General features: G+C 40.3%; 2 protein-coding genes across 2 annotated transcripts in view; both read left to right on the top strand.

The window, feature by feature from the left end:
- The first annotated feature begins 27,778 nt into the window (after positions 1 to 27,778).
- Positions 27,779 to 54,648, top strand: LOC149503233 (uncharacterized). The gene is made up of 4 exons (XM_089738620.1): positions 27,779 to 27,817; positions 28,534 to 28,661; positions 28,852 to 29,705; positions 53,425 to 54,648. Exons 1-4 carry the CDS (start codon positions 27,779 to 27,781, stop codon positions 54,642 to 54,644), a joined length of 2,241 nt encoding a protein of 746 aa, XP_089594746.1. The 3' UTR covers positions 54,645 to 54,648.
- Positions 54,649 to 70,837: 16,189 nt separating this feature from the next.
- The window catches only part of LOC114240720 (uncharacterized), a 4,733-nt gene continuing 3,481 nt past the window's right edge, over positions 70,838 to 72,089 (top strand). Inside the window, exon 1 of the mRNA XM_028171377.2 lies at positions 70,838 to 71,060. Within this exon, the coding sequence (XP_028027178.1) occupies positions 70,910 to 71,060 (151 nt within the window). The 5' untranslated portion in view covers positions 70,838 to 70,909. The remainder of the gene's footprint in view (positions 71,061 to 72,089) is intronic.

Genomic DNA, 72,089 nt, shown 5'->3' with positions numbered 1-72,089 from the left:
TCAAAAGCACTGGCCACTTCTTGATGAGAAGTTATTATTTTATCATTGATTTTCAAAATTGATTCAGCATTGCTGTTTCTGACATTCCCAGTCTCCCTATTAATGATATTCCAAGTCATTTTAATTTTGTCAGGTGCATTTTTTATAAGATTGCCTAAGTGCAATGACTTGGCCAATGTACAGACTTTTTTAAACAGCTTGGAATATTTACAGACATACTCATGAAATGACTTATTATGATTATATGATTTTTCATGATAAAGGTCATATAATCTCTGCCTACTTTTGTGAATTCCAACAGTCGCCCATTCATTGAATGATCTTTTATTATGTAAGATCAGAGTTTTAGAAGTAAAGATGGCACTAAATTCATCATTAATGCAATTAAATAAATCCATGTAGTGAACATTAGGATCTTCACTATAACAAACATTCGAAATTTTTGCCAAAACTTTACCTCTAAACTTCTCCATACGTCTAATATTAATAGGAACAAACTGTAGGTTTCTTGAACTATTAACATCTGTAACAGATTTAATTTTAAAAGATATGAATTGTCCACTGTGGTCTGAACTTAAATGATTAATAATATATTTATGCAAAGGTTTTACGTTTGTGAAAATATTATCTATACAGGTTGCCGATGTGCTAGTTTTTCTTGTGGGCTCTGAAAATAAATTGCTAAGGTTATATGATTTTAACAATGTTCTGAATCTAATAGTGGCATTTGTATTTTCTAATAAATTTATATTAAAATCACCACAGATAAAAATATGTTTATTAGAAACAGAAAGCTTTAATAAAACATGTTCCAATATATTTTCAAAAGAATCATATAACGAATTCGGGGGCCTGTACACACTTACAACAATGAATTGCTCAAGCTCTACACATGCCATTTCAATAATCCGTTCCACAGAGAGGCTCACAATGTCTCTACGTTCCTTACATTTATAATTTTTATTAACAATGATAAGAGAGCCTCCTCGTATAGCATTCTCTCTGCAGAAGGAACTCATAACCTGGTGATTTTTAAAATTACAATTTAATTCATATTTTTTAAGCCAATGTTCAGTTACACATAGAAAGTTGACTTTATTGTAATCTAGAAACAAATCAATTTCAAGTTCTTTACCCATCAAACCTTGTAAGTTCTGATGCACCAGGTTGATCACAGTTGTTTTCAAAGAAACAGTATTTGTTGATGGGCTGTGTCCAAATAAATCATATTTACTGCAAGAGGTAAACTCTGTTGTCTTAGTATTTAATTTAAATTGCTTGGAACGGATTCCAAATTAATAGATGTCATATTTTTTTCCTGCTCAAAAGAAGCAGTAGGTTGATTAGCCAAATTCATGGCTAGATAAATGTATAAAAAATAATGTAGCGAGTTTGCTACTTGTCTAAAATTGTAGCTACCTAAATAGTATTTGTTAGGTTTTGTCATACTAATACATTTATTTTTTATCATGCAATTAATGTCAATAGTGTAAAATATATTTTGTGACTTGCATGGTGTCATGACATAATAATTATTTACATTTGAAATTGTTTGCATAACTGACATAACATTACTGAATGCGATGACACTGATGAGAGTAGTTTCCGTTGCTCTTAAAAGCCGAAAAGGAAGGCCACGACTAAGACCATACAACAGAGCTGGTGTAGGGTTATATGCATTTCCGGGGTTGTTTTTGCCACGTACCATCTGGCTCTGGTATGAGCTCTTTCGAGGGTTAGATAAAAAATCTCAGGTAGTCTTTGGCTTGGCTGCGTGCCATATATGAGGATCGCGATCGATGGCGACCATTGACCAAACAGGTGGACCGTAGTATACTCGAGTGCTTATGGGAGAAAAAAAAGGTAAAAAAAACCTTACAACTTTATTACGTTTGCAACACTTCGAACTTATTGGATTATGAAGTCTTAGGAAAACTTTAATTTATTTTTTGCTTAAATAGCTTGCGGAGTTCACAGCCCACCTGATGTTAAGTGGTTACTGGAGCCCCTAGACATTTATAACCTAAAGCCTTGAGATATGAGTTCTAAGGTCTCAGTATAGTTACAACGGCTCCCTCACCTTTCAAACCGAAACGTATAACTACTTCACGGCAGCAATAGGCAGGGTGGTGGTGGTGGTGGGTTTGATTTTTATTACACGATGTTATTCCTTCACCGTGGAAGTCAATCGTAAACATTTGTTAAGTACGTATTTCATTAGAAAAATTGGTACCCGGCTGCGGGATTCGAACACCGTTGCATCGTTAGATACGAATGCACCGGACGTCTTATCCTTTAGGCCACGACGACTTCAAATAGATAGATTTAGATAGATAGATTTCATAAAGACAAGTCGCAGGTAAAAAATAGAAGATAAAATGCTGATTCGGTCTCTTCTATCACGTAAGTGTAAATTAATGTTTTATCTTTAAAGAAAATCAACAAAGTCGATTGTATTCAACTTTTCGATTCTGAAAACCTGTCCCGAGCAGTCCTGACAGCTGTTAGGAGCGAGACGTAAATACACAAAACAGCCAGAAAGAAAGGGACGCTAGATTTAAGTTCCGTAATAACTTATGGCCATTGCGACTTCATGGGAATAACGGTTTTATTGCCGTTACCTCAAGGTGGTTTTCCGTTTGTCGGCTCTTTATATTTGTGACGGTGAAAATTATTACACGTCGAGAGACCGGTTGTATTTGGAGGCTTGATTCTTGCTTCAGGGCTGTCAAACTACTAGTTTTTAAATCTTTTTTTATTTAATTTCTTTGACTCAGGAATGCTTATCGGTGGCTTCGTGGAGTGAAATTTGATTTCTAATATACCTTAACCGGTCCTGAAGTTGAGATTGGAATAATGACTTCTGAGTATGGCACGTGATGTTAAGTGATCCATAGCATCGGCCCATTGAGTTTCTCAACGGAATGCGATTCGGATCCAGTGGTAAATGCATTAACGAGGCCATTGAGCACTTAGGCGTCGGCCAGTCGATACCACAGCCCAAACCCACGCTTATTCACCCTTCCTGGGGAAGCTGGAAAATTCTTCGGGCAACCTTCGTACCTAAAAACAGAACTAGGCAGCGGCTTGACTTTGACCCTGACTTTGCTGAAGTCAATGGCCGCCGGTAACCACTCACCATCAGGTGGGCCATCTGCTCGTCTATCTACATGGGCAATAAAAATAGAACAGAAAATATGACTGCCAATAGTAGCGGTTGTTAGTTTATTAATTATATGTAGTATTCTTAGTAATTTAATTAGTTTTATGCATCGTACTCACAAATGCTCATGAGAGCTCATAATTAATTTTGTTAAAAAATTACAAAATAACCAGTTGCGTTAAAAATGTGAATGCAATAAAAAAAAGTACTGGCCAACCCTATCGCATTAGCTACTGTCTTACGCCATTTTTTCTGTCAGTTACCGCTATACACTTATATGTTATAATATGTGTGTATACACAAGCGAGACCGGTTAAATCTCGTTTTGGAGAGTAAGAGATAAACTTGGAGAAGCGTCCGCGGCCGGCAATAATAGATGAAGCGAGAATAAATATACTGTACTTGGGGGGTAGGTACCAACATTTGCATCGCCCCTTTTTTTTCCCTACCTAAGCTGATAGCCTTGAGAAGCTATTTCAGTGTAACCTTAACTAGTAGGTGAGCTCAGGGGGCTCAAGCCGGAGTGTTGCTAACACTGGCCCTAGCAAGAGCAGTGCTTCGCAAAATCTACTACCCGATCGGAAACGCGACCCATTGAGAAGATCCGGCAAGGAACCCAGTCCTCCTCGCGTCGTTTCCTCACTGCTGAGGGTCGTGACCATTATAATTCGACATGATTTTACTCCTTGTGATGTCCCGCCAGCGCCTCCGATCATTGGCCGCATGAAGGGCGTCGTGGAATGGGATCTCTAGTGTGGTGCGGATTTGGTCGAACCACCTTGTCGGACTGCGCCCGCGCGGTCTCTTTCCCTCGATCTTCCCTGTCACGAATAGTCTTTCTAAGCTATCCGGTGTTTTCCGAGCAATATGACCGAAGTACTCGAGTGCGCGGCGAAGGCAGAGTGTGGACAGTCTAGTCTTGATCTGCAGTTGATCTAAGATAGACCGATTGCTTCTCTTCGCTGTCCAAGGTATCCGGAGCATTCTTCTCCAGCACCACATCTCAAACCCCAGGGACCCAGTAGGCTGTGTCTATGGGTTAATTCGCTCGTCGAGGCCTTCGTCGCAAGCGACGGGTTCGACCAGGACGGTGACCGGTGCTGTATCGCCCCTGACACGTATCCACTATTTCAGCGATGTACGATTAGCATTTTTTTTTATTGCCTTTATAAGCAGATGAGCATACGGCCCACCTGATGGTGAGTGATTACCGTTGCTCATGGACTGTAGCAATGCCAGGGGCAGAGCCAAGCCCCGAACTACAGTGTAACACTCTCCGCAAGCCTCGTTTGAAAAAGGACATGTCATAGAGCTCGGGAAACACCGTGGAGGGAAGCTTATTCCAAAGCTTATTGTAGCAGTTCAACTGATACATTGAACTCATCTCTCAAGGCGGGTCCTCCGTTTTCATAGCTCAACTGATACATCGAACTCATCTCTCAAGGCTAATCGCTTTTGTCGCATGCTAATATATATTGATGATAAATAAGTCAATCAGTAAGTATATACAGGGGGCATCAATCCGCCATTTTGAGAAGACGGCACGACACGAGAACCCTCTTGTCGTGACCACCGAAAATTACATACCCGATCCTGTGGACGGAATGGTAAACAGTCGACGTCGCCTTAAACACGTCATTACGGATCCTCCCGATCAATTAACGGTACTTTTAGGTACCTCAAGCACCGGTCACCGTCCTCGCCGAACCCATCGCTTGCGACGAAGGGCTTGACGAGAAAATTAAGCCATAGACACAGCCCACTGAGTTTCTCGCCGTATCTTCTCAGTGGGTCGCGTTTCCGATCCGGTGCTAGATTCTGCGAACACTGCTCTTGCTAGGGCCAGTGTTAGCATCACGTCTGGTTTGAGACCCGAGAGCTCACTTACACGCTAGGGTAAAGCTGATATAGCCTTTCAAGGCTATCAGCATAGATAGAAAAAAAACAAAAATTATAAGCTTCAAATTATGCACTATATTTATTAATTAATATACAAGGGATCACAAGAGCTCACAAGTCTGCAGCTCATCTGCCCCAGCCTAATGTAAATGTCCAACAAAATCAATGCTCAGTAAGTTTTAGTGTCGAAGCAACCATCACTCTCTCTTCACTCATCGCTGGCACATGTCCAAAAGACAGAGAAGAAGATCAAGATAAGGTCAGCCAAGTGCCAATTTATTTTACTTTAAATTCAATTGTTACTTCATCGCTTTTAAAACTTCTTCAACATTTATTTAACTTCGGAACATTTTATACTTAGAAATTTTAATGACACATATATTCGTCAAACGCCATTCGTCAAACTTTTCGAAGTAGTCATCGACTTTGCCATAAAAACATTACAGAGTAATTGTTACAGTATTATTTGAATAGATGATGACGTACTTAAATTAATCAGGTATCCAATAAAAATACTTTAAATAAAGATACTCATAGCTCCAAACCCATTAAAACGGTAACTCAAAGTTTTAACAAATCTTGTGGTATTATCGGTCTAATGTTGATTTCGGGGTCAAGTCGCTGCGGCAAGATTCCCCGGCCCTCACTAATTACTGGTAATATTCGTTAATAACTATCGGTCGGGGCGGAGATAACGCCCTTGGGGTCTTGGGACGAATCTATAGGCTGATACTGTGCTTCATGTCGGTCGGTACCTTATCATTTCGAACGCAAGCAATCAATCCTATTTCTGTGGATAGATATTCTATGTGAGACTTCCACCCCTAGGAGTATGTGGGACTTCACGGTCTGCAGATATTGGTGGTAGATTTACTGGTGGTAGGACCTTTTGCTTACTGTGGTAGGACCTTTTGTGAGTCCGCGCGGGTAGGTACCACAACCCCGCCTGTTTCTGCTGTGAAGCAGTAATGCGTGGGTGGACGGGCTCACAGCCCACCTCGTGTTAAGTGGTTACTGGAGCTCATAGACATCTACGACGTAAATGCGCCAACCACCTTGAGATATAAGTTCTAAGGTCTCAGTATAGTTACGACGGCTGCCCCACCCTTCAAACCGAAACGCATTACTGCTTCACGGCAGAAAAAGGCAGGGTGGTGGTATCTACCCGTGCGGACTCACAAGAGGTTCTACCACCAGTTCAAGAACGAGCAATGGACGATTGACGATTCATGTATGAACTATTGATATAGCTCTCGATTTCGTCAAATGTCGCCCCCAGCTAAGTTTCCGGGACGTCATCTAAGTTCTGTTAAGTTAAACTAGTTAAGTTAGCAGCGCACCCTCGAGAAATTGAACGATTTAAACTTATATTTCACGAGAGGTCAAAAGCTGTATTCAATTTTGATGCGTACTTGTACGAAAAAAATATAAATTACAGAAACATAATACGTTTCTGTAGGCTGGTGCTGGACAAACATCCGCATTCATCGATCCCGAGCTATTAAGATTTTGTTCCTGTATTAGACATGCCAGAAACTGTAATAGTTGGTGAGAACAAATACTAGAATAAATTGACTGCTGAAGGTAGTCTAGCCAGCTCTAGTAGTCCAAACAGAACGGACTTGACTACCGCCATGAAGGAATAACAACGTCTAATAAAAATATATTGCGTAATTCTTGGGGATGTCTTGTATGTTGACAGTGTAGGCATAGCTACCAACACCATACCTATTTCTGCTGCGAAATTGTAGTGCGTTCCAGTTTGAAGGGGGGTAACCGTTGTAACTACTCTTTTTTTTATTGCCTTTGTAGGCAGACGAGCACACGGCCCACCTGATGGTGAGTGGTTACCGTCGCCCATGGACTTCAGCAATGCCAGGGGCAGAGCCAAGCCGCTGCCTTCCGCTCCTATTCCTACTCTACGGAACTGCGGTGGAAGAGTATCGGGTTGGGGTGGATCGCACTTCCGACCCAGCAGGCTGATTTTGGCCCAGTGAAGTATCCCGGAACACGGGCTGCACGGCTTAGGACGCGATGACGGACTGTATACAGTGACGGTCCATGTAGAGCTGTGGTCTATCGCCTCGACGACTACCCTCGCCGTGCTATTAGGGTGTGCTGCGAATCTGGTTATAGAGTTGACCACGTAAGCACCCGCCTCCTTTGCCTGGTTTCTTTGTCAGCGGATATCGGAGCTTGGACAACAATGCCGGGGAGTCATTTGGTGAGTAGGCCTTTAACATCTATGGCTTCGACCTTTAACATATTCAGCCACTGCGTCCAACATATCCGGCACGCCATTAGGCGCGAGAGCCTGGAGGAAATTCGACCTGAAACTAAAAGGTCTTGGCCAGACTTACTTACTTGATCTTACTTAGTAGATCTAGATGTTAATAAGCTTTTATTGGCTTCAGACGTATGTATGTTAGTATGTATTATAACGTAATCTTTGAACACGATTTTGACCCCCTTCAAAACGTCGGATTAACTCGAAATTTGGTATATCATATCTGTTCATAAAATATTTATAACTACTGATACCATGTACCCCACGCTTTTTTTTCGATAAAAATCATTTTTTCTTACACTATTTTTAATTTAAATTTATTAAAATTTATTTTCTATTTTTAGTTGGATTTTCTATAAAAGCGTATTTATTTTATTTAGTTTTTTTAAACTATTATTTATTATTGAAAATCTACAGCTACAAAAGTATCATTAGTGATTGACTTCACGACGCAAACATTAACTCTACGTAGAGATTTGGATTCTGGAGAAATGGCTCCTTGAGTAACGTGAGCTGCATTATGATTCTCCTGAAATCTCAGTTACTAATGGTGAATAATTTGATTTTATAATGAGATAATGCCACCGTATAAATTCTCAAGTAACAGATGCTTAATTAAGTCCGGAAATTCAAAATTAAATGATGGCAAAGCCTTTAATATTTCGTCATAATTATGCAAATTTTCTGTGAGTCTTCATGGTAGTTTTCCAATTACAGCACAAGAGCGCATTATGCGGCATAATGCCCAACTAAGTTTCAGCATAATTCGGCTAGGTGCGTCACTGAGTCGCATTATGCTCTGTAATTGGAAAACTACCAGTATTAGTTTTCCAATTACAGAGCATAATGCGCTCTTGTGCTGTAATTGGAAAACTACCCATATATGCTTTCATTTTACATCCTTACCTAAAATCTAGAATTTCAATTTGTTTTGCCAAACTTATCTCAATCACTGTCAGCCATATCCTTTGTGATTTCATCAATGTATTACCTCACTTTAAATTTATCCTATTCTATATCATTTGCTACCTCAAACAATTAAAAATAATCAGTGACAGTGGGAACTCCGGTTGCGTCCCGAGCATTGCTGGAACCCATTAGCGACAAAAATTCACCAACCAAATGAAATAAGGGCAAACGAACCACTTTATACAAAAGTCTGGTAACTCACAATATTATTCACGCATCTAATCAAAATAAAGCGAAATAACCAATTGGCTGTACAATGTTATCCGAAAACATCTTGGAATCGTAAAATGTTTTACGATACGCATTCGCTAATATTATCCAAGTCCTATTTCAGGGATGGCAAAGCTTTATACATAAACTCATATACAGAGTCGAAATCAGAATTAAAGTAACGTCTATTTATAAAATCTATTACTATGGAACATAGACTCGATAGACGTAAGACGAGATACTTGCCTCTCGAATGTAGACACGTAGAAACTCCAGCAGTTTCAAGGTTGATTGCATTTACGTTGAAGACTCAAAGGCTCTTATATTAAGACCAGAGGTATAATAACAAGGTTATTTTCGGATAATATTCCAAATCTATCAAAATTTTTACCTTCGTCATCCCTATTAAAAAGGTCTTAGAAAAAGAATACAATATATAAAACCAAATACATCTAAGACTATGAACACTGTGAAAGAATAGGGCTTATCTTAAGGGATCCTTGTATCCCTCTCATTTTACGGAGGGGAGAACGAGATAGCTTGAAAGCTAATTTGAACCAATACGCGATTGTAGGACAGAAGATAAGTTAACGATAGATTGTGATCTGGAAGCTTTTTTAGTTTTAAAAATTTTTTCAATCTAATTCAAGGAATAATATAATTTGTAAAATTCCTAAAGCGGGACATCGCTTTTATCCTTTACTCGTGGTCAGATTGGACTTGGTTTGAAAATCTTGATGATAATAACCTGATCTCAATATCATATCTTATGAAAGTAATAGTCCGGCTTTTAAACATAAGACTTCAAACCTCTGTCTCCGACATCCTCCTTGGTTCCTGGTCTCCTTGTCTCTATCTCAAGTTCTTGTGGTAGGGTATTTTGTACCACGCTTTCAGTTTAAGCCGTATACAGCCGTTGTGACGCAATAGGGTCTTTAATCTGAATTCTCCATATGGGCACGTATTATTCTATTTACTTATGGGCCTTATTAAGCACTTACTGGTTACTGGTGGTATGACCTCTTGTGAGTCCGCACGGGTAGGAGGTGGTAGGAGGTAGCACCACCCTGCCTATTTCTGCCGTGAAGCAGTAATGCGTATCGGTTTGAAGGGTGGGGCAGCCGTTGTTACTATACTTGAGACCTTAGAACTTATATCTCAAGATGGGTGGCGCATTTACGTTGTAGATGTCTATGGGCTCCAGTAACCGCTTAACACCAGGTGGGCTGTGAGCTCGTCCACCCATCTAAGCAATAAAAAAACATAGCATATAGTGAACATAAGTTCATACACACGAAAGCACTAGAACGATAAAGCCTTCTTTGATTCTCCACGGTGGGGTAATAAAGTGCTTTGAGATTCAACTGCAACTTTTTTCTTGATTAGATAAGCAATAGATTAGATAATCTATTTCTTCATATCTTTATGTCCACGCTTATTGATAATACGTTTATTTTATCTATAGATGCAACAAATAAAATTGAGGTGTCCGTGTGTGATTCCGAAACTACTTAAATGTGTTTTTTTGGCGTATCACTAAAGCCAAAAGTTTAACGGGATTGAAATGAACCACACGGCCGGACCACAAGTATGATTGCACAGATACCGCAGACACCGAAATTTTAATGAAATCATTCACCAGTCTTTAAGGAGAGGTTTGGTAAGGTTGATATCCGGGGAAGATGGTTGAAAAACGAAGAGTGGCAGCAAACGAAAAGCATGATCTGCCACAAGGGTAGCATAACACGTTTAAAGACCATCTATCAGACACAAGCAAACTAAAGGGAGTTTACACATGTGTATTCGACAAGGATAAACTAACCCGTCATTAAAAAACAATCTTTTCGGAGGTAATATCGTATTTGACAAAAAAAAACTTACCGAAGACTGTATATTTTAATTTTACAGCGTTTTGGAAGTTTACGAACCTATTATAACTTGAATTACATTAGTAGAAAGAAGATTGCAATCTCATTTGTCCTTGTGCGTTATAAAAAGTCTAAGCAGCGTTATTTAAATATAGCTTATTATTACTTAATTTCAATGTGTTATATATTTTCAAAATCTAGCCAGCAAAATTGTAATTTGCGTAATGACTGGTGGTAGGGTAGAACCTCTTATGAATCCGCACGGGTAGGTACCACCACCCCGCCTATTTCTGCCGTGAAGCAGTAATGCGTTTCGGTTTGAAGGGTGGGGTGGCGTTGTAACTATACTGAGTCCTTAGAACTTATATCTCAAGGTAGGTGGCGCATTTACGTTGTAGATGTGACCAGCTCTAGTAACCAAAAGAAAAATCCTAGTTAGTTCTTTCAAACACGATCATACAGAGACTTGTGGGCTTACGTTCTTTATGTCTATAGACTCGGGTAGCCACTTAACGCTGTATGGGCCGTGAGATTATCCACCCATCTCATTAACAAAATAACAGATATCATGTTATTAATAAAAAAATATTAGATATTGGTTAAATTATTTCTTAAGATTTTAGCGCAATTTACATGCAGGCGAGTCGATGTGTGTTAATAAAAGCCGTATGCGGGGGCTTAATAATAAACTTTGGGAAGAGCTGCCGGACACTGTTGCTCACCGTCTACATGTAGACTCGGCAGACGAGTGCAGTAGCTGAACCGGTCTTCACTTTTCTCTCAAGATCCGTATTTTATTACCCTTAAAAAATCTCCACTGGTTTTTATTAATAACTTATCGTTCTTTTCAAGCAAAGACGCGTTCACAGCCAAATCGAGTTTTATTTAAACACTTATTTGTAATAAGACAAGTTTTTAGTTACGTTTTAGTTTGTCGTGATTGATATAATTGTTGAGATCTCTTCGCTTGTTCCTACATAGAAGTAGTTTATTCTCTGACAAGTTAAGACGAAAAAACAATTGATACAAGTAAAGAAGCAAAAAATGTAAACAAAACTTTTGATTTAGATACGAGTAAGGTTCAAAAAGAACATATGTTACTTTTTATTATGCAAGTGGGTGGACGAGCTCACGGCCCACCTGGTATTAAGTGGTTACCGAAGACCATAGACAACAAGAATGTAATTGCCTCCACCCATCCTGAGACATGACTTCTAAGTGTTTGTTTTTATAGTACAGCTGCTGCCCCACTCTTCAAACCGGATCCTCTATCACCAATAATCTATGTTGTCCGTATTGTGTCTCTGAGATGATTTATCCTATTATGGATATTTTGCGCAGTAGTTCTTTCGTTGGTTTTGACCTTCCGAAAGCTTGCACGTGTGTGCCACCATCTAGTGCATTTGTGCTCCAAAGGGATCATGTGTTACAGTCGTCATTTAATACTATTGTCCTACCGGATTCTCCTAATTCGCTCTCGGTGATTTTAGGCTCTTAGTACCGGTCACCGCCTTCGTCAAATTCGTGGAAATACGTGGAGTCCGAGTTAGATGTTTATGGGCTCCAGTAACCATTTAACACCAGGTGCGCTGTAAGCTCTTCCACCCATATAAGCAATAAAAAAAAAATAAAAAAATCAAAACAATTAATATGTGTACCGTCAATATGATAATACAAAATGTTTTTCAGAAACTATTTTACCTATACTAATATTATAAAGAGGAAAGATTTGTTTGTTGTTTGTATTGAATTAGCTCCGATACTACTGAACCGATTTAAAAATATATTTCACTGTTGGGAAACTACGCTATCCCCGGGTGACATAGGCTATATTTATTATATTTTAAAAAAATTTTGGGATCCTTACTGAAACTCTAATAATGTAGCCCAATGTGTAAAAAAAATACCTAAAATTCTTTACATCGCGTGCGCTACTACCTAAGCGAAGCCGGGGCGGGCCGCTAGTATGTATATACAGCAAAGTCGCGGTTTTGTGTGAATATTCTTTTTCATCTTCTGCCCTGTCTCATCCAGTCACGTGGGATCTTGTTAATATAAAAATTATATTAGTAAATATTGTTAGTATCGTGAGCGCGCCCTAAGTCAAAACCGGTTCCACAATCGTTTGTTACAACGATACAATCATGAAACCGGTTCGTAGCTGCGAACGAGAGGAAGTGATACGTAATTAGAAATTCATTAATTTACTTTTTTTTCTGTCTTTGACTACCATCAATAGGATTTTTAATTAATATTTTATTGTTTTTACATCGCGTTTTATTATCGTTCATGATATGAACAACGGAATTTCAAATATTCGGATATTGAAATTCAGTATTAAACCTTAATTTCGTAGTGAATCAAGTTAATGAAGACGAGATTAATGCACTTTTTTTTCCATTTTATATTGCCTTTGTAGGCAGGCGAGCATACGGCCCACCTGATAGTAAGTGGTCACCGTCGCTCATGGACGTCATCAATGCCAGGGGCAGAACCAAACCGCTGCTTACCATTAAAGTATGAATAATGATGTTAATTATGTCATCTTTTTGTATCTTTCAATCTTCACAGTTACTGACAGTCGGCAGCATGGCTCTCTCTATATTCCACTCAGCACTGCTGATGTAAATGTCGATTATTCCCCTTCTGCCTAGGTTTTCGGCTTCTGTGCTTTAAATACTTATCAATTATTTGAAGGAATCTAGTCTAAAATTATCTTATAGACGTACAATAGATTCTATTATAATTTGTTTTTTAAATAGGGTAGTGTTGTATGCCGGCTGTATGTATTCATTTATTACATAAACAGAACTTGAAAACAATATTTTGCGTAAAACAAGCGTCTTTTAATCGTTTCACATGTCATGAAGCGGTAATGCAGAGCGTACAAAATTAGAGAGTCAACGACCTTACTCGACTCTTACTTCGAGAACTCATCAGAGACTGTCAAAGTAGCCAACCGTTTTTATTTTATTTAATATATTTTGTATACATAGCTGTTGGAATAAACACGACAATAAGGATACAGAGTACAAGGGCACTACTTATTTCAAGTTTAAAATGTCTTCCAGTAGGCTCGCAGAAGGAATAAAGAATTAGGAATAAACCTAGGGCATATAGTACATATTACATATAATAATATAAACATATTACAAGATACAAAACAATACATATACATACACATACATATACGTACTTTATATTATAATACATGATAGAAATATATATACATATACTTTTTATGTTCATAACCGTTCCATAAATTAACTCAAGCGGGTTTTAAGAACACTGCAGACAAAATATGTTTTTATAGTTAAAATATAGTTAGATATTTTCCACCGATAGTATAGCTTCTTTGAGCTATAAGGCCTGCCGTCTTGTATGGATCAACTTGTTGGACAACAAAAGTGGCGGATGAAAGGCGATTGCATGCAGCAGAGATGCGAATGTTGCGATGGATGTGTGGAGTAACGAGAATGGATAGAATACGGAATGAATATGTTAGAGGAAGTCTGAAAGTGGCACCTGAGACAGAGAAGCTGAGAAGTGCGCGTTTGAGATGGTATGGACATGTGATGAGACGAAATGAAAATTAGGTTGGTAAGAGAGTGTTAACTATGAATGTGGAAGGATATAGAGGAAGAGGTAGACCTAAGAATAAATGGATGGATCGCGTGAAAGACGATATGGGTAAGAAGGGAGTGAGCGAAGAAATGGTATATGATAGAAGAGTATGGAAGAAGAAAACATGTTGCGCCGACCCCAGGTGACTGGGAGAAGAGCAGGATAATGAACTTCTTTGAGCTACCGTAATTTAAATAGGTATCTATAAATATTTCGGACAAGAAATGAAACAACCATAGATAATACACATAAACAGACAACTCTCAAGCTATGTATAATATATACCCACCCTCCTACTAAATACAGTCCACTACATCAACTTAATCAGATTCACAGAACAGAGGAATTATAAACGATCCTTGCGTACGGTAGATAACACCTTAATCTACTTTTAACTGGAATTATCCGGTTGAGGCTCGTTCGAATCACGCCCTGGGGGACGACCTCTCTCTTCAATGCTCGCTGTTCGAGGGAGACGGAGATCCACGGATATACCCTGGCTGTGACAAATTGTGCCGGTGATTTAGTTTAGCTATGTGTTTCGTGAAATATCAGAGTGAATTTAATGGGAGTGCGCCTTCATGTACCCCGACGTACACGATGTCAAAGAGCGAATCCTGAAGTTACGATTGCATTGATAAACGAGAAAGGTAATTGTGATTTGAAGTCGTCGTAGCCTAAAGGATAAGACGTTCGGTGCATTCGTGTTGAGCGATGCACCGGTGTTCAAATACCAGGCCGGTACCAATTTTTCTAATAAAATACGTACTCAACAAATGTTCACGATTGACTTCCACGATGAAGGAATAACATCGTGTAATAAAAATCAAACCCGCAAAATTATAATTTGCGTAATTACTGGATTTACTGGTGGTCGGACCTCCTGTGAGTTCGCGCGGGTAGGTACCACCACTCTGCCTGTTTCTGCCGTGAAGCAGTAATGCGTTTCGGTTTGAAGGGTGGAGCAGCCATTGTAACAATACCATTCCCGATCCTGCGGACAGAATGGAAAGCAGTCGACGTCGCCCAAAACACGTCATCTCGGATCCTCCCGATCCACTAACGGTGCTTCTAGGTACTTCAAGCACCGGTCACCGTTCTCGTCGAACCCGTCGCTTGCGACGAAGGGCTCGACGAGTAAATTAACTCCCAGACACAGCCCACTGAGTTTCTCGCCGGATCTTCTCAGTGGGTCGCGTTTCCGATCCGGTGGTAGATTCTGCGAAGCACGGCTCTTGCTAGGGTTCGTGTTAGCATCGTCGTCAGGTTTGAGCCCCGTGAGCTCACCTACAAACGTTAGGGTTACGCTGAAATAGCCTCTCAAGGCTCTCAGCTTAGGTAGGAAAAAAAAAAAAAAGTAACAATACTTGAGACCTTAGAACTTATATCTCAAGATGGACGGCGCATTTACGTCGTAGATGTTTATGGGCTCCAATAACCACTTCACACCATGTGGGCTGTGAGATCGTCCACTCATATAAGCAATAAAAAAAGAATCCATTAACAATAGTCTTGTCATTTAGAGAGTTCAAATTTCTATCTCTAACTAACAAGCAGTATTCTTAATAGATTCAAATAATTAAGAAGAAGAGGTAGACCTAAGAAGAAATGGATGGATTGCGTGAAAGACGATATGTGTAAGAGGGGAGTGAGAGAAGAAACGGTATACGATAGAGGAATATGGGGAGAGAAAACATGTTGCGCCGACCCTAGGTCACTGGAAAAAGGCAGGAGAATGATGAGTTAGAGAGTTTAAATTTCTTGAGCTAGCAATGTAAGGTAACGTGACTTCACCTTACATTGCTGCTTACGCTCTCTTTTAACACGAAAACGTAGGGCCGCGCTTAAATACCGATTTGTGCTTTTTCATGAGAGCATTAGTTTTTTTATTTGAATCGCTTTTTATATAACCCCATTTACCTACACATAATCTAAGCTTCACAGGATCTATCGAAAAACTTTCCGTTGTAAAAACAATTGAAAACATTGAACAAGTCTCTCGTTCAGAAGATCCGGGTCAAGATTTTCTTCTGTATTATTATTGCTTTGGGAAATTTCAAATATTGTTAAAAAAGCACAATTACTCCAACGGATTCTTGAATTTAGTACTCCGCTACCGCAATCCGGGTCGACGAGGAGTCTTTTTTTTTCCTACTTGTGCTGATAGCCTTGAGAGGCTATTTCAGCTTCACCCTAACGTGTGTAGGTGAGCTCACGGGGCTCAAACCGGAGTGTTCATAACACTGACCCTAGCAAGAGCAGTGCTTCGCAGAATCTACCACCGGATTGGAAACGCGACCCACTGAGAAGATCCGGCGAGAAACTCAGTGGGCTGTGTCTATGGGTTAATTCGCTCGTCGAGCCCTTCGTCGCAAGCGACGGGTTCGACGAGGACGGTGACCGGGACGAGGAGACAAATAACGAAGCTTTTAAGCTTAAGCTTTACAGGGTATTTAGCTCCGTGCAAAACTAACTGACAATGGACAATATAAACCCATTTTAACATACAGGTCACATTAGTTCAGTCATAAAAATGGCTTAAATCACAACTGCCAATGTTATAAAACTTGTTTTAAACTTAAAAACATAATTTTAATTACAAAATAAGTGTGTAACATGATACATTAATAATTATTATTAGTACATCCATAGCTTGTTTAAACAAACAAAAATATTGTTTTGCTAGCAATACTCACCTCTATTACCATTCAAATAAGGATTTATAGCAAGGAAAAACTAAATTTGTATTTCCATAGATTTATTGACCGAAACATCTTTATGATTTTGAGTCTTATTGTTAAGGAAATAAGAACTATACGTAATATTAAATGATATCGCTTAAGTCCACGTGTAAGCAGCACTATTTATGAATGTGAGTCATACTCAATTAATATTTTTAAGTAATGTATTATTTAAAAGCATAATATGGCGTAGCGGTAAATACATAAAACAAGATCGTTAGTTTGAGGCTGTAACACGAATGTTTCAAAGATGTTCTGTCTAAATGATAATCGACTTCAAAAAGAGAAGCTTCTCAATTTGATTGACCCTTGGAATGCACAAAAATTTTATTTACCAAATCATTATTTTGTTATTTTTGTGCATCATTAATGCGTATCTATATCTGTCATTTCTTGGAAGACCTAAAATCATGGGTTGTTAAAAAAAATACACACAAAAGCTGAAAATGTAGAGTTGCCGACACAAAGCCCAGTGTGGAGTGCTCTAGCTAAAGTGGGGGAGGTAGAGTACAGCATTTAGTTTCACTTTTCTGTCTCTAGTGGCCTCTACAACGTCTAAGTTAGAAATTTTGTAGCGCAGTTCCTTGTTTTACGACGAGATCGTATGCCATTGAAAAGTACAAAACTTTTAGAAATTAGAGAAGAATATTGAATTGAATATTGAATGAAGACCGAATTTTATTCAAAGGAAGTTCGAATTGATAATATCGAAATAGCAGTCTTTTTTACGTGCCCTGTAGTCGACGCGATAGTGCTCAAAGAAATTTGGAAGTCTTCGTATAAGATGACACATTTTGTTTTCGGTATCTATTCTATTTTTGAGATCCCCCGCACTCCGCTGCACTGGCAATTAATCGTCCGTGCCTTTGACAGATCACGGGAGAGATAGGAGGGGCCTCTACCGTCAACACAGCAACCAGACGCGGCCTCAGAGAGGTTTGACTCGCAGAGTTACCGTAGAAAACGATTCTACGTCGCATATCACGGTCAGAAGCTCGCCAGGCTGTTTGCAAAGAAAAAGACTAGAGAACAAGAGCTACTGCTAAACGATTTTTTTATGATTGAAGAATTACTGGTGAACCGGAGACCTTTCCAGTTTTACCAGGATAGATGGGCGAGTAAAGGCTCAGCCAGGAGGGGTGGGATTTGCTAACAGCTGCCCGAGCGCCTCCGAAAGAGACTTAACACCTCAAGAGCAGCTGTTTCCTGAAGAATATACTACCGGATCGGAATCGCGACCCGCTGGCAAAATCTGGCGAGAAACTCAGCGGGCTGATGCATAGGTTAGGTTGCACGTCGAACTCTTTGCCGAGTTCGACGAATACGACTACCGGAGTCCCTAAGCCTGCTCCTAGTGTTAGAGCTGAAGAAGTCTCCTTAAAGAGTGAATCTATTAGTAGTATTAGATTACCGGACCGGAATCGCAACCTGATTAGATCAAATTTTATAGACTAAGTGGCACATCGAACTCTTCGACGAGATTGAGTATTGCGGTGAATTGTACAGCTGGCGTTAGAACTAGAAACTAAGAGAAACAGCATCCAAAAGCATTGAAAATGAATCAGCCGTATTCATCGGGATGTCTTCAGATGGTTGACCTCCATGGCACATGATTGGAACGCAAGAGTATGACCCTACTCTTCCGTCTAATTCATAAGTTGTGCATGGTGTCTCCTTGTTACAGAGGAACAGCGTAGTTCGCTTGCAGGTCGTGGTGTAGCGTCTGCAGGGGATTATCATTGTTAATAAGTTCATATTAAGACTCTATTGAAAACAACAACATTCATACTAAGCTTCAGTAAACAGCCTACACATAATTTTGAAGTACTTACCGAATCTATTTCTATTACAGTCATGTGATGTAAGTTATAATGACAACTAATAGGCTTAGACGAATTATCCGATAAAAGAACCAGTGTACCCTGACCCTCGCGACTGAGGCCGAATTATTCACTAATTGTAAAGGCTGTAGTCCATTTGAGAGGCGCGTTATGGATGAAAATCCTTGTTTTAGGTACAATGCCCTATCTTTTGCGCCCCAATGCGTCCCATTATTTTTAATAACAAGGGTCTACTTGGTCGAGGTATCAGTTGTTTAGGACCCTTCAGATAGAAACGACACAGCTATGCGCACACACTTTTGCGCACATTGTACCTGTGCTCAAGATAAGAGCTGGTAAAGGGATTCCTTCAGAAAATATAGTAAGTGAGTGAAGTGCTAATAGCTCTTGTAATATAGTACCATATACTGCTAGATAAATACTAGATAAAATACCATTTGAATCAGACTTTAATAACAATCACATATAAAAGACTTTGAAAATAACTTTTACTGGTGGGACCTCTTGTGAGTCCGCGCGGGTAGGTGCCACCACCCGAAGCAGTAATGCGTATCGGTTTGAAGGGTGGGGCAGCCATTGTAACTATACTTGAGACCTTAGAACTTATATCTCATGGTGGGTGGCGCATTTACGTTGTAGATGTCTCAGGACTCTGCTAACCACATAACAACAGGTGGGCTGTGAGCTCGTCCACCCATCTAAGGAATAAAAAAATGAAGAAAAAAAAAACTCGCTGAAATGTTAGCGTTACATAATACCATCGCTCACCACTGGCTCGCAAGCTTTAACACTGGCTGGAGACTATCCCCAGCTCATGATACACTTGTGGTTAACGAACTGCTGAACTTGAAACGCGAAGGCCATGTGTGATGACGTAAATCATTCATTGTGACTGACAGAATGGTTAATTGAACGTTTTGGAGTTAGGAGTAAAGTTGAGGATACGATTTGTCGGATCGACAATGCGCAGTGAACGATAGCCATGCTTTATAAAGATCGCCTGATAATTTAGCAGCAGGTGATAAACAGAAACTTTAATTAATTAAACTTCAATAGGAAATGTCAGGGGCGCCTCGCTACTTACTAATATGGAAGTCAACTTACTTACTTAAGCTAAGAGGCTATTTCAGCGTAACCTTAGCTAGTAGGTGAGCTCACGGGGCTCAAACCGGAGTGATGCTAACACTGACCCTAGCAAGAGCAGTGCTTCGCCGAATCTACCACCGGATCGGAAACGCGACCCACTGAGAAGATCCGGCGTGAAACTCAGTGGGCGGTGTCTATGGGTTAATTCCCTCGTCAAGCCCTTCGTCGCAAGGGTTCGACGAGGACTATGACCGGTGCTTGTGGTACCTAAAAGCACCGTTAATGGATCGGGAGGATCCGTAATAACGTGTTTTGGGCGACGTCGATGGAGTCAATACTTACCATATGCATATATTGACAATTATCTGCTTAAAAAACTGCGCCTAAAAGAACCTACGTAATGGAAAGCCGCTGCGAGTTCGATAGATTCAAAGCCTTGGAATAATTGGTTTGGTTCATGAGTACTCCTCCCGATATCTACCATTGTGATCGTATCGTTAATATGGTGCTTATGTTTGTTCTAGCTCTCTTCACGAGGGCGTTGTACACCATACCTTGTGTCGGTAATGAACCGTGGAAATTGAAATTATTTGTATAGAGAATTCGTGGAAAATAATTACACAGCGACCAGTGTAGTTGTGCTTTACTGTGATGTGATTGTTTCATATGCCGAATTCAAATAATATTTTTCGGATCAGTTGTGTCCAGAATGTCACTTAACCTTTTCCCATGATATTAAGAGAAAGTATATTAAGGAATTTACTGGTAAATGGGCGAGAGAGCGTTCTTTTTTTTTATTGCTTAGATGGGTGGACGAGCTCACAGCACACCTGGTGTTAAGTGGTTACTGGAGCCCATAGACGTCCACAACGTAAATGCGCCACCCACCTTGGGATATAAGTTCTAAGATCTCAAGTATAGTTACAACGGCTGCCCCACCCTTCTAACGGTGGTACCCACCCGCGCGGACTCACAAGAGGTCTTATCACCAGTAAAAAAGTTCTTGGAGTCTTATACTAGCATCCAACTATCGTAAACCCGCATTGAATGGTGGCAATGACTTTTGTGAAATCACTCTACCACTACAACGATCATGCATTGCGACCACATTGCGACCCAAGTTCTAAGGCTGGTCGTGGTGGCTTTCACGTCGATGCCACGGGCACTAGTAATCCCATTTCAGTTCATCGATAAATTCGTGCTACCAATTAGAGCAATTATTACACTAAAATAGTATTGCGTTAGCGTGGGCGGAGCTGAGGACCCTTAGAGCTAAGAACTGTCCAACAGCCAGGACAATTGCGCTGTTAATCGAATTTCTGTCCGAAATCCAGGATGCTGACGTATTGCCCGATAGTTGGGGAATACTTTTTTCCAAAATAATGTTATTTTTAACATAATATTATAATAGTACTTAATAATTTTAATAATGGTTTTTGTGTTAACGAGTCAGGCGTTTTGGTGCAAACTGTAAGCCTGACTTTGTATTGAATGGAATAAATAAATTAAAGTGGGTAGCTATCCTGTGTGGGCACTTCATCCTGATGTTTTTACGTAGGAACGTTAGACAAACCTGGCGTTGGAGTCCAGGATTTTCTATCAGCATAATTGGCATCAGCATTAGTTTATCCAACGATCGTTTTTTCCGGGGTAATGTTGTGCGTTAGTAGTTAGGAGATCGACTTCAGGAATGGAGGGTTTATAGAGGTAAGAAGCTCAGGCTCTGAGCAAAGCGTCGTATTGCTTAAGGTCATATAGTAGAAGACACTTTAATAAAACTTCATGTTTGAGGTACCGGCCATTCTACTTGAGCAGAGCGTCGAATTACTTACTGCCATATAGTAGAAGGCACTTTAATAAAACTTCATGGCTTACCAAAATTAGAAGGTATTATTTTAGCAACAAGTTATCTATCTCCTAAACGCAGTTAAATATATACAACGGTGTTCATTTCCTCTGTGCTGTGTTCGCATCCGGAAACTCCAACTGGAATACTAGATTCAGCAGAACCTCAGCTAGCAACACGCGACACCAATTTGAAACAGTCCGTTACTAAGCGTCAGGAAAAAACTGTCCAGTTTGTGAACGGTAAACTGGTAATTAATTTTACGCCTAAGTATCAGGGTTGGTAGAACTGTCAGTGGTGTTTGCCGGGGAGTTTGAAACAGACTGACAAACATGTCATACTCCACACGACAATCCAGTCTGATTCCAGTCGGGCTTATTTTGTGCAATTTGATAAATAATGTCAATTTTTGTGTAGCGATGTTCTTTTTTTTTATTGCTTACATGCGTGGTGAGCTCACAGCCCACCTGGTGTTAAGTGGTTACTGGAGCCCATAGACATCTACAAAGTAAATGCGCCACCCACCTTGAGAAATAAGTTGTAAGGTCTCAGTATAGTTACAACGGCTACCCCACACTTTAAACCGAAACTTATGATGCTTCACGGCAGAAATAGGAGTGGTGCCTACCCGTTCGTACTCACAAGAGGTCCTATCACCAGTAATTACGCAAATTATTTCATTTTCATATTTATTATTCGAAAAGAGCAAGCCCTGAGTTCCTTACAGATTCTTTTCAGTGGTGAAACTCGATCAGAATCAGCGCTGCAGCGGTAAATTCAATTCGAAAGTGCCTGTGAAGGACTGCGGAAACACAATCGGCCACATCAGCTGCGGACCAAAATCAATGTTAGTTATTATGTTAGTTATTAATGCTTCAAGTTTCGTTTCAATCGCTGAAGGTAGAATGCGATGAGTCACATACGAGTTTCAATAATAAAGTCACACTCACGAGGGTCTCCATATAATTTTATTAAAATGAATTAGCAAGTAATATAGAGTGACCCAAATAAAATCCGTCGTTATCGACAATGCTTGCGTTTCATAAACTCGATCAGCCCTAAGCTCGATCTGGCCTATAGTTTTTCAAACGGTGCCACAAAAAATATCTAGTCAAATGTAACAGTAGCAGCTGGTGGGTCTATATTAGTTGAACATGTTTTAGAGCAAAAAGCGTCCGCGGCAAGACCTTCGAGTTAAATTTTCATAAAAAAAAACTCATAGCGCAAAAACAAGAGCACTTACTTTGCAAATTAAGTCTGTTGATTGAAAGGGCGAACAAAGAAAATATGCTGCTTGAGCAAATAGGGGCAGGAGAATTCACGATATGTCTGATCTTTAATTGTTCCAGAATAAATTCCACCAACTGCTTTGTGACATGATTTAAAGGCCTAATTATATATGGGCTGCTCTATCATTCAGACACATCACTACGCGCGGCAGAAGTACATAATGATCTTTTGTGGTTACTGGTGGTAGGACCTCATGTGAGTCCGCACGGTTAGGTACCACCACCGTGCCTATTTCTGCCGTGAAGCAGAAATGCGTTTCGGTTTGAAGGGCGGCAGCCGTTGTAACTATACTGAGACCTTAGAACTTATATCTCAAGGTGGGTGGCGCATTTGGTAGGCAGCGGCTTGGCTCAGCCCCTGGCATTGCTGAAGTCCATGGGCGACAGTAACCACTCACCATCAGGTGGGCCGTATGCTCCTCTGCCTACAAGGGCAATATAAAAAAATATATATAAATGTTGTAAATGTCTATGGGTTCCAGTGACCACTTAACACCAGGTGGGCTGTGAGATCGTCCAATCACTTAAGCAATAAAAATAAAAACTGGAGCCCATAGACATCTACGACGTAAATGCGCCACCCACCTTGAGATATAAGTCTAAGGTCTCAAGTATAGTTACTCGACGATTTACGTGCGTCATAGTCATTGTCACTGTCATTATATTAGGCGCTTTAATTCATATATGGTTAAGCTATGTGCCCACTTGTGAACTTGGCACAGCGCGAGCGACTAGTTTCAGTATTCTTCGGGTGCGTTATCTAAGACTGACGATTTGCGCGCCGAGCCCACGCCTTCTCGCCACTGATCCTGTGCGTCTAACCTGAGATGTTAAATTCCCGATGTCCACTCGGAATATTGTGTTACAAGTCGTCGTCGTCGTGGCCTTAAGGATAAGACGTCCGGTGCATTTGTATCTAGCGATGCACTGGTGTTCGAATCCCGCAGGCGGGTACCAATTTTTTAAATGAAATACGTATACTTAACAAGTGTTCACGATTGATTTCCATGGTGAAGGAATAACATCGTGTAATAAAAATCAAACCCGCAAAATTATAATTTGCGTAATTACTGGTGGTAGGACCTCTTGTGAGTTCGCACGGGTAGGTACCACCACCCCGCCTATTTCTGCCGTGAAGCAGTAATGTTTCGGTTTGAAGGGTAGGGTAGCCGTTGTAACTATACTGAGATCTTAGAACTTATATCTTAAGGTGGGCGGCGCATTTACGTTGTAAATGTCTATGGGTTCCAGTAACCACTTAACACCACAGGCTGTGAGCTCGTCTACCCATCCAAGCAACAAAAAAAAAACTTTTTGACGAACGCCAACTTAATTTTGTCGTATTTTCTTAGTTCGTTTGCGACGTAATTTCCAAAAGATGCATAATGATCTTCGCTGGATGATTCCTGTTGTGTGCGTATTTGTGCGAGAGTCTCTGGTGCCGAATGATTGCCGTTCAATTTACGTTTGATTTTCTTTGTAGGTTTTATTTGACTTGATGTTTCTGAATTCGATGTGTTTCCTTCTGGTTCTTGGAAGGCCTGTGACAAATTTATTTACACCAGTGGTTCCGCAGTAGTCGAAATTCGACTATAATTAATTGGAATTATAAGTTTGAACATCATTATGGTTCTATTGTCAAAGACTATTTCATAAACTTCTATAATCACAGATTTCGCCAAGACTACACTATAGACAAAGACAAACAATATTTAATCTATTCTCAATTCGACCATAGACTTTATGAAATAAGAAAAGTTTGACAATAAACAAATAATATGCATGCGTGTGTGTCAAATACATGGTAGTGTGTGTAATGTTTTCTTTATTATTGTAATGTATCTTATAATCATTATCTTAAAAAATATTAGCATTGTGCACTCCTTCTTTATATTCTCTATAAGTTTGGAAAATTTCATACTCCTCCGTCCGCGCAATTTTCGTAAAAAGGAGTACAAAGTTTTTGCTTCACGTATTAATGTATAGATATTATTATTTTGTATTTCACAATTACATTCTATATAGCCAAGAAAATCAGTCATCAAGGACTATGAGAGTATTACTTCATCTCACTGAGCTTCTACAATCTTCCTTCGTTCCGATATCGAGTCGAGGGAACGCGTTCCCGGCCCCGTCACGTCACAGCCGGAGTCCCGCAAGGCTCCGCCCTCTCCCCGTTACTATTCAGTTTGTATATCAACGATATACCCCGGTCTCCGGAGACCCATCTGGCGCTCTTCGCCGATGACACCGCCATCTACTACTCGAGTAGGAAGAAGGCGTTGCTTCATCGACGACTTCAGACCGCAGCTACCACCATGGGACAGTGGTTCCGGAAGTGGCGCATCGACATTAACCCCACGAAAAGCACAGCGGTGCTCTTCAAAAGGGGTCGCCCTCCGAACACCACGCTGAGCATCCCCCTCCCGACTAGGCGCGTCAATACCCCCGCCCCCGCCGTTCGCCCGATCACGATGTTCGACCAGCCCATACCGTGGGCCCCGAAGGTCAAATATTTAGGCGTCACCCTCGACAGTAGGATGACATTCCGCCCCCACATCAAGACGGTACGCGATCGTGCCGCCTTCATTCTAGGACGTCTCTACCCGATGATATGTAGGCGAAGTAAAATGTCCCTTAGAAATAAGGTGACACTCTACAAAACTTGCATACGCCCCGTCATGACCTATGCAAGTGTAGTGTTCGCTCACGCGGCCCGCATACACTTGAAATCATTCCAAGTCATTCAATCCCGTTTTTGCAGGATAGCCGTCGGAGCCCCGTGGTTCGTCAGGAACGTCGACCTCCATGACGACCTGGACTTAGAGTCCATCAGTAAGTATCTTCAGTCGGCGTCCATGCGCCACTTCGATAAAGCGGCACGACACGAGAACCCTCTCATCGTGGCCGCCGGTAACTACATTCCCGATCCTGCGGACAGAATGGAAAGCAGTCGACGTCGCCCAAAACACGTCATCTCGGATCCACCCGATCCACTAACGGTGCTTTTAGGTAATTCAAGCACCGGTCACCGTTCTCGTCGAACCCGTCGCTTGCGACGAAGGGCTCGACGAGTAAATTAACTCTCAGACACAGCCCACTGAGTTTCTCGCCGGATCTTCTCAGTGGGTCGCGTTTCCGATCCGGTGGTAGATTCTGCGAAGCACGACTCTTGCTAGGGTTCGTGTTAGCAACATCGTCAGGTTTGAGCCCCGTGAGCTCACCTACTAAAGTTAGGGTTACGCTGACATAGCCTCTCAAGGCTCTCAGCTTAGGTAGGAAAAAAAAAAAAAAAAAAACAATCTTCCTTTCCAAACCCTGTACTACATCAAACTCCTAAGACTTCTACTACAAGACGTATGTATATTGATCAACCAAACTTCTGCTGTAATGAAATGGCGATATTAAGCACAACACTTACCTCTAGCATCGAGTCTGCCGCAGTTTGGGTTAGGTTTCTTTCATTCAAAAACTCAAAGGTATCAAATGCGAACCATTTCGACTTATACACGTCCTCAGGGCCTATAATATCGACATATCATTAGTCAATACTTCAACGGCTAGATTCGTTTAGTGCTTGAAGTTAACGGAACGTACCTACTCTTAGTTCGGTTAAAAAAGATAACAAATAACATTAATGTGTTATTTGAGGTGTACAATCGGATGAAAGATTTCCCGAAATCTACCTACATCGCTGACTGAATAATCTATATCTATCTCTATATATAAAATGAATTGCTGTTCGTTAGTCTCGCAAAAACTCGAGAACGGCTGAACCGATTTGGCTAATTTTGGTCTTGAATTATTCGTAGAAGTCCAGAGAAGGTTTAAAAGGTAGATAAATGAATGAAAATGCTCGGAATTAAATAAAAATAAACAATTTTGTTTTTCCTTTGATGTGGGGACACATCGGACACGTCGAACGGATTCCTTTTGTTTGTTTTAAGTTTATTTTATACAAAAGTTTAGGTCTTTTATTTATCGATGGGCACTACGAAGTCTGCCGGGTCAGCTAGTTTTTAATAAATGATCATAAATAATGCTTATTAATAAAATCGAACCACATTAGTACAACCACGTTATCCGACGGTACCAGACAAGTACTGGAAACATATTTTTTTTTATTTTCATTTTTTTATTGCTTAGATGATTGGACGAGCTCACAGCCCACCTGGTGTTAAGTGGTCACTGGAGCCCATAGACATCTACAACGTAAATGCGCCACCCACCTTGAGATATAAGTTCTAAGGTCTCAATTATAGTTACAACGGCTGCCCCACCCTTCAAACCGAAAAGCATTACTGCTTCACGGCAGAAATAGGCAGGGTGGTGGTACCTACCCGTGCGGACTCACAAGAGGTCCTACCACCATAACGATACCTATCTTAGGAATTATATAATTCTTAAGAAAAAAACATGCAGAAACAATTCTTATATAATCTTGCATAATATATATTGCATGACCTATTTTTATCTAAATGTTATCAACCATTTAGACGACAAATGCAAAATTAAAGTTTTTTTTTTTTGTAAATCTGACCTTTAATATTTTTAGCATATGTAAAATCGGTGCGAGTTTATTTATTTATTATCTGTATGCGTTATTTATGCAACTGTACAAGTATCTGTTACTACCCGAGATATTATAAACTGCAACTCTATTTTAGACCAGACTGCTTACATCATAGTTACATCATGATAAAAAAAATTATACAGAATTAAACATCTTGTATTTATTTTTGTTGCTTAGATGAGCGGGCTAGCTGAGATTCCACATGATTTTAAGCAGTTACCAGAGTCCGTAGACATAAAAAACGTTAAAGTCGCCATCCACTTTGAGACATGAGTTCTAAGGTCTCAGTTGTTGCATTAAAAACCGACACACTATACAATGTTATTAGTTCACCGTGAAAGTAATTTGTGAAAAAGTCTTAGCTTCGTATTTTATTAGAAAAATGGGAATTTGCCTGCGGGATCCGAACGCCGGCACTACGGTATCGCTCGATACGAATGCACCAGCCGTCTTATCCTTTAGGCCACGAAGATCTCAAAGATGAGTTTGGTGTTTTTATTTCTGTCGATGGGCAGACTGTCCTTTCTGCACTGGGTCCCGTAGACGCCACACAGCTGATAAGTCCCCCCCAGTTTGAGATGGGAAGTTAAAATTTCGTTTGTATTATTATATCTGCCGTAGCCTTCACATCCAGAACGCTTTACGACAAAAATAAGCATTATAATGCCACCGGTAATTGCGGAAATTATGTGTGTATAAGTAAAATACTTTTATACTTTAATCTATCGTGTTTTATTTTTTTAATTTCCGTAGCTTCGTATACTTTACAGTTTTGTTGATCACGGACTACTAAGGTGTTGCACGTGGACATTGAAATCTCGGTTACATCTTGCTGGGATGTAACCGAGAACTCAACTTTAGTTAAACGTTGCTACAAAAAAAAGTATTATTGTGATTTAGTCATTGTCACACTTACCAGTTCCTGCTAAGAGACTTTTCCTTGTTCTAGACTTCTCTCTTCTGAACGAACCTAGTAAAGAAGTATTTTTTTTCTTGACGTCCTCAACTTCAATTGAAGAGGCTGCAGCGATGTGACGCCAGGCCGCTTCTCTCTTTGATTTGTTGTAATGAGACGAATACTTCGGGTCCCAGAGTATATTGTGGTTCTTATACAACGATACTTATATCGTTGTCCAGGAACCACAACAGGCCAAGAACCACTGGCCCTTAGACCAGGGAGTTTTCGTGATCGCACCAACTACGATCGACCAAATACGCTATTACATAACTGAAAAAGCTAAATTTTTTATTTACATAATTATATTGTCATATCACATTTTCCTATTTTAAAACTAATCTATGACCTAATCAATCAAAGAGGTAGAAATTACCTTGACTTTTGGAGTTAATCTCTGCAATTGTCATTCCGACAATCGATGTGATGTTTTCTTTAGGTATCACAACAGTTACATTTTTGTTAAGTTTACATGTTTGTGACAATACGTGGTTGTCTAGATTCAAGAACCCCACAGAATATGTTGCCCCGCCTCACAAGCTGCTCATGCCCGAAGAGGTAGACGAGGACTTGTACAGCGACCTCCTGCTTGAGATACCAGTGTTGAGAACTTACAAGCTTAGACGCAACAAAACAAACAAGAAACCCAGACCTAGTCTGATTTATTTGAAGACAATTTTACCTGAGCCCGAGAACTACGACTCTGTATCAACTACGCGAAGATGCGAGTCAAACGCATCTCATGAAAATGCTGATCAGCGTCTACAGTTAATGCTGCTCGACGCTAAAAACTCAAGTAACCAATCGCAACGCGTCGAGCGCTTTATTTACCCAAGTTATTTGTCGGGCAGCTTCGTAGCCAGTTGCTTCGCTTGTGGCCTAAACGAGACAAAGATCCCTAGCACCACGATCTGCCATGACGCTTTTGAGTCGCAGGATTGGAAGGCCAGAACCTTGGCCAGGTATTTCAGAGCCAAGTGCTACCACAATCCGAGCTACTGGGCGCAAAATATTGAAGAACATGTGAAAGACGGCACGCCTCATCGGACCGACAGAGGACTGAAAAGAGGCTTCTATGGCCCTTATACAGGAGGCTGCTTTAAGAGGTTCATGGATGTAGGAAAGGTGTATACGCAGAGGGGTTGCAGAAGTTGGTGGCCCATGTACGATTATAACTACGGCTTTGCCACTCACAGGTATACAAGACTAGAAGCGTTGCTGAAGCACGAGAAGGATAGATGTATCGTGAGTCCTCACGCATCACTGACGCCATTCAGCCGGTCGATATCTCTGTTCGTAAGGTACCACGTGTGCGTTTGTTCAACCAGGTACTGTAACGGCATATCCGGCGGAGGTCTGTCGAAGAATTTATTTGTATTAATATCATTTTGTTTGCTCCTATTGAATTGGTTTGTTAATAAATGTTATTTTTAATTTAAGCGTTATGTATTGTTTCTTAAATTTTTTTGGGAAATAGAAAATCCTGACTTACCCTGATGAGTATAAAGTGTTACTTGTGTTGGAAGTAACAAGTCTAGATAGTACGGATGAACATCGCCTCGCAGGCGCGTGGTGCTGTGCGAGAAAGTGGTGGGAATGAGTTGCTCGCTCCGGGCATTTCAATATTGCAATAATTGTTACGTTATAATACTCATTGTAAAAATGAATATTTAAAACAAAAAAATCTAATATTTAAAACAAAATAGACATGCCCGCTGAGTTTCTTGCAAGTTCTTCTCAGGACGGAGGCTAGTTTTTGTGAATTGGTGGTAGTTCTTTTTGAAGTTCAACAAGTATGTACTTTCATTTATGATGAATTTTTATTTATTTGATTTGATTTGAAATGTCGTCAGTATTTCAGAGCACTCCCAATCGCACATTCGGTGTAGAACGCTCAGAGAACCGGAGACTCCAAGAGTAGATTCACGGTGAATTACGACTGAGTTGCAAGTCTCTTGTACAGCAGATTGGAATGGAAAACTAAGCGAATAACATAAAATCGGTCGTAGTAATTTAACACTGACTAAGAAACTGGCGTACAATGTGCGTCCTTATTGTATGAATTGATCTCTTCCAGCTATGCTTGTGAGGAGAGTAAATATAGTTATGTTTTTCTCTGCTATATGTAGGGTACGGTGAGTGGAATACATAGAAGCTTGTCTCAAATAATCACTGATCACTTATTAAGCGTGTATCGTGGGCGGCAATCGGTCTTGAGGTCTCATTATGAAAACATATCGTTATACCGCTGGGCAGTTTTTTATCTATGATTTTTTATCGCAAAGAATGACATCAGCCATGGTGAAGCGGCCATGTTACAGAATATATTAAATACATTGATGTTATATAAGAAATTTACGTTCCCTATTGAGAATATTGTTAAAGTCCGACCTTGCCACAATTATTTGTATGTAGTAAAATATTTGCACATTGATAAGCAATTAGCTCACTATATTTTTTATTGCTTAGATGAGCGAACGAGCTCACAGTTCACCTGGTGTTAAGTGATTACCGGAGCCCATAGACATTCACAACGTAACTGGCACCACCCACCTTGAGATATGAGTTCTAAGGTGACAGTTTTTTTTTTTTTATTGCTTAGATGGATGGACAAGCTCACAGCCCACATGGTGTTAAGTGGTTACTGGAGCCCATAGACGTCTACAACGTAAATGCGCCATTCGCCTTGAGATATAAGTTTGAAGATCTCAAGTATAGTTACAACGGCTGCCCCACCCTTCAAACCGAAACGCATTACTGCTTCACGGCAGAAATAGGCGGGATGATGGTACCTACCCGTGCGGACTCACAAGAGGTCCTACCACCAGTAATAAAACAGTAATATCAATTATGCATATGTGCCGAATTTTAATTTAATATTGGAATGGTTTCATGACGTTTGCTACTCTTTAGATTGCCTTGTATTTGTCTACCTTGTGTTAGGTTATCACATGCACCAGTTGGATACCACAACACAAATGTCACCATAATATGAACTATACACACTCGTTAGTAACTTTGTCTCAGATCGGTCTTCCCGACATATTAATCTAGTAAAACAACAACAACATACTGTATTAATAAAAACTAAAAGTTTTTTGTTTAGTTACGCAAATGAGTACGTATTACCATTTACGTTACAATTTTAGACCCAATTGATACAGGAAATTGACTTCTAACGGAGTAGATATTCAACCATTTTCACTATGACGCTTTTTCATATGAATGTTTTTATACATTTAGCTTAGCCTTTATACATTTTATCATAAACAGATTATTATAGAATGTAGGTCCTATTTCATATGTTACGTCTATGTTAAAACACAGCAAAAAAACACGATGTACTCAAGATAGCCGCTTTTATTTCGATTCATAATGATTTGTTTTGTTACTAACAAAAAGTACACAGAGGTACTTTGTATTAAATAATATGTGTTGAATTTGAATATCATTGTTTTATTACCGTCAGGACAAAAGTTCGAAGAGCTAACATTCGTGGATTTGCAGTGGCGGATTTTTTTATTTATTGCTTAGATGGTTGGACGAGCTCACAGCTCACCTGCTGTTAAGTGGTTACTGGAGCCCATAGACATCCACAACGTAAATGCGCCGCCCACCTTGAGATATAAGTTCTAAGGTCTCAGTATAGTTACAACGGCGGCCCCACCCTTCAAACCGAAACGCATTACGGCTTCACGGCAGAAATAGGGCGGTGGTACCCACCCGCGCGGACTCACAAGAGGTCCTACCACCAGTAACTACGGTATATATATAACAACGGTATATTATGAGTCCACGCGGTTAGATACCGCCATTCCCGCCAATGTTTGCTTCAATGCAGGATATGTTTACAGTAATTACAACACGGGCGAGATTTCGACTTAAATTTTGGTATAGTTTTCACCGAAACAGCCCAACATAAAAGCGTCTAGAAGTAGTTTTAGGCCAGCTTGATTTATAAGGTACAGATTGACTTAGAATTGTATATTAAATCGAAGTAATTATGATACTAATTACAGCACAACGAAAGTAATAAGTTTTAGGCCAGATGAATTTATATGGTAAAAATGATTGATTTAGAATTCGATATTACATCGAAGTAATCCTGGTACTAACTATAAAGAATAAGCTTTTATCGTTTATTTTGGTGTCTCCCTTCCTGAAACCTCCTAGAACGGACCACGGAACGAACAACACCACCACCCTGCCTAATTCAGCCGTGAAGCAGTAATGCGTTTCGGTTTGAAGGGTGGGGCAGCCGTTGTAACTATACTGAGACCTTAGAACTTATATCTCAAGGTGGGCGGCGCATTTACGTGGTAGATGTCTATGGGCTCCAGTAACCACTTAACACCAGGTGGGCTGTGAGCTCGTCCACACATCTAAGCAATAAAAAAAAGTAAGTAGTAAAAGTATTAATGCCAACGTTTCGTTTTGCAGTATGTTTATGACTAAACTGATTTTAATATACTATTAAATAGTTTAATGAAGATTTTAAGATGATAATAATAATAGGGTCATCTGACCCAAACTAGGATCTCCTGTATCCTGGAACTAGAGGCTTAAATACGTACTATTTATATACGTTTTAAAATATATATTAAATACCCAGACAAAGAGTAAGCAAACTAGTTCCTATGTCCTTCCGATTTGGGAGTGAGGCCCAAGACCCCCGGCTCAGCAGTCAGAGGTCCTAATTACTGGACCATTGAATCAGTCAAGAGATTTTATCTATACCTATGTCATTTTTTGGTTTAACTCAAAATATATGTTTGATGAATGCCTGGAATGTACCGTCAATTCAACGCTATTCGTTTTGAAGGCACAGCGACTTGACCAGTCTGCTTAGTGTAAGTTTATTAACGTTCTCGATCGCGTAAAAGTTAACTCGAATTTGTATGGAGTTGGAACGTTTGCTTACGTTTGCCGCTAGGGGCGCTGTACCAATTGCATAAAAATTTTAGTTTACTTTTACGCTATCCATTCCCGATCCTGTGGACAGAATGGAAAGCAGTCGACGTCGCCCCAAGCACGTCATTTCGGATCCTCCCGATCCACTAACGTTGCTTTTAGGTACTTCAAGCACCGGCCATCGTTCTCGTCGAACCCGTCGCTTGCGACGAAGGGCTCGACGAGGAAAATAACCCTCAGACACAGCCCACTGAGTTTCTCACCGGATCTTCTCAGTGGGTCGCGTTTCTGATCCAGTGGTAGATTCTGCGAAGCACGGCTAGGGTTCGTGCTAGCAACGTCGTCAGGTTTGAGCCCCGTCAGCTCACCTACTAGTTAAGGTTACGGTGAAATAGCCTCTCAAGGCTCTCAGCTAGGTAGGAAAAAAAATACGCCATCGAGAACGTTAAAAAACTCGCACTAAGCACACGGATTGGTCCATTGCGGTGCGCGCGCGCGTGTCACATCAAGGCAAGCCTGCAGCCGCGGCCGGCGACCGCGCGTCTGCCGCGTTGACTCACCGCTCGAAGGCCGACGTGTCATACGATCTGGTTGCATGTGCAATTATTGTCCTGTTGTTTAGTTTCCTAAGGTCGCTCTCGACAGCAGAGCAATAAAGGCGTAACATCCACTTTTCGCTACAAACATTCAAGATTCGGTTTTAGTCTTTTTAATGGAATTTGATGGACGAAATTTTATAGATCATTGATTGAAATTCTAATTTTCATTGCTCTAAGAAGCTTTTTCATATGGTCTTCTTTAATGAATCCGTTAGTTACCGGATCACGGGTCCAGCGATATCTTTCGCGAGATGCAATCCGGCTCTCTGAAATGAATTTCCACTGTGCTTATTGAGCGCTATGACATGTTTTTTTTTTTTACATGATTTTCGAAGAGTCCTAGTCCTGAAACCTTGGAGCGTCGGATACTGTTCAGCATCAGGTTTACCATGCTTTCGTTTAGCCAAAATGTTAAAAAAATATGTACTCCCAAAATTTGTCATAACATGCCTGCGGGATTCGAACATTGGCACAGTTGGTTCGCTTGATACGAATGGACCGGGCGTCTTATCTCTTAGGCCACGACGACCTCAAAGATGAGTTTGGTATTTTTATTTCTGTCGATGGGCAGACTATGCTTTCAGCACTGGGTCCCGTAGACGCCACAATGTTGATGAGCCCTGGTTTGAAATGGGAAGTTAAAATTTCATTTGTATTATCTGCCGTAACCTTCAAATCCAGAAGACTTCGCGACAAAATTAAGCATTATAATGCCACCGGTAATTGCGGAAATAATGTCTGTATAAATAAAATACTTTTACAGTTTCAATTTATCGCGTTTTATTGTTTTAATTTAAAATTTCCGTGGCTTCGAATACTTTTACTGTTTTGTTGATAGCGGACTACTAGGTGTTGCCCGTGGACGTTTCGTTGTTGTACTAACTAGCAACCATTTTTTAAGGTTTGACAAAATCCAAACTACTCTCTGTAGAAAGCAAGTTAATTACACGGAAAATTTGCAAAACTGACAGTCCTTATCTTGCACCTGGGATCCTCTTATCGCAACGATGCAAACCTTAGTCAAACAGACTGCCAGACCACAAAAACATTCTTAGTTCGGTCGCGTTAACGTCAATAAATATTTTTTTTATATTTAACTAGCTGACCCGGCAGACTTCGTTGTGCCTCAATCGATAAATAAAAGACCTAAACATTTGTGTAAAATAAACTTAAAACAAACAAAAGGAATCCGTCCTACAGGGGACACATCAAAGGAAAAACAAAATTGTTCTTTTTATTTAATTCCGAGCATTTTCATATTTATCTACCTTTTAAACCTTCTCTGGACTTCCACAAATAATTCAAGACCAAAATTAGCCAAATCGGTCCAGCCGTTCTCGAGTTTTAGCGAGACTAACGAACAGCAATTCATTTTTATATATAAAGAAGATAGAAGACTAGACGGTAGTTGGCACAATATTCAAATGTCGACTATTAAAACATCAGTCATCCGTGTATGTAACCAAAAAAAACCGTAGTGTTTGAAGCGACGGAAATCATAAAATGAAAATATTAAAGGCGAGATCAGGCTTTAAAATCGGCTTTGATTATGTCAACCGTGAAACCAGAGAAAATACAATAGTATCTGTCTAAAAATTACTTTGTATGCTATAGTCGGTATTGCTGCTGCTGTATTTAATATTTATGAATTTTAAGTGGAAAAGTTGGTATGGCTTGTATTTGTAGACTTCACTTGGATGCCGCTAACAACTTCAGCACCCGATATAAGCCCCAATTACATTGAATTACGGGTGTCCCAACCTTCAAAGCGGACAGCGTGATTGATTTGCGGCAGATATAGCCAGGACAATTTCAGGACCGGCTTACAATACTTCCTACTGGTGGTAGGACCTCTTATGAGTCCGCACGGGTAGACATCACCACCCTGCCTATTTCTGCCGTGAAGCAGTAATGCGTTTCGGTTTGAAGGGTGGGGCAGCCGTTGTAAATATACTGAGACCTTAGAACTTATATCCAAGGTCGGTGGCGCATTTACCTTGTAGATTTATATGGGATCCAGTAACCACTTAACACCAGGTGGGCTGTGAGCTCGTCCACCCATCTAAGTAATAAACAAAACCTTAATTCCGAATACTGCTGATTCTCCGCTAAATCCCTTGACAATTCTCATCAATAGGAACATACTAATCTTGGCTGAAAAATCCAATGGATACAATAATTCAATTGTTTCATTTTAAAACCTTTTTCTTTTAATTCACTTGCCCGATTCCTTCTACCCGCTTTAATATATATTTAATGAACAATTCGAAAACTAATCATGATAACATCTGAATAAAACACTAACAACATGTAAACAAGCATTTACGATGATATTGAAAATATTCTCGTTTTTTTTTTTTTTTTTTTTTTTTTTTTTTTTTTTTTTTTTTTTTTTTTTTAATTTTTTTTTTTTAAACCTATGCTGATAGCCTTGAGAGGCTATTTCAGCTTACCCTAGCTTGTGTAGGTGAGCTCGCGGGGCTCAAACCGGAGAATTGCTAACACCGCCCTAGCAAGAGCAGTGCTTCGCAGAATCTACCACCGGATCGGAAGCGCGACCCACTGAGAAGATCCGGCGAGAAACTCAGTGGGCTGTGTCTGTGGGTTAATTCGCTCGTCGAGCCCTTCGTCGCAAGCGACGGGTTCGGCGAGGACGGTGACCGGTGCTTGTATTGCCTAAAAGCACCGTTAGTGGATCAGGAGGATCCGTGATGACGTGCTTTGGGCGACGTCGACGGTTTACCAAACGGTCTACAGGATCGGGTATGTAGTTTCCGGCGGCCACGACAAGAGGGTTCTCATGTCGTGCCGCCTTCTCAAAGTGGCGCAGCGATGCCGACTGTAGATACTTACTGACGGGGTCGAGCTCCAGGTCATCGTGGAGGTCCACGTTCCTCTGGAACCATGGTGCTCCGACGGCTATCCTGCAGAATCGGGATTGTATTACCTGAAGGGGTTTCAAGTTGGTGCGGGCCGCGTGAGCGAACACTACGCTTGCATACGTCATGACGGGGCGTATGCAAGTTTTGTAGAGGGTTACCTTGTTACGGAGGGACAGTTTGCTTCGTCTACAAAGCATTGGGTAGAGTCGTCCTAGTATAAACGCGGCGCGATCGCGTACCGTTTTTACGTGGGGACGGAATGTCATCCCTCTGTCGAGGGTGACGCCTAGGTATTTGACCTTCGGGGCCCACGGTATGGGCTGGTCAAAGAGAGTGATGGGGCTAACGGCGGAGGTGTTTACGCGCCTACTGGGGAGTGGGGTGCTCGAAGTGGTATTCGGAGGGCGACCCCTTTTGAATAGCACCGCTGTGCTTTTCGTGGGGTTAATGTCTATTCGCCACTTCCGGAACCACTGTCCCATGGTGGTTACTGCGGTCTGGAGTCGCCGATGAAGCAACGACATCTTCCTACACGAGTAGTAGATAGCCGTGTCATCGGCGAAGAGCGCTAGATGGGTCTCCGGAGACCGGGGTATATCGTTGATATACAAACTAAATAGTAACGGGGAGAGTGCGGAGCCTTGCGGGACTCCGGCAGTCAGATGACGGGGACGAGAACGAGTTCCCTCTACTCGATATCGAAACGAACGGTTCGACAAGAAGTCTCGTATGATGAGCACGAGTCTGTCTGGCACTCCCATGTTGTACAGTTTGTAGATCAAACCGTTGTGCCAGACTTTGTCGAACGCCTTCGCTACATCGAAGAAGAGGGCGCCGGTCGGGATTTGTTTACGCCTATTTAGCCCTATTAAGATGTGCTCCGTGAGGCGGTGCACTTGTTGTACGCACGAGTGTTTGGCGCGGAATCCAAACTGCTCGTCTATTAGAATTTTGTTCGCGGTAACGAAGTCCCAGAGGCGTTTCCGAAGGAGCCGTTCGTAAATTTTGCCTATCGCTGGGAGGAGACTAATCGGTCGGTAACTAGCGGTTTCATTATTCGGTTTGCCCGGCTTGTGTATACCGATAACGTCTGCTTCTTTCCATACCGCCGGAAAGATGCAGTGCGTCATAGCAGCATTTAAGATGGTAGCCAACATTGTTATCAGTTGGACTGGTAAGAGTTTTAACGCGCGGTTGCGGATGCCGTCGGAGCCGGGTGCCTTCTTAGGTTGAAGGTTGTCTATTACTTCTCTAACTTCGTCAGAGGTAATGGGGGGTAACGCGTCCGAGGGTGGCAGGGAAGCTCTGCGCTCGACCTCCCTGTCGACTGCCTCGGTGTGTTCGGGGTCCGCGTATTGAGTGCTGGTGGTGCACTGCTCTTGCAGTGCATCGGCCAGCAACTCTGCCTTGTCATCGTCATCGAAAGCCGGTGGTTGGCCTGAAGGGCGTACGAGAGGAGGCATAGTAGCGGTAGTTTCGGACTTGAGAGTCCTTGCTAGTCGCCAGTATGCTTGATGAGAGGGCGCGAGTCCTTCTAAATAACTATCCCAATTCTCATTTCGGGCGTCGCTTAGGCGAGATTTTACATCCCGCTGTAGACGACGCATCCGAATCCGGTTTGAGTGCGTGGGAAGTTGATCGTAGGCCCGGATTGCCGCGTTTCTAACTCTTAGGAGGTTCCTAAGTTCGGGGGACAGTCTGATGCGGTGGAAGCTATCCTCCACATCGACTTCTTTTGAGGATCTTATGATCGCGGAAGAGATGTGATCCGTGATGATGTTTATGGATTCGACTGTGTCCTCGGGGGAGGGAGTTGAATCCGGGCCGCAGGGGAGGATTGGTGGAGCGGCATCGGCTAAGCATTTGCCCAGCTTCTTCCAGTCCACCATGGTCCTCGTAGCTGTGACTGGGTTGTGGGGGCGACCGAGCTGCATAACGACAGGTCGGTGGTCTGAGTCGAGCTCTGACATTGCTTCGATGGAACGCAAGCGCAGAGTTACGTTCCTCAGCAGTGCCAGGTCTATAGTGCTCGGACGGAGCGCGATGTTATACGGATAACATGTTGGAGTTGGGGGACCGACTACTTCAAAGGTAAGGTCGTCTATAAACGCGTCGAGACGCCTACCATTTATGTTTGAACTGTGGCAGTTCCACCTAGTGTGGTGGCAATTTAAATCGCCTGCCAGGATGACGGAGTCTCCCATGCCGAACAGTGACTCGATGTCACTGCTCAGAAGGGGCTTGTCCGGGGGGAGATAAACGGATGCGATGACGATCGGCTGGTGTCCCGTCAGCGAGATACGGCACACTGACGCCTCGATATGTGAGAGCGAGGGGGTATCGAGAGGGACAACGTGCAGGGCCCGCCTATAGTAAATGGATATTCTCGATAATGCGAAAGATCGTTTATACCGTTGTGAGTTCCGCGTAGATACAGATATCTGCGACAAAAATATCATGATGTGTTTGAAGGACACGAAAATCTTTATTGGGGACGTGCCACTGACTAGTTAGTAAATAGTCGACATCGCCCTAAACAAATGATTACGGATCCTCCCGATCCATTAGCGGTGCTTTTAGGTACCTCAAGCACCGGTCACCGTTCTCGTCGAACCCCGCCTGCGACGAAGGGTTCGGCGAGTAGATTAACCCACAGACACAGCCCAGTGAGTTTCTCGTCGAATCTTATCAGTGGGTCGCGTTTCCGATCCGATGGTAGATTCTGCGAAGCACTGCTCTTGCTAGGACTAGTGTTAGCAATGCCTCCAGGATTTAACCCCGTGAGCTCACCTACACGTTAGGGACACGCTAACATAGCCTCTCAAGGCTATCAGTTTAGGTAAACAAAAAAAGGTAACGCAAGTGGCCTTTTTAAAGACATTCTTAGTATTATTCAGCAATGCTATCGGGTTAGGGCTCTAACTGGTAACAAAACAGATTCCTTGACGTGTGTTAATAAAATGAAACAACCTAAATTTAGAATTTACTTTGCAAAGAGTACGTCGAGTATTGTGAGAACGTACTGTAAATAGTATATTTCTGCATTCTTAAGTTTATATGCGTTTTGGCGGGTAGGATCGGATAGTCGACGTTTTAATGCCCAGATACGCTTCTACCTTATCTATACATATAAATAACAGTGGAGTGTCTGTTTGTAATATTAAAATAACCGCTTTTTACTACATGCATATGAATATATATACGGTACATACACCAAAATAACATTTTTTACAATTTTTGTCTGTCTGTCTATCTGTCTGTCTGTCTGTTTGTTCCGGGTAATCTCTGGAACGGCTGGACCGATTTTGACGAGACTTTCACTGACAGGTAGCTGATGATATAAGGAGTAACTTAGGCTAACTTTTTTTAGACTAGCTTCGCCCCGCGGCGTCACCCGCGGTATGAAAACAACCGCGGGTAACATCACGGGACTCAACTATCAATAATAAAATTTAATGTTTCCGAAGCGAAGTGAGGGCGGGTCGCTAGTTATTCCAATAAGAATCTCAATTTCATTTTAATCGTTCAGTCAGAATACATTCAGAAGTTATCTTTTGGAGTCTTTAAACGTAATACCAAAATTTCGTTATAACGAGAACTCACTAATAGAAGGTTCGAGTAACATTATTTACTTAGCAGCTGTTTTATCTAGGTCTAGACCGCAGTTGAGGTTACCAGTAAAATTAGCTCTCTATAAACACATTTCCTACTATTGGACTTAGGCTTAGAATACGATAACCGTGGGCTCAGATGTTATTGGTCATCGAGTCGTTTGAAACATTATACAAGACAATGAAATGTTTTAAAAGGAACCTGATTTTATTTAGCGGTGCTGCACGTTGTGAGCCCACGTGAGCCCGCTCAAGACAACAACCAACGCTAAAAATTGTTTGGCGAAGAATCGAATGATGCCTCCTTAACCCAAATAGGATTAGAAGTGTCACTTTAATTGAAAATTATTCCAAAAAAGAACTTGCTTACTTATGTGTTTGACGGCCCGCAATGTAACAGGCTAGCTGATTCTGCGACCAATATCTATGCTTGCAATTTGTTTTGTTTGTTTCCGTTTATTTTACGACTGTTCTGGTTCCGGAGTCGGTCTCATACGCCTGTTTGGAGTCTCTGAGTGAGAGAAACACTTTAGATGATTCCCTCTTTATCTAACATTACAGAACCTGCCAGCGAGGTGGGATCGTCGCTCCTAGCTCGACCACTCATCAAAAGCATCTATCTCCACAGTGTTCAGTGAACATGACACCCTGGCGTGCATTTCTGATGTTCTACTCATCATCATTTGAACCATAGGTATATTCAACCAAAGGCAATACTGAGGTGTATTTACTACCATTGTAGACAAACAAGGATAAGGCCTATTTAATGGTAAGTTGACTTGCCGTATCTTTTCAGTGGGCCGCGATTTCGATCCGAACACTTCTCTTGCTAGGGCTAGTGTCAGCAATTACAGCCCCTTAGGCTACCAACGAATAGGTAGGTAAAATAAAAAAGATAAGTAGTCATCGTTGTCAAGGACACTAGCAATACCATCAACACAGCCAAGCCGTTGCCAACTGCTCTCTTTCTACCGTGATTAGCGTTTTGTTGCAAAAGTAATCTTTAAATACATATTCATTATGTACTGCCGGTATATAAGTGGCGTAAAGTGAAATATAAACAAATGTATAGTGACTAACGTTAAGTCACTAAGCTCCACTACAAGCGTAGTTTGTTAAGGACTGTTCTATTCGACGCGATTAAGCTATACATTATATTGTAATGGAAACATAGCTTCATTTTCTCGCTTCGGTTTCCTCAATACTGAGGGTCGTGACCACCTCCTCGCAACAACAGTTTATTCTGGATCATTCCACGCCATTTGCTCCTGTCTGCTGCCGAGTGTAGAGCATCGTGAACTGTGATGTCGAGGGTACTGCGGATCCGGTCAGTCCAACGTTTATTTTTAATGCTTAGATGGGTGGACGTGCTCACAGCCCACCTCGTGTTAAGTAGTTATTGGAACCCATAGACATCTATAACGTAAATGCGCCACCCACCTTGAGATATAAGTTCTAAGGTTTCAAGTATAGTTACAGCGGCTGCCCCACCCTTCAAACCGAAACGCATTACTGCTTCACGGCAGAAATAGGCGGGGTGGTGGTACCTACCCGCGCGGACGCACAAGAAGTCCTACCAGCAGTAAAACAACGTGTCGGGCCTCCACATTGTGGTCTTTTTCCGTGCACTTTGCCAATGACCATTAACTTCTCCAAGTGGCCGTCATCCTTTCTGGCAATGTGACCAAAGTATTCCAGAGCTCTACGTAGGCTAAATCACTAAACACACGCTGTGTTAGAATGTGAACAATATACATAACAAGATTGTTAATATGCAACTAAGTACGTCAATATGTTTTCACCACGGTTTATATTTAGGTTTTAGTGGATTTTAAGCCGACATTTCTGTCTGAGCGAGTGATTTATCTACACTAAGTACTGTGCAGGATATTCAATGTTGTTTTCGATATAAAAAAACCATTTAAAATATTAATGGAAAGACGTATTGGAAGACAGTACCGTGACCGGGGTGGGTGGTTCCTGCCGCAATGCCAACATGAGCTATGATTTAGAACGAGTTATACCAAATCTAATGATCTTACGTCTCAAGATGCGCCACCCGCATCCTCATATAGATATCAAAGTACCTAAGAGCTTGGGTAACGTGTAAAGTGTAACAGAATAACTTAAATGTGTTCACGACTGCTCAAGGTTGTCAGCTAACAATGTTACTGGCGTGGTCGACTGTTTTAATAAGATAAGCTGCGATAAAAAGATTACCTACTGCAACAAAACAAAAATATCCTTAGCATATCTTGGATTACGACACATACCCATACACGTGTCTGTTTGAGGCTTGTTTACACTGTAATTTTGCAGCCAGTTGCCACACCACGCCGCTTAGAGCCACAACTACCACTATCGTTCACGGGATTTTCGTTCTTATGTCAAAATTGATAAGACGATAACGGCGTGCGTATGAGTAAGGCTTAGTGTTTCTTTTTTGTGTTAGTAATTTTGTTCATCTATTTGCCAAAGGAGCGCTGTATGGCCAAGATTATTGCAAGAGCGATTTGGTTAGTTGTTTTGATGTGTTCTTCCGCTGGTTTCCGATATTCGTGTTATTGTAATGGAAACTAACTGTGCTATTAATTAGGGCGTTTTATTGGGAAGGAGAATTTGCTGGTTGGGAAGTAAGCCCAGTTTTACCAGGGGCCGTGGGTGAGCAGGGGTCGGCCGGGGGTTTTATGAACCGCCTGACCCTCTCCGAGGCTGTTTTTATTGCCTTTATATCGAGTTTCACGCGTCAAAAATCTGAACTGCATTATGTTGTCTTGTTTATAAATGGTATATTTCGAAAGAGTAGCAAAAACAAAGAGATTTAAAGCATGTTGGAGCTCCGCCGTCTCTTGCGATGGTGTCGCGGACTCATTATTCTGGCCAGCAAATCCTGCGAATGATTATCCCTAAATGTGTATGACAAAAAATCGAATTCTTGAAGCTACTCACTCTCCACCGATTGCACGTTGATGGTGCTATGAAAGAACCCTCCCTGGAATGCAATATACATCACAACCGGGTGAATTACTTAAAAACGCATAGAGGATAAACAAACATTTTATATTGCTAATATCGATTATTGGTTGAGCGTGTCATAAGACCGCACGAGAAGATAGCTCGCATATAGGGATATGCGAAGTCACGGATCCCGGTTCGAGAGTGAAATCGTCTGGATGCAGTGCTACTAAACTTGGATCCTGTGTCTCAGATTATCCACGAATCCACGATACATCTTTTTTTTTTTGCTTAGACGGGTGGACGAGTGGTTACTGGAGCCCATAGACATCTACAACGTAAATGCGCCACCCATCTTGAGATATAAGTTCTAAGGTCTCAGTATAGTTACAACGGCTGCCCCGCCCTTCAAACCGAAACGCATTACTGCTTCACGGCAGAAATAGGCAGGGCGGTGGTACCTACCCGCGCGGGCTCACAAGAGGTCCTACCACCAGTAAACTTGTGATTGTAAACAACGAACGACCAACAACTTCAATTCTGAATCGGCCTCTGTGATTCCCATGTGAATTCTGTTGCTAAGGCAACTATAAACTTTCCTATGACGATAGAAAAAGCGAATAAAAAAGCCTATGATTCGCCTGCGCGTATCGAAGGCACCGAGCCGCGCACGATCGCCGCTCTCAACAAAAAATATCAGCGGCCATTTTTTATGCTTCATCCGTGATGGTTAGAATTACAATCAGTATATTTTTTTAGTGCTGTTTATGGAGAGATATTTATTGGACCCTGGCGGTCTGCCTGGCTTTAGGCGATATCGGGACTTATTTTTGTTGGTGAGAACGCAATTTGTCCACACGCGGATTTGTCCCTACCTATTCGCTGGTATCCATACAGCCGAGGACAGGCAGGAATGGCGCAAGATAATGCAGGAGAAAGTTATTAGAGGAGGCCACGACCCTCAGCACTGAGGATTATCGACGCACGGAGGAGGATTCGCTGGTAGCTTAAGAGGCTATTCTAGCTACGTCCGGACGGGTAGGTGAGCTCACGGGCTCAACCTGAGAGAATTTGCTAACACTAGCTCTAGCAAGAGCAGTGCTTCGCAGAATCTACCACCGGATCGGTATCGCGATACACTGAGAAGATCCGGCGAGAAACTCAGTGGGCTGTGTCTATGGGTTAGTTCGCTCGTCGAACTCTTCAATGAGGATGGTGACCGGTGCTCGATAGGCCTTAAAGCACTGAGAGTGAATCTGGGGGTTCCGGCAAGACATCGATCAAGATATCGGATCCTCCTGATGCACTCCCGTGCTTTTAGGCTCGTCGATTGGGACGAAGTCTTCGACGTATAGCCTAATCCATAGACACTACCTACTGAATTTATTAGGGCTAATATTAGCAAGTTCTCCTGGGCTGAGCCCTGTGAGCTCAACTACCGAATTGCGCGTAGCTGTAATATATTTTCAAGGCATCCCCATTAGGTAGGAAGGAAAGAACATATTAGTCGGTGTGAATGAGTACCTATTCGACCACGAAGTATTGCTTAAAGGATAGCCGTTGTCCTTTAAACATATTATCTCAATACTAGCTTTTGCCCGCGCCTTCGTCCGCGTGGAATAGTTCACAAATAATGCTTTATTTTAGAACTAATTTGGTTAGCATAAAAAATGTTATAGTAAGCCAACCATAACATACAGACATATGCTGTGGCGAACTTTTTTTAGATCTTTTAAAGGGGAACAATTCTGTCATACATTGCTTTAACCGTTTCCGCAGCGCACGCAGTGGAAGCTCTCAAAAGGGATTAAAACGCCGATTTTGAAACATTATTTATTGATGCTCCGCTTGCATTGATCTTAGTGTGATGTTATATACTTCCTCGATAAACGAGCTATCTAACACTGGAAGAATTTTTCAAATCGGACCAGTAGTTCCTAAGATTAGCGCGTTCAAACAAACAAACTCTTCAGCTTTATAATATTAGTGTAGATAAAAAAAATTACATTTTTTTTATCGCCTATATGTGTGGACGAGCTCACAGCCCACCTGGTGTTAAGTAGTTACTGGAATCCATAGACATCTACAACGTAAATGCGCCACACACCTTGAGATATAAGTTCTAAGGTCTCAGTATAGTTACAACGGCTGCCCCACCCTTCAAACCGAAACGCATTACTGCTTCACGGCAAAAATAAATGGGGCGGTGGTACCGACCCATGCGGAGATAATACAGACTTCCACGTCATGTGTATGAGCCCCGATGACCACGTAGGAGCATGAGCTTCTAAAACAACACAATTTTCCACGCTCCGTCCGAGCACAGTACCAGTGACCGGTTGGAGCACCGTTGCCATGGCTACCGATTTTTTCGCCAACCTCCAAGAGCCTTGAGCTGCAACTTTTTGCGACGTTATGTCATAACACAGTGCTGGAACCGATTATTATTATTCGCGAGTTCGTTTTTGCGTTTTGTATCTGAATCGACTACTGTATTTAGATCCTTAGCTCCAAGAGCTTAGGTAGACATTACCTCGCTCTGGGTATTGGTAATAAATTTTCGCGAAAGCAACGCAAAAAATTGTACGATATTCGCTCCGTGGCCAGACCAGTTATAATTATGGACCATTTCCTCTAAGAATATACTGCGGACTTTGTCATTTCCTTTGTGGTAATAGCATGAAGGATGTCTTCGTCATTTAAAACAGGACGAGAAAGCATACTTACTGCATGTAAGTTATTGTCCTTCTATACCGTGAGTACTCGTGAGCTAAATTCTCCACAGTCTCTATAAAAAGATCGGTTCTTAATAACAAAACTTTGGATAGTTGGAAAACAAAACTTCGAAAAGATCACAAGGAATCTTAATGGAATTAATCTGTATCTTGTAGAAAATAATTGATTTATACCTTTTTAAATCTGTAAAGCTGAAAGTGTTAATGTACATGGGAAAAAAAGGAATTCCGAAATGTTCATAATCATTCGTAGTCAAGTTATTATAGTTATAGTTTGAATTTTTTTCCCTACCTAATCGTTGGTAGCCTAAGGGGCTATTCCAAATTTCCGACTGGGTAGTTTGAAGTTAATAAGTGCGCTTATAGCAAGCAGCCACCTAGCTAGTGACAGCATCATTAGTTAGAGAAGCAGCAAAAGTTTCCGTTTGAAAGGAATGACAACCGCTATTACCAATACGATTGAGATTCACCTCATGTCTCAAGGCGACATTGACCTTTCTATATACCTCAAAACCATTTAATAACAGATGGGCCGTGAGCTCGTCCGTGAAAAAAAACACACTACACAATTCGATATAGTAATGATGTAATTTCTAAATTTATGAATCACGCCGGCTCGTCTAATTGAAGCATAGCACATTGTTTGCGATCATTATCGGCATCCAATGAAGATCGTAGATAACAGCGTTCAATAGAACAATAGGAATTCCGTATTAGAACTGATTGTCGGAACGCTGTTGCTACGTCGTGGTCTCTGGGTTGACTACGGTGGAGCGTTGGGTTGGTCACTTCGCCACTTAGCTCTGACCACGAGACCGGAGCTTATTTCAGGGATTTAGAATTTTGGGCAGACTGAATTTTTTACATTGTAGATGTCTATCGGCTCCAGTTAACAATTTAACATAAGATGGACTGTGCTTTGTTCCATCGAAGCAATGAAAATATCCATAAACACGCGATGTTTGATTGGAAGTTGCCCATTAGCTGGTCTGCCTATTTCAGCCGTGAAGCAGTGATGCGTTTCGGTTTGAAGGGTAGGGCAGCCGTTGGAACTATACTGAGACCTTAGAACTTATATCTCAAGATGGGTGGCGCATTTACGTTGTGGATGCCTATGGGCTCCAGTAACCACTTAAGACCAGGTGGGCTGTGAGCTCGTCCAACCATCTAAGCGATAAAAAAAACTCTATAATCAAAAACACGCGTTTTTTATTATTTTTATTTATAGCGACGGGTGTATGAGCTCACAGCCCACCTGGTGTAGAGTAGTTACCAGAGCCCATAGACATCTACAACGTAAATGCCGCCACCCACTTTGAGATATGAGTTCTAAGGTCTCAGTATAGTTACAACGGCTGCCCCACCCTTCAAGCCGAAACGCATTACTGCTTCACGGCAGAAACAGGCAGGGTAGTGGTACCTACCCGTGTGGACTCACAAGAGGTCCTACCATCAGTAAACGGGTTATCCGAGAACACGATAACATAGATACCTCATTACGAGAGCCCCGGGGACATATTCGACATCTTATTCGATAAAATCTCGATAGTAATTGATATTCGATACCCGATGGTCCGCGGAAGGGTCGTCCTCCTCACCCCTAAATTAAACATTTTCGGAGAATGTTTGCGAGCAGTGGGAGTGTGTAATTAATTTAGCGAATCTAATAATAAGTTCTGGTAAACAAAGATCATTACGTTTATCTTTGAGTTTTATTAGGTTTGCGAATTACCAAATACCTCCCACGGTTTCGCCTTCAACAACATAGGTTCATGTGGTAGTAGTATTTAGGAATAAAAGTAACTGGTCACGATCATTCCTACTTCAAATGTCAAAGAAAATTATGGGGCTCCGATAAATGGAAGATCTTGTACTGAACGGGTGAAATTTTTCGGAAGACCGACGGCCGTTATTGTTCAAAATTTGGATATGTGCAAACTTATCTTGAAAATGTTGTTAGCGCGATTCAGGCGTCTGGCAAATATCTTGTGTTCTATGATAGCTATCGCAACACAACCGACACACTGTTGTTTTAATAAATTTATTATTATTATTAGATTAGTGAACCTAGTGAAGCCAGAGTACGCAAAATGTGTGGAAAAACGATTCTTTTAAACTACTCATGCGTTACCTGCTGAATTATACCAACAGCAACTGTACAAAGCTCCATTTCAATTTGATAGAAAACATGAGCGTATAGAGCACTTATAAACAAACACACAAACATTCTTATTCATATGTTAGATGTACCGACTGAGACAATAATCTAACCATGGCGATAAATGAGTCATCAACATAACCCATGTGCTGTTTTACCTTCTTGAGCTATCCGGTTAGGTATCATCTCATCTGCTTCTGTTGTGAGCAACCGTCCGGTTGAGAAAACAAACAATGATACAATTAAGACTTCGAACTCATCTCGCAAGGTTGGCTGCTGCATTTACGTCAGACTTTTGATAACCACTAGTAGATAGACCACAAACTTCTCTATCTATGAACCCAATAAAATCCCCTATACTTTAATCGTTACCTGATGAAATTCATTAGCACATTCGTTATTACCAATTTGTCGTTGCATGATCCTTTATTCGACACAAATTCATAATTATTTTATTAGCAGTAACTTCTTTGTAAGATCAATATACTGCTGCAACCCATCCACCTACTGGTTCAATATTGTCGAATCACTTGCTGCGCTGACCACAGAGAAAGAGACAGATTATTGAATTTTTCAAAGTTTTGTTTTTATTTTTTGTAATTCGATCAAAATGGCTTCACAAAGAAACACCCGAATTACCACCCTAAGGTCCAATTTAGAAGCCCATGACGGAAATCCAAATGACTTTAATAAAAGTACCAAAATCGGTTCGTTTCCATTCTTTTTCTTCCACAATGAAAAGAAAATTTAAGCTCTCGGGTTCACTCTTTGAATACGTAATACCCAATCCTCGGTCCGCGTATTGGTCTTTCATTGTTTGAATTTTTTTTTTCTTTTTGTGAAATTCTTAAAGCTTTGTTAACTGAAAGGGTTTCAATTTACTTGTCCGGGCCCTTTTTGTGTGCAGCTGTTTTTAAAATGACATTAAATAACATACTCCTGCTGTACGCTCGAGGTTAGCGTGTAGCGAATTTGAGACCGCGTATTAATGCAAATTCGATTTTCTCAAAATTATTGGGCTGTATTGTGGCTTGATACCATCAAAAAAGCCAGCCTTGTTCTTAATTTATTGGTTAAAAGGTAGATATATCCGCTATTAGTGCACAGGGACGCAATTGTCCAGAGGTGCATTGAGCTGTCCTAACTCCCTAATCATGGTTTAGCCCACTGAGTTTCTCGCCGGATCTTCTCAGTGGGTCGCCATTCCGATCCGGTGGTAGACTCTGCGAAGCACTGCTCTTGCTAGGGCTAGTGTTAGCAAATTCTGTCAGGTTAAGCCCGTGAGCGCACCTACCCATCCGGATGTCGCTGGAATAGCCCCCTAGACTACCAGAGAATAGCTATCGGAAAAAACATGATTTACAAGTCAATCAATTTAAAATACGGCTTAGTCGTCGAACCATGCGCAGTCGGGTTGAAAAGTAAGGTAGTCTTCGCTATCCTACGACTGAGAGTTCAGGGTCATATCTAATCGCGTGACAATAACAATGTAGGTGATGTAATCATTACCAAGCGAATCCATGAATAATCATAAATAATCGAATAGGCACGGTTCACTGCGCTGCAGTAATGCAACGATAACAGTCAAGGTTGATAATACTGATAAGCCTCTCGACTTACTAATGCTCGGGATAGGAATTCAGAAAACGTAATGCAATAACTTGAATCAACGTGACCGAAGATACATCAGGGGAATCTGAAGATGGTAGTCATTTTATAAGTCGACAGACTGAGGAAGGACCGACTCTTTAAATTACTTTGATATCACTAGATGCGGTCGACATAACATAATGAATTCAAGTCCTATCTGAATTTCGTTTACAACATTATTACTCTGAAATATAAATAACAGAAATTCGTGGATGCTTTATTTAGCTATAAATGAAGGATAGACTGAAGATGCCGATGTCTTTCGTATCTTCCACTACATGCTCGAACTATTATAGGTGAACACACCATCTTTTACAGTGGATATCATTAAATATGACAAGAGAACGGATAACAAGTTCTTTAAATATTATTTCAGCGTACTACCATCGTGAAAACGATTTTACTGGTGCTAACATGTACTGCGACGACCATGTTTTCTTACTACCATTTCTGCCGTAAAGCATTGCGTCACAACACTAATGAGTCATCCGTCACCAGGCAGTCGACGGTATTTTTGTGGCTGTCTGCCCATTTAAATAAAGCTAACAAATGATAAAGCAGATGAAAATTATATTAATATAATGTAAAGAAAGTCAAGTCGCACAGCGTTGATAAGAACAATAATTGATAACAAGCATAATAAAAACTGGTTGACGCATAATCTTTGTGGGTGATCCATTTGCGAGAAGGACCACACTAAGAGTTGGAGATATACCTTAACCTCAAAAGGTCGGTGGGTATAGTGGTGCGGTAGACAACGTGGTCAATCAAACGACGGTTCACCAACTCATAAGCGTTTTTATGATGAAATTATTGATCCCCTATTTTATGCTATCTTAAGTTCTTGTGGAAGTCATGTTGGAAGTTGGGGGCAACATGGCGCTGCGTGTTTTTACCCCAAAATACGCATACATTCAGGTTTCGAGGGTAAGTTGCATCGGCGGGATAGATTCACATGACTCAGTGTCTATAGAATCAGCCCCTAACAACAGGAGTGCAAAGAGATTGTCTAGGTCCGTCTTAAGTAAAAACAATCTATCTAATTATTTAAATAAACAAGAAACCAGTCTTAGTATACGACTTCACTCATTATATTCTCGAACGAAAAAAAAAACGACACCGCCATTGTTATTCTCGCTTGCATGCTTACTCGCAACTTATATCGGGTCCTGGGTTTGTTCGCAAGTTTTACCAGTATTTCTTTTCTTTTATTTATCTAAATCTGTGTGAGAGGTAATAAATGATTTTATTATTATTATTATCTATTTATTATAATAAATACATGAAGAAAAAATATTGTATCCTTTTTTTACGAAAATTGCACAGACGGAGGAGTATGAAATTACCCACACTTATAGAGATTAGAGAGGAGTGCAGAATGCTAATCTTTTTTTAATTATGCATAAAAAAATATATTAAATCAATAGAAAAAACATTACACACACCGCCGCGCCGTGTATTTGACACACACAGATGCATATAAACTAGTTTGTTTAATGTCAAACTTTTTTTATTGTTTAAAGTCTGTCGTCAAGTTGTGAATAGATTATATTATTAATGTTTGACTTTAACATTATTTATTTGTCTATAGTGTAGTCTTGGCGAAATTTGTGATCGGTTCGATAATGCACTTAACATTACTTCGGTTCAATGAGAGCTCACGCGATTTGTTCTTTTATTACGTTAATAGGTAATCCTTTGTCACGGCCGCGGCAGATTTTTCTTGTTACTATCTCCTGCTTTCGTCATTGTACCGAGATAAAATATATGAGTTTTTAAATATAATACATTAACTTATAAAAGTAAATGTGAATTAGTTCGTTGCAAATGCACAATAACCATGGAGAAATAAAGTGGCGTGATGGAGTCAGAAACACATAAACACCATTACATCATTATAATTATCTTCCAGTTGATTTCTGAAGTGCCTTTATTCGATTCATAATATAATTCTAAAAAGGCAAAACAGATATCAAACTGTCAGCATATATTTTGTGTTTGCCACAAAGTCAATTCGTTGCACTGTTGATAGTATATATTTTATTGATTAGATTAGTGGACGAGCTCACAGCCCACCTGGTGTTAAGTTGTTACTGGAGCCCATAGACATCTACAACGTAAGTGCGCCACCCACCTTGAGATATAAGTTCTAAGATCTCAAGTATAGTTACAACGGCTGACCCCACCCTTCAAGCCGAAACGCTTACTGCTTCACGGCAGAAATAGGCAGGGTGGTAGTACCTATCCGCGCGGACTCACAGAGGTCCTACCACCAGTTCAGATAACACAAGAACTTTCTCCTGTGTTGAGATTTTAGACTTGTACTCTTAATGGTACAGACAGACTTCTACCACAGTCCTATGATGGCAGTAAGTACGCGAGATCCTCATTGTGTTGTACAGACAATTGTCAAGTTTAACATCGTAGCCGCGGCGTCGCTCCGACGCGAATTGAATTAATGAAACTATTTTTCTATTCTTTTGTTTTGTGATTTCTTATCGATATTCTCGTTAAACGATACGTGCTCTGTTTTTTCCGGAATTGTTTTGCGAAAGTTGATTGTATTCGCACTGAGGACGTGTACATGTACTGTGACATTTTTTTCATTATTAAAAGATTTTATTTGTAACTAGCTTTTGCCCGCGACTCCGTCCGCGTGGAATAGTTACTTTGGCATAACGCTAAATTTTACCCCCCACTTCATTCACGTAGAAAGTGAAAATATTTTGAAACATTATTTACTGGTGCTCCGCTTGTATTGGTCTTAGCGTGATGTTATAATAGCCTATAGCCTTCCTCGATAAATGGGCTATCTAACACTGAAAGAATTTTTCAAATCGGACCAGTAGTTCCTGAGATTAGCGCGTTCAAACAAACAAACTCTTTAGCTTTATAATATTAGTATAGATAGACTTTTCAAGCAATTTCTTGTGTTTGGTTGAACTGATGTTTAAATCATTTTAATATTTAGTGCGTTAAATTTGAGTATGTGATCCAAATTAGATTAGTTTACTCCACATCTATTTGTTTAATCGTCTGTCTGTCCGTTTGTTCGTGTCAACTCTTTTTCGCTGACAAACCCTCGGAAAGGGGTTTTTTTTACTAATTAATTTGAAATCGACATTAAATGCTTAAAATTTAAGCGCCCTAGAAGATACGAACATTTGTTATTAGCTATTAGTTTCATTACATCCGACGTTAAGAATATACACAATACTTTTTTTTTCGTGGTCCACGGATAAATAATGTGTTTTATTCGTCGACATTTGAATGTAAAATGAAGATAATTAACGCGAAATTAAACCTAGCTAATGTATTTTTAATTAGTGTGTATATTTTTAAAAGATTCAGCAACCGTTTTGAGTAAACGTGAAAAAACACGTTTGATAATTTACATTTTTTTAACGATTCTCTTGACCGTCTTATCAGATACCTACGCCATGGCTCAAAAGACATTACCGGGTCAGATAAATAACGCACTCGATAAAACCCAAATCTAGAGCGTTGTTTCGTTAAGTTAGATTGAATGTTTTATTTATGTTTATTCAAAAACCATTTTTTTTATTGCTTAGATGGGTGGATCAAAAAGATCACTGGAACTCTTCGGGAGGAGCAAGCAGGTTTCTTACCGGGCCGATCATGCACAGACCATACAAACACTCTTCGCATCCTCATAGAACAAAGTGTCGAATGGCAGACTGAAATGATTCTTACGTTTGTAGACTTTGAGAAAGCGTTTGACACTGTACAGTGGAGCAAAATGTCGACCTGCTTAAAACAAAGAGGTATACCAAATAAAATCATTGGTATAATCCAGGCCTTATACAGAGGTAGTACATGTAGAGTCGTGCATGACCAAGTCCTGGGAGCCCCTATTGAGATGACAGCGGGTGTTAAGCAGGGCTGTCTCCTGTCTCCGTTACTATTCATTATGTTACTGGATGACATAATGCGGGAAGTGGTGACGACACCTCGGGGCATTGAATGGAGCGAAAATATCTTGGAAGACCTTGACTATGCAGATGACATAGTGTTGATGACGCCGACTTTGGATCAAATGCAAGCAAAACTTGAAGACCTCCGTATATCTGCGGAGAAAAGAGGCTTGCGTATCAACACCAACAAAACTGTCGACATGCGAGTAATGTCAAAAAACACTACTCCCCTAAAGCTCCAAGACTGTGTGTTGAAGTCAGCACAGAAGTTTACATATCTGGGGAGTTCCATATCAAATCAGGGTGGTTCGGACGAAGATATAGAGATACGAATTAGGAAAGCCAGGGGTGCTTTCGCGCAGTTGAAACCAGTCTGGGAGTCAAGTGTCATGACTCGTCGGATCAAGCTGACCCTGTTCGACTCCATTGTCAAGAGTGTTCTCCTGTTCGGATGTGAGACCTGGAGAGTGACCAAGACACTCACGAACCGACTGCAGGTATTTGTAAATAAGTGCTTGAGGTCAATACTCCGCATATTCTGGCCAGTCACTATCTCTAATAAAGACCTTTGGACTAAATGCGACCAAAATCCCATCGCGCAAGACATTGCTCATCGGAAATGGCGTTGGATAGGACACACTCTACGGCGCAGCGGAGTCAACGCAGCATCAATCGCGTCTGAGTGGCAACCGCTTGGCAGGAGAAGACCTGGTCGCCCTGTACACACTTGGCGACGCACCGTAGAGAGTGAGATGAGGACTGCCAACGTGACCTGGAGTGATGTCAAGGAGCAAGCGCAAGACAGAGTAAAGTGGAGACAACTTGTGAGGGCCCTATGTACCAGCGGGGTACCCTAGGACTACAACAACAGATGGGTGGACGAGCTTACAGCCCCCCTGGTGTTAAGTGGTTACTGGAGCCCATAGACATCCCACCACATAAATGTGCCACTCACCTTGAGATATAAGTTCTAAGGTCTCAAGTATTGCTACAACGGCTGCATTCAAACCGAAACGCATTACTGCTTCACGGCAGAAATAGACAGGGTGGCGTACCTACCCGCGCGGACTCACATAAGGTACTACCACCAGTAAAAAAATTCAGCATTAAGGTAAAGGAATTAAGACCAAATCCACAAGTGTGGGTAAGGTATGTGCTTGTGAAAACGAGATGTTTCTTAATCCGCGAAATCTGCCTTTATTTCTTCGTCCATAACACAAATCATTTTTGAGTCATCATTGTTACCAACAAAATAATCACGTTTTTAGGCTCTAGTACAAAACTTTGACGCAAAAATGTAGAATAGTGGTTGCAGCGCACAAAATAAAAGTTATACTATTCCAAAATCTTCTATTATAATAGTAGTTAATAATTAACACTAATTTTATTACGTCTTACTCATTTTTCAACCGTCTTCGCCATCTTCCAATTCTCTGTCATTCTATCTGTCATTCTCTTCTCTCTTTCTTTCCGTTTTCTCTCACTCACATCTTAACGCTCCGTTCCACACTCTATTCATACGTTCCGTTCTTACCAATCCTACATTCGGCCATCCTGCTCTCATATCTGCCCTCAGATATGGCTCCTCCATACAACATCATAAAATAAAATAGTTCTGAATCTGACAGTCTTACTTTTTACACAAAAAAAAAAATTACTGAATAACAAAATAAGTTTTAAATACATAGCCTAAAATTCGTGAGGATACGTGAGTAGTATTATAGATACAACAGTTATATATCCAAGCACACACACAAACAATCATTCATCCTTATCTGGCCATTTCTTCATATTGTCTGCAGAGCTGGAAATCCTCTTTGGCTCTTCGGTAGTATCATACAGTTTCTCGACATCATACCTATCATATCTTTTAACTTTAATAATCTTGTAAGGTCCTAAATGCTTTCGTTTAAGCCCAGGGTCGAACTGAGTTCTCTTAATGACTACTAAATCATCCAACTCATAAGTTGAACTACGTTTTCCTTTATCATTAAATGTTATAATATTTTCTTCTTGTATCTTCTTAATCTGTTGCTTGGCCTTCTGTCTTAAATTATCTTTATTTTCATCATATCCATCGTTAATTTCTTGTTCCAAAACGTCAATCATATTCATATCTTTTTTACGTCTTGTCTTTGTTCCAATAAGTGACATTCTTCGAGGTCGCTGAGCTATTGGTACATCATCTTTTAACATTATCTTCATCTTAATAAGAGCTTCTTTCGTCTGTATCGGCTTATACTCATCAATTCGCGTAACTTTCGTCTTTAAATCGGGATTGCTAATATGTTCACTAGCATCAACCTCAGTCACACAATTTACACACGACAAACATTCATCACCTTTCTTAAAAAATAGTACAGCACCTTCACGTAATAACATCACAACATTTTGTAGAAATTCTTGTCCTATAATTAATCTATAGGGCATTGACCCATTCGGTACTACATGAAAAATTACATTGTTATAGCACTGTTCATCGAAAATAATACATGCAAAGATTTTACCGCACGACCTTACTTTATAGAGTCCAAGTCCAGATAAAATCATGTTATCATCGTTACACGGCAAGTTTAACTCTTTCCACAGATCTTCTGATATTAAATTCACGTCGCTACCTGTATCTATTAATGCACTTATTAATCTATCACCTATTTTCATCGATTTTAGTGGTTTATTCTGGCTATGTTGCCGGTCACGTTGTTTGTTTACAACCTGCATGACGTTGCTGTCATTACAGTTGTCATCCTTCATCTTGCAAATTTCTTGGCTGCATGCTTCGCTCTGATTTTCCGACGAAGTCGCTCCGAACATAACCAATTCTTTTTTCGGTTCTACATCGGACTGTTTTATCAATGGATGGATTTGAACCCGTTGATTGGCTGATCTGACAGCTCTCGGCAGCTGTTTTACCGACGTTTTCGTGTAACTCGAACTTTCGGTACTTCCTGTGTTAGAATTGGTGCACTTGTAACTAATATGGCCGAATTCATTGCACCTGAAACACTTCATTCCATTTCGGCATGCACTAGCTCGATGATCTTTTTCTCCACAATTGTAACAATACTGGTTGGTTCTTGACATGGAATCTCTAACCGAAGCCGTTGCAGTTCGTTTAATATGTAGTTCAGCATTCTGTTTGGCAGATTTTTCTTTGATTCTTTCGTACAACAACAACTTTTCTTTCAGCACCGGATAAGTAACCGCACCGTACAAAATTGCTTTATTCATCTCCAGGTCTGTAATGCCGTCTATGAGGTACTGAATGGCAACGTAATCTGGGAATCTCGCTCGTTTTCCCATCTCCTTCATAATTAGCATATATTGATAATATGACTCGTCTTTATGTTTCTTGCGTGCCGTCATGAGCTCATGCATCTCTTTGCTGTTCATCACATCAGGAAATTCTTTGAGCACGGCTGCCTTGAGTTCTTCATAACTTTTATGAACCTTCTCCGTCTTTAACCATAACTGTGCTGTTCCTGATAAAGATCTACGTGCTATGATAAGTAGTTGTTGAGGCGACCATCCAAATATTTCGGCGTTGTCTTCTAGATCCTGCGCCCATTTCGTCGAGGTGTAAGTGTGATCTTCGCCACTGAACTTAGTCATATCAATTAAACTGAAAATTGGGTCTTTGTTTTCCGTAGAAATAAAAGTTCCTTGGTTGACCGACATCTTGAAATATTTGCCACCGTTTAAACAACGTGATCGTAATTCGTCTTCAAATCTTCTTCTTGAAATCTTCTTACGTTTTTATAATTCGTCTTCTTCTTAATAATCGTCGTTGTATTTTCGTCTATTATAAAAATTCGTCTATTCTCCTTACCACGTCTTTCGTTAAAATCTTGAAATTTTTATGGCATCGATCCCGAACGAATATTTGTCATTTATCACGGACGAATATTTGTTTTTATCCCGGACGAGCCCCCAAAAATGTAGAATAGTGGTTGCAGCGCACAAAATAAAAGTTATACTATTCCAAAATCTTCTATTATAATAGTAGTTAATAATTAACACTAATTTTATTACGTCTTACTCATTTTTCAACCGTCTTCGCCATCTTCCAATTCTCTGTCATTCTATCTGTCATTCTCTTCTCTCTTTCTTTCCGTTTTCTCTCACTCACATCTTAACGCTCCGTTCCACACTCTATTCATACGTTCCGTTCTTACCAATCCTACATAAATAATTTACGTTCGTCCTTCATATCGCCATTATAATATTTCTTAAATTACTGGCAGTAGGACGTCTTGTGAGTCCGCACGGGTAGGTACCACCGCCCCGCCTATTTCTGCCGTGAAGCAGTAATGTGTTTCGGTTTGAAAGGAGGTGCAGCCGTTGTAACTATACAAACTGAGACCTTTGAACTCATATCTCAAGGTAAGTAGCGGCATTTACGCTATAGATGTCTATGGGCTCCAGTGACCACTTAACACCAGGTGGGCCGTGAGCTCGGCCACAAACCTAAGCTATGAAAATAAAATAAAATAGTTAAAATAAAATAAAACATACATATAATAATTTAAATTTAATTGAATGTGTTTTTCTAAATAGTTTAAATAGTTTTAATGATTGGTCAGTCAATCAAAACATCGGCTATTATAAACGGAATAAAATACTACATACTACAAATTATATATAAGACACTGCTTATCGCCATTCGTACAGTGGAATGCTTTTTATTCTAGAAATATTCTAGCACTATCAGAATGTATGTCACCTTCATACGAAGGTCTCAAATAATCACTCAGGAAACAGCAATTGAGGACAAAGTCGCTTTCCGGCTTCTGTCGCTACGAGGAATAATACTTACTATCAAAAGAATAATATTATTAGCCTCTATTATTTGCTGTTCTGGTTGAAATAGTATGTAAGCCTTTCAGACGCGATTACTGAGTAATTTCAGTAGCTATGCTCCTAGTGGTCCACGAATGAGTTGTCCGGGTATATAGTAGTGATCAATGCACTCCAATGATGTGGTAAGATGTGAATGAAAGCTAACCTAACCTAACCTAGATCAGCGGTATAGGGTTTGCCTTGATGCAGTTGCGGCGTTATTCAAACCGGGACACGAATTGGTTTTGCTAAGATCTAGCTACTTTAGAATCAAATCCCAATTAGACGGTACAGCTGCTAATCTGTTTTCTTTTGATATAAAAACGTCTCTATATCCATGCGTACGTACACTGCAGTCACTTGACTCATTAATTAGCAGAGATTTAACGTGATTATGACAGTCCACACTTTGGGCAGGATTTTCAAGATTTGAACCCACAGCTTTGGGAAAATCAATCCAGACTTTCACTCACCAGACAGCTCACGTCTCTGTCATTATTTTCTGTCCAAATTTCAATATATTTATTTGTGATCGAGTCTTGAAATATTCAATAATTCTAATAATACTAATATTCCTTAAAATTCACAAAATTCAGACAGTAAAGAAATTTCAAAAAACCAATACAGTCCAGCCGCTTTCCAGAGACGCGTTTACAAACGATCATAATTTCATTCTTATTTATGTAGATTAATAGCTCGTGAAATTTAACTAATTGTATTGATTAAATCATGTTGTAAGCCCTAATCCAGGGTACTAACATCTTGCTTGTGCGTGCTTGTAAGGAGCAACAATACCCTCCGATGCAAGGACTACTATTGGGTGCAACTAGTGAGTGCAATGTAGACCTTAATTTTACTTCTCAAGGTGAACGGAAATTCAATCTACGACTTTTGGAAACTAGGAATGTAGATCTGAGCCCGATCATTGTGCTATCAACGGTCAAAGTTCACAAGGTGAGTCCACAAAATGTCATTTGAAAGTGATTCAATAAAATTGCCAGAAACATGAGATCATCCTGCAAAAAGATTCGTACAAAAAACGGAAGGTCCCTCGTTACATTTCAATTGGACCATTATTGTATGTAGTTGAACAAAAACTTGTAAATTATTTTAAATGCAACTGCACGCGTATTTTTTCAACATTGGGTAATTGTGTGGTTGATGTCAGTACTTGTAATATCTTGTGTCTAATCTGTTTTATAGTCACAGTATTTATAAACTGTCTGTCATTTATCTGCGAATCTACTGCTCACGTACAGTTACTGTGTGTCATCGTTGAAGTGAAGGTGACACTTCACCAGCTTGCTCTGGACGCGTGGCCTGGTAACCACAGTTGTTTTGTGTAAAAACTGCCCTCCAAACCACAGTGTTGCAGAAATTAAGGAGTAAGGTATGTGGTGTACCGTAAGAGCATAAAATACACCCAAACGCCTGTGAATACCACGTTTGAAGGACACTTAATGGCGGGAAACAACAAGGAACTAATCCCAGAGCCAGATGGTGCGAGACAAAAATGAGCTCTCGCAGCGGATTGTGCTTGAGAGCAGCGGCCCCAAGTTGTAGGTATATAATCTGCTCCAGTAGCCGTCAGTACGGCGATAGATATGACAGGATCATCATCAAACGAGTCCTCAAAACATGGAACATCGCGCACCGGTCATCTCTCATAGTCCATGACTTCTCCTATCTCAAGTCTACACTATGTCGGCAAACGTCTACTAAAGAGACAAGTAAACTAACTAAAAGACCTTCTAATGTCAAAATAAAAATAGCATTTGACCAAAGTCATATGTCTAGGACGAACATAGGTACACATATAGAGTAGCCACAACATAACGATAATTAACATAATAGCGTATAATAACTTAATCGAGCTGTGTTAGGACACATACTCTGAATTGGGATACAAGCTCAAGGTTACACCAACTTTGAGGTGACCCGGTGTTTAATTATTTAGAACACCCGATACGATTTTTTGCGATACGATTTTTTATCAGGTCTTTGTTTTAATTTTATTGCTCTAGAATGACAACATTGCGCCGCGGTTTTAAATCGTATCGGCCGTCACATACGCTAACCACTGAGGTAACTACAGCAAGTATAGGTGTGTGGTCAATTCTATTCAATTCTGTAATCCATAACACGAACAGTTATTATAAATATTTATCGCTTAAAGGGTCTAAAGAACGACTTTAATAAGCTCCATGCTTAAAGTTTATAAAGATTTCATTACTCTGATAGCAGCGCCACCTTGAGACCCCATCCTCCCTCCCTGAGCCGCATTCCTCATGTCTGAGGGTCGTGACCATCTCCTCCCATTATCCCCCCATATAATAACCCCCAAGACCCCATATCTAAAACTAATTGTATTATAACGGCTGTTCCGCTTTGAAACCGGAACGCATTACTGCTTCTCGGCAGAAATAGGCTTTTTTTTCGAGCAGGAGGCCAAACCTCCTACCATATGTCCGCGCCTAGGGGGCACACGGTGTATGTTTGACTTGACGGTCTGCAGATGTTGAGAGCAGACCGCGGCAGAAATAGGTTTAGCTGTGCTGGCTCACAAGTCACCCTACCCAGTGCCGAATTAACCATATAGCAAGAGTAGCAATTGCTACGGGCCCCGCGCCAACGGGGGCCCCGCATATTTAAACCCACTCATCTCTGCCCGAGCTTAATTTTTTGAGTGACTTATTAAGAAAAAGTTGTTTGTATAAACGTGTAGAATTTCAATCAGCCTGATAATCAGCTCTGCAAAAAGTCTGACGTATGCAAGCACTCTTACCCGCCACAGTGTGGATGTGTAGCAGAATTGAGATGGCTCGATTTAAGTTGTTAAAATTATATATTTATTTGTAAGATTAACAGTCACAAGGAACACTGTGAGTCAAGAACGTCTGAATTATCTCGCTTTGATGAATATAGAATATGATTTGCTCAGAGAAATTGATACGAATAGTATCATTTCTCAATTTGCCCACATGAAATCTAGAAAAGTTACTTTGTAGAAGTTTAAAAAATAATAAAAGAAACAAATAAATAAATATAAAACATAAACATTATTTAAAGTACACCATTGATAAAATATAACATTAGCTATTCCTAAAAAAATAATATACTTTGCATTAAATATCAACTTTGAAATATGTATTGAAAAAAAATATTTGTGTAGTATCATCAGTTTTCAATTGTTAGTTTCTTATCAAAATTATTCCATATTGCCAGAAAATCCCATCTCTGGCTTTTTGTACTTGTCAGAGCCTAACACCGCCTATAGTCATTTACTAAATACCCACAAAATTGTAACCTATAGATGGCAAATAAACGTATAGACTACTAGCGACCCGCCCTCGCTTCGCTTCGGAAACATTAAAACACACATGAAACAAAAAAAAAAAATAAAAAAAAAAAAAAAAAAGTAGCCTATGTTCATCAGGGACAATATCGGCTTCTAATGGAAAAATAATTTTTCAAATCGGTCCAGTAGTTTCGGAGCCTATTCGAAACAAACAAACAAACAAATCTTTCCTCTTTATAATATTAGTATAGATATAGATATAGATTGATTTGTTTTTTTACCACTTTATACTTAAGAACCCATAGTAGAACAAGGGCTCTTTGAAATAATTTGCTACGGGCCCCGCGCTTGCTTAATCCGGCACTGGCCCTACCATTAATAAATTTAAGCTACCACCAGCAAAATAGATATGCATTGCGGAATATTTGATCTGGACTGCACTATAAAAATTTGTAATACAGATAACCGAGACAGTTTAAAACAGTTCATCGTTGCAATCTTCAGACGCTACATTGTTCTTTCTTTAGCCATAATCTATTATTTTTAATTTAATCCAGACGTTGCGATATCGAATTAAAATCGTAGCATATAAATCGTTTCTAATGTATAATATGAAAACCACGTATCATATGAAAAGGCACAGGCTTTAACGATGTGTTAATTAGTTTCTTCAATGTTTTATTTTTATTACATTACAAAGCTTAAACAATAGTCAAGTGTATTTTTTGTGTTTACACCAAATTATCACTTCCATATCCTAAACCTTTACATTAAACGCCTTTAACTCTAACAATAGGGGCAGGCTTAGGGACCCCGGTAACCGTACTCGTCTAACTCGGCAAAGAGGTCGACGTGCAACCTAACCTAAGCATCAGCCCGCTGATATTCTCGCCAGATCTTCTCAGCGGGTCGCGATTCCGATCCGGTAGTAGATTCATTCGCGTAGCAGTTACTCTTGAGTTGGTAGGTGTCCTTCGGAGGCGCTCGGGCAGCTATTAGCAAGTTCCACCCCTCCTGGCTGAGCCTTTGCTCGTCCACCGGTCCTGGTGAAACTGAAAAGGCCTCCGAACCACCAGTAATCCCTCGATCATAAAGAAAACTTCCATATCCACTACTGAAGAATACAAGAAATATGGATACCTCGAGATGTACCTGTTAGAGTCGATGATCAACGTTCCAGACGGTTCCATATTTTATTGGCTTTGTTCCCAGTAGTAAAATATATCGATCAAAGGGTATTTTGATGGTATGACGATATTAAAACTGATTTTAAGCTTTCATGATCTTGATGGGTGGACGATCTCACAGTCCACCTGATGTTAAGTGGTTACTGGAGCCCATAGACATCTACAACGTAAATGCGCCACCCACCTTCAGATATAAGTTCTAAGGTCTCAGTATAGTTACAACGGCTGCCCCACCCTTCAAACCGAAACGCATTACTGCTTCACGGCAGAAATAGGCGGGGTGGTGGTACCTACCCGTGCGGACTAACAAGAGGTCCTGCCACCAGTAAAAATAAAAAGATAAAAATATTAACCAATACCGCTTGCACGCAATGGAACGCGATTGAGTTCAACGGTCGGCCATGATGTCTCCTCATTACAACGGTTTTACAAAATAGAAGATTCCTATAAATATATTGTTTTGCTTAGAAAATGAACATTATTTCTATTTATAACCAGCGGACCCAGCTAACTTTGTTCCGCCTCACGGTTTGTTTCAAACACATCAATCGGTCAACTTCTAAATTCTACTATACCGTACTTAACCATAAAATATATTACGTTTAGCTGTCAGTTGCGTTTTGTTATTCCATATCAGTTGCGTTTTGTTATACCACGTTTTATGTCACGTCTCACGGGAACGTAATAAAAAGTACCCTATGTCCTTTTCCTGGTTCTAAGCTACCTCCCCACCAATTTTCAGTCAAATCAGATCAGCCGTTCTTGAGCTAAAAATAGTGTAACTAACATGACTTTCTTTTATTATATAGAAGATGACGTAATACATAATTACTAAAATATGACAGAAGCTACTTCAGTTTTTATTCTTGTATAGGTTTATATGAATTTCAGTTGCGGCTTTCGAAATTATTATTACTTATTCTAACTGTAAACACACGGTAATCAAATGTAATGTAGGTATATACCTCTACTATGTTATTATGGCATTGAATGTTTTATGACGTCATATTGCGGCGAGAATTAAAAGGGTGTAGCTCAATAAATAAAAATTTTGGAAATATTTTTTTAATATCTGATTTATTTTTATACAAATTTGGTAGCGAGTAGCTGCCGATTAGACGAGAGATATTTACTAGGATCTCTACAGGTACCTAGTTAGAAAGAACAAACACTTCTAAAAACACAAGTATATAGTATAACACAAAAACAAAACCAAAGCAGTATTCAATTTAACTTACAAACACACACTATTGAAAATCAGCTCATTCAAAAAATATTGCAGCGGATAAATTTAATATAAAAAAATATTATTAAAAACAAAAAACAAAACTCAAAAACTATAATTTTACAGCTACGTAACTTCAACAGTGTTGACTCATGACAATGCGTAATGGCGACAGACTGTCTGGCAACGCAGGCGATAGAGACGAACATATAAAAATTCAACAAGACAGACAAGGCTACAAGACCTAGCAACAGCGATTCTTACACTCTCTTCTATCTCTGTCGAGCGTATTGATTTTACTGCTGATAGACAGAGATAGAGTATTCGTTTTGTCCTTGAATCGAATGTGACTTTTCTAAGTAGCAATTATCTCAAAGTATGATAAATATTATGTAGGTATCTACGTACCTAAAATGAATGCCTTCATGACCGAAACAATTTAATTATCTAACATAAAATTAACAGAGTATCGTATTAGTGTAATATTAAAGTAATAAAAGCGAGATTAAATTTATGTATTGCCTACGAGAGATTAAACAATTTTGGAATAGATAGGCAAAATAATTTTGACTGATTTTTATTACGATCAAGTAGTGTTTAGCCGAGAATGTTATTTCCCACATTACACATTAGGTACCCACATCTCTTCCCGTAGGTGTCGTGAGGAAACCAAGGCAATATTTAGAGAATAGGCAATTGCGTTCTCTGAGTACCTATTACTGGTATAATAAATACGCTGGTCCGTAATGCCATCAGCTTCTGGTAGGGTACCTATATTATCCTGCACTGGTAGGTACCACCATACATTTGTATCGCAAAGTACTCATGTATTTCAATTTGAAGGGTGTTAGATAATAAAATTGAGGTGTCGACCTCATGCCTCAATGTGTGTCGCGATACCTATGTCATGATGTCTATGGACTCTGTTAACCACATAACACCAGATGCATCCCGAGCTCGTTGGCACATAGCTGTAGTAAATAAATAGAAAGGGCGCTTCCGTCATAACTTACTTCGTACAATGTGTGGAAGGTGCCATCAGCGAAAGACAGCGAATACTCTTATACAAATTTAAAAAAATCAACGCTTCTACGGCACGTTTGTCATTTCCCTTCACATAGATAAAAGAAAATAAACGTGCCTGTAAATTTCCGATAATTTGCGGGAAGAAGCACAATATGCATCCGACATAAACAGTTCAGAAGCGTAAAGTACTTAAAATTTTACTAGTGTCGTATTGGAATTGATTCGTAATAATCGTGATGTTTTATCGCCACAGGAATATAGTTGAGTTCTCGGCGAATCGGTCTCCGACGCGCTTCATCATGTTGAAAAGCAACCCTTTATTGCTTAAAAATATTTGCACAGTCATTGTATGGGGAAGACTAGGGTAGCACGAAGCCATAGTCTTCTCCAGTGCTCCAATCTTTTGACTGCCAACAACTGACCAGTTACCTATAAGTATAAAGAAAACGTAAAACATGACCTCATCTATCAGGAAATATCTGAAGTCACCATTGGAGCGGTACTTTGATAAGGCTATGCGTCATGATAATCACCTTATCGTTGCCGCCGCTGACAACTCTTCAACTCCGGTTCAAGCAGGGGCCAGTCATCGTCGACGCGTTAAACACGTCTTTACGGATCCACCAGATCCACTAACTTTATTATTAGTTGCCTGCAGCTTTAATATTAGGAGCTAGGAATCCTGGGAAGCGAACTCGTCGAACTCGTCAAGCTAACCTAACCCTAATCTAACCATTAATTTTTTTTGTCAAAGCCGGACTTCTGCGGAATTATATAATAAAAAAATATATTTAGTATTAGCTGACCCGGCAGACTTCATAGTGCCTCAATCGATAAATAAAAGAACTAAGCTTTTGTATAAAATAAACTTAAAACAAACAAAAGGAATCCGTCCGACGGGGGACACATCAAAGGAAAAACAAAACTGTTATTTTTATTTAATTCCGAGCATTTTCATATGTACCTATCTACCTTTTAAACCTTCTCTAGACTTCCATAAATAATTCAAGACCAAAATTAGCCAAATCGGTCCAGCCGTTCTCGAGTTATAGCGAGACTAACGAACAGCAATGAATTTATATTTATATAAATTTTACAAATATTTTCTTATAGAAGATAGACCACAGACCACAAGACCACAAAATAATCAAAGCACTAAACACAAAATAGTTAGTACTCTGTAATAATCTGTACCTCTTTTGTTAAATTAGCCTATTTAAACACTTCTATCTCTATGTTGAATTGAAAAATAAATTTGTCGTTTGGTCTGTTTGCAAAAGCGAAACTATGTCGGCCTCACTGGGGATAGCGGGACAGAATGTCCGAAAGCGGGACTGTCCCGCCCAAATCGGGACGTATGGTTACATTACCTAACCCATATCAGCCCGCTGAGTTTCTCACCGGATCTCCTCAGAGGGTTACGATTCCCATCCGGTAGTAGATGCATTTGCAAAGCAGCTGCCCTTGAGTTGTTAGGTCCCTTCTGTTAGCAAAACCTACGCCGTGGCTGAGCCCGTGCTCACCCTCCTGTCCTGGTTAAGCTGAAAAGACACTCGGCCCACCAGTAATCCTTCCTTCCTAAAAAACACATGTGCTCAAGCAGTAAATTAACCTCATTCACAAAGTCTGCCAATCTACACCAATCATCATCATGCATCTTCATCTTTTCCAGACCGCCCATTATACAAGCGTACCTGTTTTTTTTCCCTACCTATTCTAGTAACCTCAAGGGGTTATTCTAGATTGACCGAACTAGTAAGTGAGCTCGCGGGGCTCAAACCTGACGCCGTTGCTAACACGAACCCTAGCAAGAGCCGTGCTTCGCAGAATCTACTACCGGATCGGAAACACGTTCCACTCTTGTTGATTGTTTACTAATGTTAATTATGTTTTGTGTGCAATAAAGTATGTTCTCTCTCTTTCTCTCTACACCAAATCTTAAAAAAGATTATAAGCAACGCCTATCCTAGAAATTAGCATTAGGTCATAGCAATAATAATAACTGTAACGTCATTGATCCCCCAACCGTGAGCATAGTTCTAGTTAATCGGGACGGCTTGGATGGATTCTATAAACATTACGTTCATAGATTTCGTTACACAGATATACAGATACAAGACGAACCTTAAAACCAATGTTTCGGTGTCATCCAGAAAGACGTCAAAAGGATAAGACGTCCAGTGCATTCGTATGTAGCGATGCACCGGTGTTCGAATCCCGCAGGCGGGTACCAATTTTTCTAATGAAATATGTACTCAACAAATTGTTCACGATTGACTTCCACGGTGAAGGAATAACATCGTGTAATAAAAATCAAACCCGCAAAATTATAATTTGCGTAATCGCTGGTGGTAGGACCTCTTGGGAGTCCGCACGGGTAGGTACCACCATCCCGCCTATTTCCGCCGTGAAGCAGCAATGCGTTTCGGTTCGAAGGGTGCGGCAGCCGTTGTAACTATACTTGAAACCTTAGAACTTGTATCTCGAGGTGGGTGGCGCATTTAACGTTGTAGATGTCTATGGGCTCCAGTAACCACTTAACACCAGGTGGGCTGTGAGCTCGTCCATCTATCTAAGCAATAAAAAAAAAGTCTACTGATCAACGTTCCCCTTAATAGCTACATTCAAGTCGGTCAGGTAACAAAAGCGTTCGCATACCTACTGATATAGATTTTGTAGTCAAATACGATAATACCTTGTATGCAGAGGTACACTTGGTATTATTAGCACAATATACACAGTAGCTAACTCACCCAGGCCGTCTAGGCGCGTAGTACATACGTAAGCACTTGGTGTAACTAAATATGGGAGTGACTTCACTTAGATGTAGCTGGATACTTATTACACGGCCATGGAAAAGTCTAGACTGAATCTAACACACATTTTTTATTACTTATATTGGTGAACGAGCTCACATCCCACCTGAAGTGAAGTGGTACTACTGCGCGTCGAAGATCGAAGCCTCAGGTGTATTGTGTTACTAACATGACACTCTTCAAATGATTACGCATAAAAGCTTTGCGGCTGATAGGCACAATAGTAGTTTTTTACTGGTGGTAGGACCTCTTGTGAGTCGGCACGGGTAGGTAGGTACCCCTCCCTGCCTATTTCTGCCGTGAAGCAGAAATGCGTTTCGGTTTGAAAGGCGGGGCAGCCGTTGTAACTATACGGAGACTTTAGAACTTATATCTCAAGGTGGGTGGCGCATTTACGTTGTAGATGTCTATGAGCTCCAGTAACCACTTAACACCAAGGGGGCTGTGAGCTCGTCCACCCACCTAACCAATAATGAAAAAAAACCTACCCGTACAAACTTACAACACCACTAGGTACCACTAGTAAATCTCGTTTTTTTTTGCAGGCAGATGAGCATGCAACCCGCCTGATGGTAAGTGGTTAATGTCGCTCATGGACATCAGCAATGCCAGGGGCAGAGCCAAGCCGCTGCTTACCATTGAGCACTCTCAGCAAGCCTCGTTACAAGAACACTGTTAATGTCGGTTGGCAAATTCACACCGGTAGATTCTCCTTAGATTCCCTTCGTCGTGTATAATATATGCGTTCGATCTCCTAACAAAATGGTAGCAGCGCAATTAATTCACTGATTTTCGGATTCAAACAAGGCATTCATATTTGGGAATCTAAGCTAATAATTAATATTGTGATGATTGTAAACGGCGGTAACCACTTAATACCAGATGTGCCGAATTAGTTCGTCACGAGCAAAATGGTTAGGTAAATTTTTTTTTATAAAAGATACTCACAAAAGAAATGTAAGAAATACTCTATCGTTATTGCCTAGAGATTGGATTCCGGCTCAGAATATTTATTTTGAGTGAATGAATTTCATAACATTAATTTTTCTTCATATTTCTCATTCTCTTCATATTTATTTAATATTCTTTCTTTTCTTTATTATTAACCGGAATGGTTCGATTTTTTTTCGTATATACTAAAGGTTATTTATTGTGTATACCAAACAGAATAAAAATAAAACAAATATGAACAAAAGGAATTGTGATATTATTTGAAAATACACATTACTAGCGCTATCTAGTTCTGAAACTGGTAAAATCATTCCTTTTAGAGCTCTGTACGAATAAATTGTGTTATGGCTTCAAATAACGGCAGCCGTATAGACTGTTTAACAACATTAATCATGTTAATTGTGCAATACGAAGGTAAATACGACTGGAATTTATAGAAATGGAATAAACCAAAATAAAACATAAAGCTAGGTACTTGCTACAATTTAGTGGAATAAATCAGCTCAGGGCTAAGCTGATTTGTGAGCCCACAAGTACCTAGGTATCACAGCGGGAATGACATTAATGAGATGTGCAGTCGTAGTTCTATATACCTAATCAGGCAGCATTATACAACTGCTTGGTGTTAAACGTAGGTACCTACCTACTTGTTTATGCAAACTTACAGTATGCACATGAGTAATAATAGGTAAGTACTTAATAGATGGTAGGGGTAGTAATAGGAGAATCTACTACTAAAGAACAACAGTAAATCAGGTTGGAAAATTGACAAAGTATATAATGTGTATAAAAAGGCATAGGAAAGATAGGACGTGTAAACAATTGAACCGTAGGTTATAACTCGTTCGTCAAACGCCGGCCGGCGAGCAGCGTTCAGAGCGGCAACGTCGCCATGCCGCGCGGACCGCCATTCGTTGCAGCTGGCAACGTAGCGCGCCATAGAATCAAACCTACTTTAGAGACTTGAGTCGTCTATTATCAAAGGTGGCAATCTGTGCATTTGGACAAAAAAAATTTATTGATATGTCAATATAGATTGATTTGAATATAATCGTCTCCTTCAAAGGATACGGTTCAAAACCTGCATTAAATAAAGGTTAATAGTTAACCTGTTATTTATCTAAGATGTCGTTCTGAAGAGTTTTGTGACTGCCGATGGAATACAAAGTCAATAATTCGTTTTTCTGATTTACCAATCATTGTCCAAAAGTCAGATTGCCGCCTTTGATAATAGTCGACTCACTTGTCGCATCTATGTTTTTTAGTCGATCAAAAGACATCAAAACGTATTTTGAGCTTATGAACTAGATAATATGTGTATAAGTTATGTTCGTGTATGCAAGCGTTTGTCTAGATATAATTAGCAGGTATCTACATAAACAAAATTATTAGTTCAACTGTTGTAATGATAAGTGGAACAAGCATTACGAAACTCATCAAGTGGGTTAACGGCAAAACAAAACAGAGAAAAATACCTACTAGGTAAACTATAAGTAACACAACATGTCTAAAACTTTTAGTTCCGTATTTACTGACATTAAATAAAGCATTTATTTTCAAATTAAAATGCTAAATATTTATAAAGCAAAAAGTACATTAATACTTTAATAAATAATTCGTGCCATCTAAACTTATTCAGTCTGTGTTAAACCATGCATTACACCGAGTGCGATGCGCGATACGGCCATCTAGCTTCAATGCGGAGCGGCAACGTCGCCCATAGCTTCATCTCGCTCAGTATCGCTTGGACCTCGCTTCGTGTGGTCGCGTTTTTTAGATAATGAACTCAAATTCGAGACAATATCGCGAAAGGTTGATCGATGAAGTCAAAAAATACCCCGTTTTGTGGGACACGAAACATGAAAATCATAGGGACATCGACGTGCGAGACCGATGCTGGTTAGAGATATCCGAGCGCATGGGAGCTAACAGTGAGTTACGAACCTTATATTTTTGTTGCATGCATTGTTTTAGATTAGCGGACTTAGCATTTTACAAAATAAAATTATTGTGAACCTATGTACCAAATTTCAGAGCATAGAGTTATCAGAACGCTGACTACCTAAGTTGTCTTATTAGATTAAAACCAATCTATTTAGCTCTTATTTAAGCTCTGTATTTTGATAAATGCGGGCTTAAATTTGCAAATCCAATATTGCCGAACATGATCATCATTCAAATTTCTAACAAAGACAAAGATGCTATTGTGTGGTTTAGCTTCAAGATTAAACAATAAGTTTTCTATCTTTTTTAAATGCGATCTGTAATATTTACTTACAGTTGATTCTACAGTTTGAGAGTAACTGGAATAGCCCCGTAAGCTACCGGCGAGTAAGTAGGTAGGGAAAAAGTTGATAGCTTGCAATTTAGCGACTGGCTGCCGGAGTAATATCAAATCAGCCGTGAGGATTGTAGGATTTCACCCGAAGGCAAGTGGGAGTGTGGGAGGATTAAGTTAGTAAACTTAAACAGCAAGGGTGGGGTTACTATCAATACTGACAGATGAGGATAAACAATTTTAGTACCACTTAAGATTGTGTTAATATTAAACAAATAAAATTTTGCTTGTTTATGTATGCATCTTTTGGTAATTTCATCTGAAAGGTCACTTTATTCAATTTAATTCAATTAGCATGGTGCAAAAATTGAAAGTCGTCGTGGCCTAGAGGATAAGACGCCAGGTGCATTCGTATATAGCGATGTATCGGTGTTCGAATCCCGCCGGCAAGAACCAATTTTTCTATTGGAATACGTAGGTACTCAACCAATGTTCACGATTGACTTCCATCATGACATAAAAAGGAATAACATCGTGTAATAAAAATCAAACCTAGGACAGTAGGACATCTTGAGAGACCGCACGAGTCGGTATCACCACCCTGCCCATTTCTGCCGTAGAGCAATAATGCGTTTCGCTTTTAAGAGTGAGGTAATGAATCATTGAACTCTGAAAACTGAGA

This window comes from Bombyx mandarina, chromosome 03 (assembly GCF_030267445.1).
Source record: "Bombyx mandarina strain Sakado chromosome 03, ASM3026744v2".
Classification (NCBI taxonomy): Eukaryota; Metazoa; Arthropoda; class Insecta; order Lepidoptera; family Bombycidae; genus Bombyx; species Bombyx mandarina.
The sequence above is the reverse complement of the archived record's forward strand: the minus strand, read 5'-3'. Positions and strand labels throughout refer to the sequence as shown.

What these genes read in the sequence shown, in the direction of transcription:
- LOC149503233 (XM_089738620.1), top strand. Translation starts at nt 27,779, where the DNA reads ATGGGAATTTGCCTGCGGGATCCGAACGCCGGCACTACG. An exon ending in TTTATTTACATAATTATATT is followed by an intron (nt 28,662 to 28,851) that starts GTCATATCACAT and finishes GTGGTTGTCTAG; the next exon opens with ATTCAAGAACCCCACAGAAT. An exon ending in TAACGGCATATCCGGCGGAG is followed by an intron (nt 29,706 to 53,424) that starts GTCTGTCGAAGA and finishes TTTATTGCTTAG; the next exon opens with ATGGGTGGATCAAAAAGATC.